This window comes from Tachypleus tridentatus, chromosome 4 (genome assembly GCF_004210375.1).
Source record: "Tachypleus tridentatus isolate NWPU-2018 chromosome 4, ASM421037v1, whole genome shotgun sequence".
Taxonomy (NCBI): Eukaryota; Metazoa; Arthropoda; class Merostomata; order Xiphosura; family Limulidae; genus Tachypleus; species Tachypleus tridentatus.
The window spans coordinates 4,807,420-4,879,508 of record NC_134828.1 but is presented as its reverse complement, the minus strand read 5'-3'; the positions used below and the strand labels follow the sequence as shown (position 1 = coordinate 4,879,508).

Sequence of the window (72,089 nt, the reverse complement as noted above, 5' to 3'; positions counted from 1 at the left end):
TTTATTCGAATGCCGACTGAATTCATTGTGAAGAAAGGATAGCAACATAAATAACTGTAATCAAAATATTTATTTAATAAACAAAGTCAAAATGTGACACAATAGTTGGTGTGTTAAACTGGCGGGATAATAAATCTTTAACAATTCAATATGTGAGATACATTCAAAGTAAAGTTAAATACATAACGTAAAACTTAAACTATATGTTAAGTAAAAACGAAACTCGATTCTCTCGAATGTTTGTGTACAATAAGTTATCAAGTCAAAATCACTAAAATTCTAAGCAAACGGTTAACTACAGACAGAAACATTAGAGAAGTTAAAGTTCAGTTTTAAATGTATGTACATCATGACCCAATACTTTTGTATTCAACATGGCCATAACGTGTTGATTCATTATGTTGTTGAATTAGCCAATAAACTGTCATAATCGTCGCTAAATCTCATGGTTTTAAGCATATTATACAAAATATGATGACTATCAAAACTTACATCACTTGTATTGACTATTTCAATAATGCATCGAGTCAGTTCGTTATTATATTGTTGACTATCTATTTACAGGGCCATAAACTGTTGATCCAACGTCTAGAACCGAGATGTTGTAGTAAGCAGGGCCATAAATGTTAGTAGTTGGGAGGAATATTCAGACACCTGCCCTGATTGGTCGCCTTAGAAGCAGCAACGCATCCTTTAGTGACTGTTTATGGACCTACAACATCATCTCATATAAATGTCGAACTTAAATTATTGAGACAATAATGTTAAAAAAGACGATATTGTCATGGATCCATAAAATGTCACCAGAGGGCTCTTTGCTGGAGACGCATTGGTAGGTCGCCATTATGGGAGATCACTGAATAGGTCCTTGGGTAAAAACGTAACTCAGGACGGCTGGTATGGATATTAATTAACTTGAATATTCAGGAATATGACCTAACAAGGTGGAAACTTTGTTCTCTTCTTTATTAGTTAAACTGTTAATACCCATACCAGCCGTCCTGAGATACATTTTTACTTCAGGTGGGCTTCTTGTCATCACGAAGGTCCTATAAGTGTCACAGAGGGCGCGTTGTTGCGCTTGAGACAGCCAATCAGCGCGTGAGTATGAACAGTCTCTCCGACTGTTTGCATCGGTCTAACGCACAGTCGAACTTCGTAAATGAGTTAACTCAATACGTAATAGATCCAAAAACTTATCGGACACGCACGGTAGAGTTCTGTACCACATGAATTCAGTTATATACTGTTATTACAGGAAGCTTAGAAAGAACAAAGACCAACACTTCTAAAAACATTAGTATGTCTTTCTATAAATAAAGGTAACATGACTTAACGAGGACGATTTGTTTAACGGTTTCGTTGCACGTGCACTGACATACCTTTGGATTTACAGTTTTGGGTTCATTTCATTTCAAGGACAATAACCAACTATATGCATCACATATCGTATCTGATTGTCCTTCAAAATACATACATTAATATTTAAAATACGTCATAAAGCATCACGTGCAACTAATTGTGAATAAGTTTTATATAATTGCTACAGCAGGTGACGAAATGGTGTAACAATTATACATTTATACCATTAACCCTTGAACGGCAGCCATTATCGAGTGATGCTGCCAACATTTTCGCTGCTTAAGGGTTAAAGGAATGTTTCTGTTTTTCTTATTGTAAAGCCACATCGGACTATCTACTGTGAACCTCTGATTTTAGCGTTATAAATCCAGCGGTGAACTGAATTAAAAGAATAGGTGAACTTTAAAAAAACAACATATTATAAGTATAAGAAAGCCTGTGGTGACAGAAGTGCTATTATAGTACTCAAATGTTTTGAATTAAATAATTATACTTGGATGTGGGTTCATCAGAACAGTTGATGGACAGAATACGGGAACTTATATCCACCAGTTTTATATACACACGACCTTTTATGGGTCTGTTTCCTTCGAATAGTGGAACACATTTTCTACATTTCTTGTAACTGGCCACACCTTAGGCCTCTGTGGCAAATCTCTAATTACATAACACTATCTCTAGAATATTCTAGAGTTCTTTCTGGCTAACAACTTACCCCACTATTTGTAAATAATGTGTAATAATTAACATTAGGGTGCAGAATGCCCTAGTTTTTGAAATGAATTGTTTCCAGTTCATTGTTATCCATCTATTCACTGTATTGTCAAAACTCAATAACCGCCAGGAAGGGAAATTATATTGTTCCAAAGATATGATTTTTTATCATGGAAACCCGTTTGAATATTATATATGTAAAAACGGCTCGTTTGGATTGAGAAAATTTTTATGTAGAGGAGCGAACAACGTTACGACCTTCTTCAGTCATCGTCAGGTTTTCTCAACCTAAACCAGCCGTTTTTACATGTATATTTTTCTCTGCAAGTGGGTTTTCTCGTCAACATTGACTGTTTGAATATTGTTACTGCTGGCTCATTACATCATAAATAAATTGTCTTACTACGTGGCTGGGCATAGCCACGTCGTTAGAACGATCGACTATTAATCTGAAGGTATCAGGTTCGAATTTCTGTTACACCAAAGATGCTCGCCCTTTCAGCCGTGGGGGCATTATAATGTCCCGATCAATCCCACTATTCGTTGGTAAAAGAGCAGTCCAAGATTTATGAGTGGGTGGTGATGATCAGCTGCCTTCCCTCTTGTCTTACACTGCTAAATTTCGGACGGCTAGCGCAGATAGCTATCGTGTAACTTGCACATAACAAAACAGTTTGGATTTAAAGTCTGAAAATTACTTTTCCGTCGTTCCAGAAAAGTATAATTTTAAACTTGTGCAGAGAACACAACAAAACGTATATTGTATGTACTAAGTTGAAGAATACCTTCCAAATTCCCCATGAAACAGTAATATATTTACTGGAACAGTTTTTGAATAGCGACCTCTGGTGGATAAGCTCTGAAGTACAGTATTTTTCCTTTTGTTTAATTCTCTCTCCCCAGATTCACACCACTTACCCACCCACCACCGGTGGATACAACATTGCGGTAAATTAACCTTCTAGGGTAATAAAACGTACCCTGACGTTGCAGGACAGCAGACCAGGATGTCGTTTGTTCATCATAAATTTTCACAAACAATTTTCAAGATATGTATCATTGAGAGCCGATTTTATGTTAATTATTTAAATAGGAAAATGAACTTACATCAGCGTTTCTTAACGAAATTTATTTTTATTCTTTGCTTTCGAATACTCGTGTGAAGCTAGTCGAGAGCTATCTGCGCTAACCGTCTCAAATTTTGAAGTGATAAATAGATTAGAGATGGAGAATGTAGTTGGTCACCCACCGCCAAATAATGGGCTACAACAATAACAATGGAACTTAACTATCACTGATATAATGAATTCATAGAGAAGAGACGCGAGCTATGAACCCAGAGGTTTATAGTCTGATACTAAGCCAAGGCAAAGCTGAATGGAAACGTATTTATTTACACTGATTGTGGCAGATTTCTAGTTTCTCGAGCTACGTGAAAGTTGACGTTACAGCACTCGACATAATTACAAACGGCGATCAGATATGTACGTGCGATTCCAACCCTCGCAATACCTTTTACCGCCTGTTTTCAACGTATTTGTTATAACGATTTTTCCAGTACTTTTAGTGACAGTCACATAACGAAGGTAAGATGTTTGTTTGTTTATTTTATAGCAAATACATATCGGGGTATCTGCTGCGTCCACCGAGGGTAATGGAACCCTGAATTTTAGTTGTAACTCCATAGACTCATCACTGTCCAAAGATAACTGTCCACATAAAATGCTTAGCTTGGTTTGTTTGGAAGACAAGCTGCAGAAGAGAAAGAAGTGGTCATTTTGATATATATATACACATGTGTTAGAACAGTGGTTATTTTGATATATATATACATGTGTAAGAACAGTGGTCATTTTGATACGTATATACACATGTGTTAGAACAGTGGTCATTTTGATATATATATACATATGTGTTAGAACAGTGGTCATTTTGATATATATACACACATGTGTTAGAACAGTGGTCATTTTGATACATATATACACGTGTTAGAACAGTGGTCATTTTGATATATATATATACACATGTGTTAGAACAGTGGTCATTTTGATATATATATACACATGTGTTAGAACAGTGGTCATTTTGATATATATATACACATGTGTTAGAACAGATGAAAATCGCTTTACAACCTTCTCAGAAAGCTAGACATATCTTTCAAGTTTGGTTTATTTTAAATTTCGCGCAAAGCTAGACGAGGGCTATCTGCTCTAGAGGGAAGCTCGCTAGTCATCACCTTGGGCTATTCTTTTATCAACGAATAGTGGGATTGATTGTACATTATAACATCCTCACGGCTGAAAGAGAGAGCATATTTGGTGGGATGTGACCCGCAAATTCTGTTTGTTTGTTTTTGGATTTCCTGCAAAGCTACACTAGGACTAACTGCACTAGCCGTCCTTAATTTAGCAGGGAAGGCAGCTAGTCATCACCACCAACCGCCATCTCTTGCGCTACTCTTTTACCAACGAATAGTGGGATTGATCGTAACATTATAACGCTCCATGGCTGAAAGGGCAGACATGTTTGGTATGACTGGGATTCGAGCCCGCGACTCTCAGATTACGAGTCGAGGGCCCTAACCATCTGGGCATGCCGAGCCAGCTAACTGTGAGTCGAACCCAGGACTATGTGCCATGGACATGAAATGAATTTATTCTATTTAACTTGTTGTTTCATGCAAATTTAATGATGAAAAAAATCTTACAAGTTTCTTACTAGCTTCATTAGCCATTTTTTACACTTCTGATAACCTTCAAGTTACGTGATGGAAATCCATCACCAAAGGCACTCGCCTTTTTATTACTGTGGTGTTTATGTGGTGGCCAATCACACTATTTGTTGGTAGAGTAGTCCAATAGTTGGCGGTGGCTAGTGTTTACTAGCTACCATCCATGACTATTGTAGGTAGCTCTTGAGTAATTCTACAACAAACTAATTTCTACATTTTTTACCTTAGCTGTTAATAGTTTTAAATAAAAGCACCTTACGAGATTAAAAAATGTATTTTATGCAGTTTTTCCTGTGGTAGCATTGTGATTTCTTCTAATAATCTATATTTATTTTAAGTAATTTATAAGATTACTTCTCCAAGAGGTTGAGTATGCCATATGAACTGATGGAACTACATTTTAAACAGAACGTGACTACAGTTCAGAACGTTTTTAATGTTTTGTTTGTTAGCTTATATGTCTAAAGAATGATTTAAAGATCGGTTTCGAAAATTATAATTTGACGTCAGAGACGTTCTCGTAAATTCGAAACTAAGCAATAAATATGAAAACGTTGTGAATTTTGTAGTTAATTTTTCAAAAAAAGCTAGTATAGTTAATGAGACATTGTGCTAGCTATTGCGGTTATATTTTGCTAATAAGCTGACTTTACTTTAGTGCTGAACTGTTAGAATGGGTTTAATGTCATCTGTAACGTAAGCCTAGCGCAACTAACAACAGCGTACATGTAGTTAAGTTGCTAGAATTGTTAAAGGAGGGATTAAGTTAATCTGTTATAGTCTCTAGACATGTTGAAGATGGATTAAGTTAATCTGTTATAGTTTCTAGACATATTGAAGGAGGGATTAAGTTAATCTGTTATAATTTCTATACATGTTAAAGGTGGATTAAGTTAATCTGTTATAGTTTCTAGACATATTGAAGGAGGGATTAAGTTAATCTGTTATAATTTCTATACATGTTAAAGGTGGATTAAGTTAATCTGTTATAGTTTATAGACATGTTAAAGGAGGGATTAAGTTAATCTGTTATAGTTTATAGACATGTTAAAGGCTGGATTAAGTTAATCTGTTATAGTTTATAGACATGTTACAGGTGGATTATGTTAATCTGTTATAGTTTCTAGACATATTGAAGGATAGATTAAGATAATCTGTTATAGTTTATAGACATGTTAAAGGAGGGATTAAGTTAATCTGTTATAGTTTCTAGATATGTTAAAGGATGCATTAAATTAACCTGTTATAGTTTATAGACATGTTAAAGGAGGGATTTAGTTAATCTGTTATAGTTTATAGACATGTTGAAGGATGGATTAAGTTAATCTGTTATAGTTTATAGACATGTTAAAGGAGGGATTAAGTTAATCCGTTATAGTTTAAGTGGATTAGAGTTTGAATTACTTTTGACCAGATAATTACCTCTCCCATCAATGATAAAGTGGTACGCCTGCGGACTTATACACTAGAAACCGGGTTTCGATACACGTGGTGGGCAGAGCACAGGCAGCCCTCTATGTAGCCTTGTGCTTAGTAACAAGAACATTCACCACATGGTTTAAAGAAATTCGCTAACGAGACAACAAACATGCAACTACGTATATATAACTGTTATTTTACCGAAAACCTACAATTCACAATTAAAATTCCACCCATGTTCTACTTATCGTGCTAATCTATACCTAACACATTTTTTCAAAGTACATCTTTGAACTCAGAAGAATCACGAGCTTACTTTCTGAAAATATCATGGAAGTAGTAAGTTTTATCAAACTTTATATCTTCTTGGGAATTCGTGACTCAAACATACTTGAATTAATACAGTTGACGTCAAGACTTCTGAATTATAAGTGATTTGGTAACCTCGAGAGGCCTACAATCTTTTAAATTGAGGTCACAATATTATGAAATGACATCTTTTTTTTTCTTTTTTGGTTTACGATAGTCAGGATTAACCTGATAAACTGGGTCTGGGCGAGAACGTTAAAAAAATCTTTAAGATGTTACATGACACAGGGTGTTAATGGTTATCACTAGAAGAAACTGACGAGAAAGTTATTTTAAGTTATCTCCATTTTAAAGTAAAAACGATTTATGTATCGTACTAAAATCAGGAATTCGATTCCCCTCGGTGGACTCAGCAGATAGCCCAAGATGGCTTTGCTATAAGAACACGCACAGATTTATGTATCTCAGAACGGCTGGTATGGGTATTAACACTTTTAGTGATAAGCAGAGAAAAATGTTTCAACTTTCCTAGGCCATTTTTAAATTAACAAAGAGAGTTTGCAACTGACCGTTGACGGACACACGTCTTAGGGACGAGAGTATAAACGTGTCTGGGATTGTAGGGAGCGTTTCAGCTGGATGTTATGTTATTAATTAGTATAGGTATAAAGGTGTTCCTTTGTATTGGTTTAATTTTGGTTTTAGCTGCGATACACGTAGGGCTTCTGTGATTTTGCATTTGTTTATATTTGTTTCCCTACTTAGTGTCTGGGTGTTTTCTATGGTTATATTATATTTATTTGATTTTCAGTGTTCAAAAACGTGAGAAGGTGTTTTTTTGTTCTTTCACTCTAGTTTCCACTTTTCTTCTTGTTTCTTCAATATAAAAGTCGTGGAAGTTGTTGCTTGTATTTTATAAATTATGTGGTGTTGTCAGTGTAATTTTTATATAGTATGAACTTTAGTTTTGTACCTGGTTTTTGAATAAATTTGATGCTTACTGGAATGTTATGTTTTGTTATAAGTTGTTTTCAAATCTTCGTTATTTTTTCGCTGATGTCAGGAACATATATTTTAAACAATTATGTCAGTTAGGGAGTAATATTTTACAAAAATAAGTTATTTAAAGAGTAATGTTTTATACAATTAAGTTATTTAGAGAGTAATGTTTCATGTAATTAATACAATTAAGTTATGTAAAGAGTAATGTTTCATATGATTAAGTTAGTTAGGGAGTAATGTTTTATATGATTAAGTTAGTTAAAGAGTAATGTTTTATCTAAATAAGTTAGTTAGGGAGTAATGTTTTATATAATTAAGTTAGTTAGGGAGTAATGTTTTATATAATTAAGTTAGTTAGGGAGTAATGTTTTATATAATTAAGTTAGTTAAGGAGTAATGTTTTATATAATTAAGTTAGTTAGGGAGTAATGTTTTATCTAAATAAGTTAGTTAAGGAGTAATGTTTTATATAATTAAGTTAGTTAGGGAGTAATGTTTTAAGTAAATAAGTTATTAAGGGAGAAATGTTTCAGATAATTAAGGTATTTAGGGAGTAATATGTTTTGTAATGAAGGTATTTAGACAGTACTGTTTTATCTAAATAAGTTATTTAGGGAGAAATGTTTTATATAATTAAGATATTTAGGGAGTAATATGTTATATAATGAAGGTATTTAGACAGTACTGTTTTATATAATTAAGTTATTAAGAGACTAATGTTTTATCTAATTAAGGTATTTAGGGAGTAATATGTTATATAATGAAGGTATTTAGACAGTACTGTTTTATCTAAATAAGTTATTTAGGGAGAAATGTTTTATATAATTAAGGTATTTAGGGAGTAATATGTTATATAATGCAGATATTTAGACAGTACTGTTTTATATAATTAAGTTATTTAGGGAGAAATGTTTTATCTAAATAAGTTATTTAGGGAGAAATGTTTTATATAATTAAGTTAGTTAGAGAGAAATGTTTTATATAATTCAAAACTTAATATATACTGTTCAACACTGTTTTAAAAGGTTATTTTTAAAGTGCTATTAAATTTATTTCCACTAGCATTTTCCAGTACCATATGCTAGCTGTTTTCTATACAATTAAGACAGTTATTTTACACCATAAACTTGATCAGTATGTTCACTTGAGAAGGACCCTTATGACATGCAGTTGGTATGAGTATATGGTAATTATAAACAATGATAAGTATTCTCACCCTGGCTCATTCAACTTTCAAAAGAGATCAGTGAACCATTACCATAATGTTGAAATTTACATTCTGTAATTGCATAGAAGAATTAGTCTGGTAACATGGAAACAATGACAAAGTATTCTCTTGTCCTAACACTTTTGCACACTACTGTATATAGATTTTAACATCTAGTAATTCAATAATATATTTTAAATGGAAGATGCTCAAGCTAGCTGCTCTATTTAAACAAACATACATTAAAAATAAAGTTAAAAGCCCTGAACTGTACATTAGTAAAAATAACAACACTACTGAATTAGCCCCATAAAATGGAAAGAATGACAAAACGAGAGTTTGTGAACAAAAACGTTTAAAAACTCAAGAATTTGTTATTAATGCCTTACGTTATCTGACAAATATGTTTTATGGTTTAACATTTTTTTCAGTCGCTGCGCAGAAAGGTGTTCAAATTTTTAGGTAAGAAAAGAGGAAAGTCGCGTTGAAAATTCAAATTCCAAACAAAGTCTACTTAAAGGGTGACATAAAATATCGTCCATGATATACTTTTAAGTCATGTTACTTGTGTTTCACCAACTATCTCTTCTTGTTATAACAACTGGTCGGAGAAGTGTCGTTAACCTTGTAATGATGTGTGACAACGTATTGTACGGGCAGATTTAAAAACAAAATCATGGTAAATGGCACGTGACTTTTGCATTGTTCTGTAGTCCGCGAACGTTTGGTTTCAACATTTTGGAGGGACACGTGCCATTTTTAATTTTTAAACTTTCTCTTTTAATGAATTCCCCAGAGCTGATCTCTGTCTTACTTACCATAGAACTCCCTTTGTAGCAACCGTCATATTAAACACGTTTGTTCAAAATATGCATATATTAAGTTGAGCGTGGAACAATTTGTAATTTATAGGTCGTATAAAAATAATTACAAATATTCAAATTATTAATAGCAACCCTAAAACAGGAGTAATTTTATCTTACGTGAGTTCTCAAACCTATTTTAATAGGCTAAACTTATAAAATGTCCTCTGACCCAACAGCCTTGAATGAGATAGAACAAATAGGTATGTTGAGGGTGTGTGTACTAAAAGTGAATGTATTCCAACATGATATTTAGATTTTTGAGTTTCGATATTATTTGATCAACATATTTTTACTCGGTGTTCGATAAGGGGCTTTCCTTGTATCAGACGACACAATTTTGTAAAGGTAAAACGTAAACGAATTCCCATTAGCAGTCAATCTAAATCTATAAAGGATTTTACTAAAACAGGAAGGGTTTAATTGGCCAGTATAGAACAAGATATCAGTTGGGCAGGTTTCCAATAAATTACTTCGTTATTTAGTTTGTTTGTAAAACTTGCCAAGGAAAAACTCAATGAAGAGAAAAAATTTGTTAGAATTTTAAGGATAACAAGTAGGTAATGTTAATTAAATGTTTTTGAGTCAAAACCCAACACAGATAAGTGTTAAAAGCCTGGAAAACCTTCTTTAGAAATTAAATTTCTGAAAACTTTGTTTTAATGACTAGTATGAACAGAAAGGTTTCCAATGATAATGAGGTAGAAATGGTAATAAAATTATTAATATTTAATAAAGAGAGAAACGTCTCGCTTTTCGACGAGAAAACCCGTGAGGGCAATGTACAGATAGCCCATTTTCTCACAGTTTAAATCATGAAACACGGAAGTCCAAACTCTCAAGTTTTCTGGTTTTTTGTTTTATTATTATCAAAATAGGTTGTTTTCTGACAATAGCGGTTATTGTAGAAGTGACTGGTATAAACATTAGATATTAAAGTCACTTGTTTGTTGGAAACCAGTACAACAGGTTTCTACAGAGGTTTATTCGTTCTTTTTGTACAAAGAACTTATAAGTATCTGATCCTGTATCAGGCAGCCTTTCGTCCCTTTATTTAAGAAAATGTCACCATATCAAGTAACGGTTCTAAGTCTGTTTATTTAGTAAAAAGCTGTATAATATATTATATATTACTACAAGAAACGAACCTGAAACTGTAAAATATGATAGTCCACTCACAAGCTGAAATTGAACATGTTAAGACATATAAGTAGGATGCATGGAGGTTGTTGTAAGGTTTGGTAGTTTTACATATTTAAAAAAATTCACCTGGATGCATGGAGGTTGTTGTAAGGTTTGGAAGTTTTACATATTTAAAAAAATCACCTGGATGCATGGAGGTTGTTGTAAGGTTTGGTAGTTTTACATATTTAAAAAAATTCACCTGGATGCATGGAGGTTGTTGTAAGGTTTGGTAGTTTTACATATTTAAAAAAATCACCTGGATGCATGGAGGTTGTTGTAAGGTTTGTTAGTTTTACATATTTAAAAAAATTCACCTTGAATTATTACATTATTATATTACATAATTTTCTTCTGGGGTGCGAGCTGCTATGATATCATGCGAATACGATACGTTGTATAACGTGATACTTGTTATGAGTATTAAATATTACACAACACGATATTTATATCAATAAATAGTTATTAAATATTATATATCATACTCCAATCACTTATGGATATTAAATATTATACAACATGGTACTTCTATAGGTTATAGATATTAAATATTATATAACATGGTACTTCTATAGGTTATAGGTATTAAATATTATATAACATGGAACATATATCAGTTATAGGTATTAAATATTATATAACATGGAACATATATCAGTTATAGGTAATAAATATTATGTAACATGGAACATATATCAGTTATAGATATTAAATATTATACAACATGGAACACATATCAGTTATAGGTATTAAATATTATATAACATGGAACATATATCAGTTATAGGTATTAAATATTATATATATATATAAGATATAATAAATTCTTTGGATACAGTAGTAAGAAGTGTTTACTAGACAAAGGTAATGCTGTTAGATATGTTGTTAACAGCTAAGTTATACAAATATCTAAAATTATATTGTTTTGGATCGGATATACTGATAAAATATTGATGGTTAAACTACATTTAGTTTCTATGGTAAATATTAATGTAAAAAAGACATTTAGTTTCTATGGTAAATATTAATGTAAAAAAGACATTTAGTTTCTATGATAAATATTAATGTGAAAAAGACATTTAGTTTCTATGGTAAATATTAATGTAAAAAAGACATTTAGTTTCTATGGTGAATATTAATGTAAAAAACACATTTAGTTTCTATGGTAAATATTAATGTAAAAAAGACATTTAGTTTCTGTAGTGAATATTAATGTAAAAACACATTTAGTTTCTATGGTAAATATTAATGTAAAAAAGACATTTAGTTTCTATGGTAAATATTAATGTAAAAAGACATTTAGTTTCTATGGTAAATATTAATGTAAAAGACATTTAGTTTCTATGGTAAATATTAATGTAAAAAAGACATTTAGTTTCTATGGTGAATATTAATGTAAAAAAGACATTTAGTTTCTATGATAAATATTAATGTGAAAAAGACATTTAGTTTCTATGGTAAATATTAACGTAAAAACGACATTTAGTTTCTATGGTGAATATTAATATAAAAAACATTTAGTTTCTATGGTAAATATTAATATAAAAAAGACATTTAGTTTCTATGGTGAATATTAATGTAAAAAGACATTTAGTTTCTGTAGTGAATATTAATGTAAAAAAAGACATTTAGTTTCTATGGTAAATATTAATGTAAAAAAAGACATTTAGTTTGTATGGTGAATATTAATGTAAAAAAGACATTTAGTTTCTATGGTAAATATTAATGTAAAAAAAGACATTTAGTTTGTATGGTGAATATTAATGTAAAAAAGACATTTAGTTTCTATGGTGAATATTAATGTAAAAAGACATTTAGTTTCTATGATAAATATTAATGTAAAAGACATTTAGTTTCTATGGCAAATATTAATGTAAAAAAGACATTTAGTTTCTATGGTGAATATTAATGTAAAAAAGACATTTAGTTTCTATGGTAAATATTAATGTAAAAAAGACATTTAGTTTCTATGGTAAATATTAATGTAAAAAAGACATTTAGTTTCTGTAGCGAATATTAATGTAAAAAAGACATTTAGTTTCTATGGTAAATATTGGTGTATAAAAGACATTTGAGTTCTATAGTAAATACTGGTGTATAAGAGACATTTAGCTTCGACAGTAATTATTGATTTATAAAAACCATTTAACTTCCATGGTGCATATTGATGTATAAAAGACATCTGATGTGTATAGTGAATATTGATGTTTGAATGATATTTAGTTGCTACAGTGAATATTGACGTATAAAAGGCATTCAATTTCTGTAGTGGCTATTGGTGTATAAATGACATTTAATTTCTGTAGTGAATATTCGTGTGTAAAAGACATTTAACTTCTATAGTGATTGGTGTATAAAAGACATTTAATTTCTCTAGTGAATACTTGTACATAAAAGACATTTTTTTCTGTAGGGCCTATTGGTGATTAAAAAACATTTATGTTCTGTAGTGGCTATTGGTGTATAAAAAACATTTACTTTCTGTAGTGGCTGTTGGTGTATAAACACATTTATGTTCTGTAGTGGCTCTTGGTGTATAAAAGACATTTAATTTCTGTAGTGGCTATTGGTGTATAAAAAACATTTACTTTCTGTAGTGGCTGATGGTGTATAAACACATTTACGTTCTGTAGTGGCTCTTGGTGTATAAAAGACATTTAATTTCTGTAGTGGCTGTTGATGTATAAAAGACATTTAATTTCTGTAGTGAATACTGGTGTATAAAAGACATTTAATTTATGTAATGGCTATTGGTGTATTAAAAACATTTAATTTCTGTAATGGCTATTGGTGTATTAAAAACATTTAATTTCTGTAGTGACTGTTGGTGTATATAAGACATTTAATTTCTGTAGTGGCTGTTGGTGTATAAAAGACATTTAATTTCTGTAGTGGCTATTGGTGTATTAAAAACATTTAATTTCTGTAGTGGCTATTGATGTATAAAAACATTTATGTTCTGTAGTGAATACTGGTGTATAAAAGACATTTAATTTCTATAGTGGCTATTGGTGTATAAAAGACATTTAATTTCTGTAGTGGCTGTTGGTGTATAAAAACATTTAATTTCTGTAGTGGCTGTTGGTGTATAAAAGACATTTAATTTCTGTAGTGGCTATTGGTGTATTAAAAACATTTAATTTCTGTAGTGGCTATTGGTGTATAAAAACATTTATGTTCTGTAGTGAATACTGGTGTATAAAAGACATTTAATTTCTATAGTGGCTATTGGTGTATAAAAGACATTTAATTTCTGTAGTGGCTGTTGGTGTATAAAAGACATTTAATTTCTGTAGTGGCTGTTGGTGTATAAAAGACATTTAATTTCTGTAGTGGCTATTGGTGTATAAACACATTTATGTTCTGTAGTGAATACTGGTGTATAAAAAACATTTAATTTCTGTAGTGGCTGTTGGTGTATAAAAGAGCACTTAATATCTGTAGTGGCTGTTGGTGTATAAAAGACATTTAATTTCTGTAGTGGCTATTGGTGTATTAAAAACATTTACTTTCTGTACTGGCTGTTGGTGTATAAAAGACATTTAATTTCTGTAGTGGCTATTGGTGTATTAAAAACATTTAATTTCTGTAATGACTATTGGTGTATTAAAAACATTTAATTGCTGTAGTGGCTGTTGGTGTATAAAAGACACTTATGTTCTGTAGTGAATACTGGTGTATAAAAGACATTTAATTTCTGTAGTGGCTATTGGTGTATTAAAAACATTTAATTTCTGTAGTGGCTGTTGGTGTATAAAAGATATTTAATATCTGTAGTAGCTGTTGGTGTATAAAAGACATTTAATTTCTGTAGTGGCTGTTGGTGTATAAAAGATATTTAATATCTGTAGTGGCTGTTGGTGTATAAAAAACATTTAATTTCTGTAGTGGCTGTTGGTGTATAAAAGACATTTAATATCTGTAGTGGCTGTTGGTGTATAAAAGACATTTAATTTCTGTAGTGGCTATTGGTGTATCAAAGACATTTAATTTCTGTAGTGGCTGTTGGTGTATAAAAGACATTTAATTTCTGTAGTGGCTATTGGTGTATAAAAACATTTATGTTCTGTAGTGAATACTGGTGTATAAAAGACATTTAATTTCTATAGTGGCTATTGGTGTATTAAAAACATTTAATTTCTGTAGTGGCTATTGGTGTATTAAAAACATTTAATTTCTGTACTGGCTGTTGGTGTATAAAAGACATTTAATTTCTGTAGTGGCTGTTGGTGTATAAAAGACATTTAATTTTGGTAGTGGCTGTTGGTGTATAAAAGACATTTAATTTCTGTAGTGGCTATTGGTGTATAAAAGACATTTAATTTCTGTAGTGGCTGTTGGTGTATAAAAGACATTTAATTTCTGTAGTGGCTATTGGTGTACAAACACATTTATGTTCTGTAGTGAATACTGGTGTATAAAAAACATTTAATTTCTGTAGTGGCTGTTGGTGTATAAAACACACTTAATATCTGTAGTGGCTATTGGTGTATAAAAGACATTTAGTTTCTGTAGTGGCTGTTAGTGTATAAAAACGTTTATGTTCTGTAATGAATACTGGTGTATAAAAGACATTTAATTTCTGTAGTGGCTATTGGTGTATTAAAAACATTTACTTTCTGTACTGGCTGTTGGTGTATAAAAGACATTTAATTTCTGTAGTGGCTATTGGTGTATAAAACATTTATGTTCTGTAGTGAATACTGGTGTATAAAAGACATTTAATTTCTGTAATGGCTATTGGTGTATTAAAACATTTAATTTCTGTAATGGCTATTGGTGTATTAAAAAACATTTAATTTCTGTAGTGACTGTTGGTGTATATAAGACATTTAATTTCTGTAGTGGCTGTTGGTGTATAAAAGACATTTAATTTCTGTAGTGGCTATTGGTGTATTAAAAACATTTAATTTCTGTAGTGGCTATTGGTGTATAAAAACATTTATGTTCGGTAGTGAATACTGGTGTATAAAAGACATTTAATTTCTATAGTGGCTATTGGTGTATAAAAGACATTTAATTTCTGTAGTGGCTGTTGGTGTATAAAAGACATTTAATTTCTGTAGTGGCTGTTGGTGTATAAAAGACATTTAATTTCTGTAGTGGCTATTGGTGTATTAAAAACATTTAATTTCTGTAGTGGCTATTGGTGTATAAAAACATTTATGTTCTGTAGTGAATACTGGTGTATAAAAGACATTTAATTTCTATAGTGGCTATTGGTGTATAAAAGACATTTAATTTCTGTAGTGGCTATTGGTGTATAAACACATTTATGTTCTGTAGTGAATACTGGTGTATAAAAGACATTTAATTTCTGTAGTGGCTATTGGTGTATTAAAAACATTTAATTTCTGTAGTGGCTGTTGGTGTATAAAAGATATTTAATATCTGTAGTAGCTGTTGGTGTATAAAAGACATTTAATTTCTGTAGTGGCTGTTGGTGTATAAAAGATATTTAATATCTGTAGTGGCTGTTGGTGTATAAAAAACATTTAATTTCTGTAGTGGCTGTTGGTGTATAAAAGACATTTAATATCTGTAGTGGCTGTTGGTGTATAAAAGACATTTAATTTCTGTAGTGGCTATTGGTGTATCAAAGACATTTAATTTCTGTAGTGGCTGTTGGTGTATAAAAGACATTTAATTTCTGTAGTGGCTATTGGTGTATAAAAACATTTATGTTCTGTAGTGAATACTGGTGTATAAAAGACATTTAATTTCTGTAGTGGCTATTGGTGTATTAAAAACATTTAATTTCTGTAGTGGCTGTTGGTGTATAAAAGACATTTAATTTCTGTAGTGGCTATTGGTGTATAAAACATTTATGTTCTGTAGTGAATACTGGTGTATAAAAGACATTTAATTTCTGTAATGGCTATTGGTGTATTAAAAACATTTAATTTCTGTAATGGCTATTGGTGTATTAAAAACATTTAATTTCTGTAGTGACTGTTGGTGTATATAAGACATTTAATTTCTGTAGTGGCTGTTGGTGTATAAAAGACATTTAATTTCTGTAGTGGCTATTGGTGTATTAAAAACATTTAATTTCTGTAGTGGCTATTGGTGTATAAAAAACATTTATGTTCTGTAGTGAATACTGGTGTATAAAAGACATTTAATTTCTGTAGTGGCTATTGGTGTATAAAAGACATTTAATTTCTGTAGTGGCTGTTGGTGTATAAAAGACATTTAATTTCTGTAGTGGCTGTTGGTGTATAAAAGACATTTAATTTCTGTAGTGGCTATTGGTGTATTAAAAACATTTAATTTCTGTAGTGGCTATTGGTGTATAAAAACATTTATGTTCTGTAGTGAATACTGGTGTATAAAAGACATTTAATTTCTATAGTGGCTATTGGTGTATAAAAGACATTTAATTTCTGTAGTGGCTATTGGTGTATAAACACATTTATGTTCTGTAGTGAATACTGGTGTATAAACACATTTATGTTCTGTAGTGGCTGTTGGTGTATAAAAAACATTTAATTTCTGTAGTGGCTGTTGGTGTATAAAAGACATTTAATATCTGTAGTGGCTGTTGGTGTATAAAAGACATTTAATTTCTGTAGTGGCTGTTAGTGTATAAAAACGTTTATGTTCTGTAATGAATACTGGTGTATAAAAGACATTTAATTTCTGTAGTGGCTATTGGTGTATTAAAAACATTTACTTTCTGTACTGGCTGTTGGTGTATAAAAGACATTTAATTTCTGTAGTGGCTATTGGTGTATAAAAACATTTATGTTCTGTAGTGAATACTGGTGTATAAAAGACATTTAATTTCTGTAGTGGCTATTGGTGTATTAAAAACATTTAATTTCTGTAGTGGCTGTTGGTGTATAAAAGATATTTAATATCTGTAGTAGCTGTTGGTGTATAAAAGACATTTAATTTCTGTAGTGGCTGTTGGTGTATAAAACATATTTAATATCTGTAGTGGCTGTTGGTGTATAAAAAACATTTAATTTCTGTAGTGGCTGTTGGTGTATAAAAGACATTTAATATCTGTAGTGGCTGTTGGTGTATAAAAGACATTTAATATCTGTAGTGGCTGTTGGTGTATAAAAGACATTTAATTTCTGTAGTGGCTATTGGTGTATCAAAGACATTTAATTTCTGTAGTGGCTGTTGGTGTATAAAAGACATTTAATTTCTGTAGTGGCTATTGGTGTATAAAAACATTTATTTTCTGTAGTGAATACTGGTGTATAAAAGACATTTAATTTCTGTAGTGGCTATTGGTGTATTAAAAACATTTAATTTCTGTAGTGGCTGTTGGTGTATAAAAGACATTTAATTTCTGTAGTGGCTATTGGTGTAGTAAAAACATTTAATTTCTGTACTGGCTGTTGGTGTATAAAAGACATTTAATTTCTGTAGTGGCTGTTGGTGTATAAAAGACATTTAATTTCTGTAGTGGCTGTTGGTGTATAAAAGACATTTAATTTCTGTAGTGGCTATTGGTGTATAAAAGACATTTAATTTCTGTAGTGGCTGTTGGTGTATAAAAGACATTTAATTTCTGTAGTGGCTATTGGTGTATAAAACACATTTATGTTCTGTAGTGAATACTGGTGTATAAAAAACATTTAATTTCTGTAGTGGCTGTTGGTGTATAAAAGACACTTAATATCTGTAGTGGCTATTGGTGTATAAAAGACATTTAATTTCTGTAGTGGCTGTTAGTGTATAAAAACGTTTATGTTCTGTAATGAATACTGGTGTATAAAAGACATTTAATTTCTGTAGTGGCTATTGGTGTATAAAAACATTTATGTTCTGTAGTGAATACTGGTGTATAAAAGACATTTAATTTCTGTAATGGCTATTGGTGTATTAAAAACATTTAATTTCTGTAATGGCTATTGGTGTATTAAAAACATTTAATTTCTGTAGTGGCTGTTGGTGTATAAAAGACATTTAATTTCTGTAGTGGCTATTGGTGTATAAAAACATTTATGTTCTGTAGTGAATACTGGTGTATAAAAGACATTTAATTTCTGTAGTGGCTATTGGTGTATTAAAAACATTTAGTTTCTGTAGTGGCTGTTGGTGTATAAAAGACATTTAATTTCTGTAGTGGCTATTGGTGTATAAAACATTTATGTTCTGTAGTGAATACTGGTGTATAAAAGACATTTAATTTCTGTAGTGGCTGTTAGTGTATAAAAACGTTTATGTTCTGTAATGAATACTGGTGTATAAAAGACATTTAATATCTGTAGTGGCTGTTGGTGTATAAAAAACATTTAATTTCTGTAGTGGCTGTTGGTGTATAAAAGACATTTAATATCTGTAGTGGCTGTTGGTGTATAAAAGACATTTAATTTCTGTAGTGGCTATTGGTGTATAAAAGACATTTAATTTCTGTAGTGGCTGTTGGTGTATAAAAGACATTTAATTTCTGTAGTGGCTATTGGTGTATAAAAACATTTATGTTCTGTAGTGAATACTGGTGTATAAAAGACATTTAATTTCTGTAGTGGCTATTGGTGTATTAAAAACATTTAATTTCTGTAGTGGCTGTTGGTGTATAAAAGACATTTAATTTCTGTAGTGGCTATTGGTGTATAAAACATTTATGTTCTGTAGTGAATACTGGTGTATAAAAGACATTTAATTTCTGTAATGGCTATTGGTGTATTAAAAACATTTAATTTCTGTAATGGCTATTGGTGTATTAAAAACATTTAATTTCTGTAGTGACTGTTGGTGTATATAAGACATTTAATTTCTGTAGTGGCTGTTGGTGTATAAAAGACATTTAATTTCTGTAGTGGCTATTGGTGTATTAAAACATTTAATTTCTGTAGTGGCTATTGGTGTATAAAAACATTTATGTTCGGTAGTGAATACTGGTGTATAAAAGACATTTAATTTCTATAGTGGCTATTGGTGTATAAAAGACATTTAATTTCTGTAGTGGCTGTTGGTGTATAAAAGACATTTAATTTCTGTAGTGGCTGTTGGTGTATAAAAGACATTTAATTTCTGTAGTGGCTATTGGTGTATTAAAAACATTTAATTTCTGTAGTGGCTATTGGTGTATAAAAACATTTATGTTCTGTAGTGAATACTGGTGTAAAAAAGACATTTAATTTCTATAGTGGCTATTGGTGTATAAAAGACATTTAATTTCTGTAGTGGCTATTGGTGTATAAACACATTTATGTTCTGTAGTGAATACTGGTGTATAAACACATTTATGTTCTGTAGTGGCTGTTGGTGTATAAAAAACATTTAATTTCTGTAGTGACTGTTGGTGTATAAAAGACACTTAATATCTGTAGTGGCTGTTGGTGTATAAAAGACATTTAATTTCTGTAGTGGCTGTTAGTGTATAAAAACGTTTATGTTCTGTAATGAATACTGGTGTATAAAAGACATTTAATTTCTGTAGTGGCTATTGGTGTATTAAAAACATTTACTTTCTGTACTGGCTGTTGGTGTATAAAAGACATTTAATTTCTGTAGTGGCTATTGGTGTATAAAAACATTTATGTTCTGTAGTGAATACTGGTGTATAAAAGACATTTAATTTCTGTAGTGGCTATTGGTGTATTAAAAACATTTAATTTCTGTAGTGGCTGTTGGTGTATAAAAGATATTTAATATCTGTAGTAGCTGTTGGTGTATAAAAGACATTTAATTTCTGTAGTGGCTGTTGGTGTATAAAAGATATTTAATATCTGTAGTGGCTGTTGGTGTATAAAAAACATTTAATTTCTGTAGTGGCTGTTGGTGTATAAAAGACATTTAATATCTGTAGTGGCTGTTGGTGTATAAAAGACATTTAATTTCTGTAGTGGCTGTTGGTGTATAAAAGACATTTAATTTCTGTAGTGGCTATTTGTGTATCAAGACATTTAATTTCTGTAGTGGCTGTTGGTGTATAAAAGACATTTAATTTCTGTAGTGGCTATTGGTGTATAAAAACATTTATGTTCTGTAGTGAATACTGGTGTATAAAAGACATTTAATTTCTGTAGTGGCTATTGGTGTATTAAAAACATTTAATTTCTGTAGTGGCTGTTGGTGTATAAAAGACATTTAATTTCTGTAGTGGCTATTGGTGTATTAAAAACATTTAATTTCTGTAGTGGCTGTTGGTGTATAAAAGACATTTAATTTCTGTAGTGGCTGTTGGTGTATAAAAGACATTTAATTTCTGTAGTGGCTGTTGGTGTATAAAAGACATTTAATTTCTGTAGTGGCTATTGGTGTATAAAAGACATTTAATTTCTGTAGTGGCTGTTGGTGTATAAAAGACATTTAATTTCTGTAGTGGCTATTGGTGTACAAACACATTTATGTTCTGTAGTGAATACTGGTGTATAAAAAACATTTAATTTCTGTAGTGGCTGTTGGTGTATAAAAGACACTTAATATCTGTAGTGGCTATTGGTGTATAAAAGACATTTAATTTCTGTAGTGGCTGTTAGTGTATAAAAACGTTTATGTTCTGTAATGAATACTGGTGTATAAAAGACATTTAATTTCTGTAGTGGCTATTGGTGTATAAAAACATTTATGTTCTGTAGTGAATACTGGTGTATAAAAGACATTTAATTTCTGTAATGGCTATTGGTGTATTAAAAACATTTAATTTCTGTAATGGCTATTGGTGTATTAAAAACATTTAATTTCTGTAGTGACTGTTGGTGTATATAAGACATTTAATTTCTGTAGTGGCTGTTGGTGTATAAAAGACATTTAATTTCTGTAGTGGCTATTGGTGTATTAAAAACATTTAATTTCTGTAGTGGCTATTGGTGTATAAAAACATTTATGTTCTGTAGTGAATACTGGTGTATAAAAGACATTTAATTTCTGTAGTGGCTATTGGTGTATAAAAGACATTTAATTTCTGTAGTGGCTGTTGGTGTATAAAAGACATTTAATTTCTGTAGTGGCTGTTGGTGTATAAAAGACATTTAATTTCTGTAGTGGCTGTTGGTGTATAAAAGACATTTAATTTCTGTAGTGGCTATTGGTGTATAAAAACATTTATGTTCTGTAGTGAATACTGGTGTATAAAAAACATTTAATTTCTGTAGTGGCTGTTGGTGTATAAAAGACATTTAATATCTGTAGTGGCTGTTGGTGTATAAAAGACATTTAATTTCTGTAGTGGCTATTGGTGTATTAAAAACATTTACTTTCTGTACTGGCTGTTGGTGTATAAAAGACATTTAATTTCTGTAGTGGCTATTGGTGTATAAAAACATTTATGTTCTGTAGTGAATACTGGTGTATAAAAGACATTTAATTTCTGTAGTGGCTATTGGTGTATTAAAAACATTTAATTTCTGTAGTGGCTGTTGGTGTATAAAAGATATTTAATATCTGTAGTAGCTGTTGGTGTATAAAAGACATTTAATTTCTGTAGTGGCTGTTGGTGTATAAAAGATATTTAATATCTGTAGTGGCTGTTGGTGTATAAAAAACATTTAATTTCTGTAGTGGCTGTTGGTGTATAAAAGACATTTAATATCTGTAGTGGCTGTTGGTGTATAAAAGACATTTAATTTCTGTAGTGGCTATTGGTGTATCAAAGACATTTAATTTCTGTAGTGGCTGTTGGTGTATAAAAGACATTTAATTTCTGTAGTGGCTATTGGTGTATAAAAACATTTATGTTCTGTAGTGAATACTGGTGTATAAAAGACATTTAATTTCTGTAGTGGCTATTGGTGTATTAAAAACATTTAATTTCTGTAGTGGCTGTTGGTGTATCAAAGACATTTAATTTCTGTAGTGGCTATTGGTGTATTAAAAACATTTAATTTCTGTACTGGCTGTTGGTGTATAAAAGACATTTAATTTCTGTAGTGGCTGTTGGTGTATAAAAGACATTTAATTTCTGTAGTGGCTGTTGGTGTATAAAAGACATTTAATTTCTGTAGTGGCTATTGGTGTATAAAAGACATTTAATTTCTGTAGTGGCTATTGGTGTAGTAAAAACATTTAATTTCTGTACTGGCTGTTGGTGTATAAAAAAGACATTTAATTTCTGTACTGGCTGTTGGTGTATAAAAGACATTTAATTTCTGTAGTGGCTGTTGGTGTATAAAAGACATTTAATTTCTGTAGTGGCTATTGGTGTATAAAAGACATTTAATTTCTGTAGTGGCTGTTGGTGTATAAAAGACATTTAATTTCTGTAGTGGCTATTGGTGTACAAACACATTTATGTTCTGTAGTGAATACTGGTGTATAAAAAACATTTAATTTCTGTAGTGGCTGTTGGTGTATAAAAGACACTTAATATCTGTAGTGGCTATTGGTGTATAAAAGACATTTAATTTCTGTAGTGGCTGTTAGTGTATAAAAACGTTTATGTTCTGTAATGAATACTGGTGTATAAAAGACATTTAATTTCTGTAGTGGCTATTGGTGTATAAAAACATTTATGTTCTGTAGTGAATACTGGTGTATAAAAGACATTTAATTTCTGTAATGGCTATTGGTGTATTAAAACATTTAATTTCTGTAATGGCTATTGGTGTATTAAAAACATTTAATTTCTGTAGTGACTGTTGGTGTATATAAGACATTTAATTTCTGTAGTGGCTGTTGGTGTATAAAAGACATTTAATTTCTGTAGTGGCTATTGGTGTATTAAAAACATTTAATTTCTGTAGTGGCTATTGGTGTATAAAAACATTTATGTTCTGTAGTGAATACTGGTGTATAAAAGACATTTAATTTCTGTAGTGGCTATTGGTGTATAAAAGACATTTAATTTCTGTAGTGGCTGTTGGTGTATAAAAGACATTTAATTTCTGTAGTGGCTGTTGGTGTATAAAAGACATTTAATTTCTGTAGTGGCTATTGGTGTATAAAAACATTTATGTTCTGTAGTGAATACTGGTGTATAAAAGACATTTAATTTCTATAGTGGCTATTGGTGTATAAAAGACATTTAATTTCTGTAGTGGCTGTTGGTGTATAAAAGACATTTAATTTCTGTAGTGGCTGTTGGTGTATAAAAACATTTATGTTCTGTAGTGAATACTGGTGTATAAAAGACATTTAATTTCTGTAGTGGCTATTGGTGTATAAAAACATTTATGTTCTGTAGTGAATACTGGTGTATAAAAGACATTTAATTTCTGTAGTGGCTGTTGGTGTATAAAAGACATTTAATATCTGTAGTAGCTGTTGGTGTATAAAAGACATTTAATTTCTGTAGTGGCTATTGGTGTATAAAAACATTTATGTTCTGTAGTGAATACTGGTGTATAAAAGACATTTAATTTCTGTAATGGCTATTGTGTATTAAAAACATTCAATTTCTGTAGTGGCTATTGGTGTATAAAAGACATTTAATTTCTGTAGTGGCTATTCGTGTATTAAAAACATTTAATTTCTGTAGTAGCTATTGGTGTATAAAAACATTTATGTTCTGTAGTGAATACTGGTGTATAAAAGACATTTAATTTCTGTAATGGCTATTGGTGTATTAAAAACATTTAATTTCTGTAGTGGCTGTTGGTGTATAAAAGACATTTAATTTCTGTAATGGCTATTGGTGTATTAAAAACATTTAATTTCTGTAGTGGCTGTTGGTGTATAAAAGACATTTAATTTCTGTAGTGGCTATTGGTGTATTAAAAACATTTAATTTCTGTAGTAGCTATTGGTGTATAAAAACATTTTTGTTCTGTAGTGAATACTGGTGTATAAAAGACATTTATTTTCTGTAGTGACTGTTGGTGTATTAAAAACATTTAATTTCTGTAGTGACTGTTGGTGTATAAAAGACATTTAATTTCTGTAGTGGCTATTGGTGTATAAAAACATTTATGTTCTGTAGTGAATACTGGTGTATAAAAGACATTTAATTTCTGTAGTGGCTATTGGTGTATAAAAACATTTATGTTCTGTAGTGAATACTGGTGTATAAAAGATATTTAATATCTGTAGTGGCTGTTGGTGTATAAAAGACATTTAATTTCTGTAGTGGCTGTTGGTGTATAAAAACGTTTATGTTCTGTAGTGAATACTGGTGTATAAAAGACATTTAATTTCTGTAGTGGCTATTGGTGTATTAAAAACATTTACTTTCTGTACTGGCTGTTGGTGTATTAAAAACATTTAATTTCTGTAGTGACTGTTGATGTATAAAGGACATTTAATTTCTGTAGTGGCTATTGGTGTATAAAAACATTTATGTTCTGTAGTGAATACTGGTGTATAAAAGACATTTAATTTCTGTAGTGGCTATTGGTGTATAAAAACATTTATGTTCTGTAGTGAATACTGGTGTATAAAAGACATTTAATTTCTGTAGTGGCTGTTGGTGTATAAAAGACATTTAATATCTGTAGTGGCTATTGGTGTATAAAAGACATTTAATTTCTGTAGTGGCTGTTGGTGTATAAAAGACATTTAATATCTGTAGTAGCTGTTGGTGTATAAAAGACATTTAAGTTCTGTAGTGGCTATTGGTGTATAAAAACATTGATGTTCTGTAGTGGCTATTGGTGTATAAAAGACATTTAATTTCTGTAGTGGCTATTGGTGTATTAAAAACATTTAATTTCTGTAGTAGCTATTGGTGTATAAAAACATTTATGTTCTGTAGTGAATACTGGTGTATAAAAGACATTTAATTTCTGTAATGGCTATTGGTGTATTAAAAACATTTAATTTCTGTAGTGGCTGTTGGTGTATAAAAGACATTTAATTTCTGTAGTGGCTATTGGTGTATTAAAAACATTTAATTTCTGTAGTAGCTATTGGTGTATAAAAACATTTATGTTCTGTCGTGAATACTGGTGTATAAAAGACATTTAATTTCTGTAATGGCTATTGGTGTATTAAAAACATTTAATTTCTGTAGTGACTGTTGGTGTATAAAAGACATTTAATTTCTGTAGTGGCTGTTGGTGTATAAAAACATTTATGTTCTGTAGTGAATACTGGTGTATAAAAGACATTTAATTTCTGTAGTGGCTATTGGTGTATAAAAACATTTATGTTCTGTAGTGAATACTGGTGTATAAAAGACATTTAATATCTGTAGTGGCTGTTGGTGTATAAAAGACATTTAATTTCTGTAGTGGCTATTGGTGTATAAAAACATTTATGTTCTGTAGTGAATACTGGTGTATAAAAGACATTTAATTTCTGTAGTGGCTATTGGTGTATAAAAACATTTATGTTCTGTAGTGAATACTGGTGTATAAAAAACATTTAATTTCTGTAATGGCTATTGGTGTATTAAAAACATTTAATTTCTGTAGTGGCTGTTGGTGTATAAAAGACATTTAATTTCTGTAGTGGCTATTGGTGTATTAAAAACATTTAATTTCTGTAGTGGCTGTTGGTGTATAAAAGACATTTAATTTCTGTAGTGGCTGTTGGTGTATTAAAAACATTTAATTTCTCTAGTGACTGTTGGTGTATAAAAGACATTTAATTTCTGTAGTGGCTATTGGTGTATAAAAACATTTATGTTCTGTAGTGAATACTGGTGTATAAAAGACATTTAATATCTGTAGTGGCTGTTGGTGTATAAAAGACATTTAATTTCTGTAGTGGCTGTTGGTGTATAAAAACGTTTATGTTCTGTAGTGAATACTGGTGTATAAAAGACATTTAATTTCTGTAGTGGCTATTGGTGTATTAAAAACATTTACTTTCTGTACTGGCTGTTGGTGTATAAAAGACATTTAATTTCTGTAGTGGCTGTTGGTGTATAAAAGACATTTAATTTCTGTAGTGGCTATTGGTGTATAAAAACATTTATGTTCTGTAGTGAATACTGGTGTATAAAAGACATTTAATTTCTGTAGTGGCTGTTGGTTTATAAGAACATTTTGTTATTCCGAGTGAAAGGCTTTCAGTTGAAGGTTTATATTTTAATGAAACGTTTGTGTAGAAATTGTAAAGCGATTTCTTTTCTGTCCGCTTAAATAAAGGTAACACATTTGTGTTGTGTGTGTTCTTTTATTAAAATGTTAACCTGGCTACTGATGTCAAGTTTGATTATACGTTTCATATGAAGTTTCTAGTTATTACAATAGTTTTCCCTGTTTACAAAAATACTTCGAGTTCATTACGCCTTTAGACAAGATGTGTGGATAGTCTTAAATCGATCCGTAGTATTGATTAATATGAAGGACATCGAAGCGAACAAACAGACGGACTCTATTTGTTTTATATTAATCACAGAGCTACACAATGGGCTATGTGTGCTCTGCCCACCACGGTATCGAAACCCGGTTTTAGCGTTGTTAGTCCCCACACATACCGCTGTTCACCTGATGGTCGAGACGGTACTGAACTCCGTAGTTACGAACAGATCGATTAATATAGGGGGCGGGGCCTATTGGAAGATAACCAATCCTGCACAATGACTCAGAAAGGTGTGGTTAAATTAGCATGTATCAAGCTCGGTCCATGTAACCGTTTCTGTTAAAGATTTAGAAAACTTTTGTTGCTATTTGTTCAACTTCTCATATGCCCCACTCTGTTACAAGTAATATGAAAGCCGTAGAGAAATTTGTATGGTTATAATGAGTGCGGGAGATTTTAAATTTTATCTTTTTTTTTTCTCGTATTGAGGTCAAGATCACCCAGTTGAACATTCTTAGTAAACCAGAGTAGCCTGCAAGGTCTATAGATTATGTTTAATTTATCATTTGGCAACATAAGTTGTTTATGAGAAACAAACGAAAAACGAACCAATGAGGAAATGAGGTTTCAGACCCTCCGTCTCCCTCAACACACTAAATCACACTTCCAGGCACCACACACTGAACACACTTCCAGGCACTACACACTGAACACACTTCCAGGCACTACACACTGAATCACACTTCCAGGTACTACACACTGAATCACACTCCAGGCACTACACACTGAACACACTTCCAGGCACTACACACTGAATCACACTTCCAGGCACTACACACTGAACACACTTCCAGGCACTACACACTGAACACACTTCCACTGGGCACTACACACTTCCAGGCACTACACACCAGGCACTGCACACTGAACACACTTCCAGGCACTACACACTGAACACACTTCCAGGCACTACACACAGAATCACACTTCCAGGCACTACACACTGAACACACTTCCAGGTACTACACACTGAATCACACTTCCAGGCACTACACACTGAACACACTTCCAGGCACTACACACTGAACGCACTTCCAAGCACTACACATTAAACGCACTTCCAGGCACTACACACTGAACACACTTCCAAGCACTTCACACTGAACACACTTCTAAGCACTACACACTGAACGCACTTCCAGGCACTACACACTGAACGCACTTCTAAGCACTACACACTGAACGCACTTCCAGACACTACACACTGAACGCACTTCCAGGCACCACACACTGAATCACACTTCCAGGCACTACACACTGAACGCACTTCCAAGCACTACACACTGAACGCACTTCCAGGCACTACACACTGAATCACACTTCCAGGCACTACACACTGAATACACTTCCAAGCACTACACAGATACACAATGTTCTTTAAGGGCCTTTATTCATTTTAGTTTCATTTTACTTCGTCATTGAATGTGGTTCAATGGTAAAGGATAAAAAAAACAACCCTGTGTGTGTGTGTGTGAAAGCCATGACTCCACAAGGAAACAACCTAGAGACCTAGAAACTTTCTACACATACTAAGAGGATTTTTAGGGTATGAATCCATGTATTATTTTTCAGGTTTGGTCTATAGCCCTATAATTCTACTTCTTGAAGGTCTATACAAAAGTGTCATGTTCTTCTTATTCTCACTTGGAGATTTCTCACTAAATAATATTTTTCAACATGTGAAGAAAAATCGAAATGCTGTAATTAAAAAAGTCAAAATGAACCGAGTTTAGGAAACGCCAACACAGAACTTGAAGAAAAATATGAATTAGAAGTTTTGTAGAATTGGTAGACTGGAAGGAATAAAAACTATTTGTTTTTTAAAAAAAGGTTGAATTTGAGTTATGTTTGGAAAATGGAAACAAACAAATGAGTTAGTGCATAGCTATAGAAGTTACTAAAATAATGAAAACCTCACAACATAGCACGATACTTTATGCTAGTAACAAATAAAACAAATCGACTTATTTTTAACAGCGAGTTAATATAAACAATCATTGGTACGAACTTTCAAGAGTGGACTTTCTCAGTATTCCAGCAGTTCTATAACCTTCTTACTTTCCTGGAAAAATACTAAGACCAGTGACGAATTTAATACATAGCAAAACTGATTTCAAAAAAATTTAATTCAGTAGTTTCGATAAATACAGCATGTATACATAGAAAATCAACACATCTATTTCATTTTATAATACGCTACTCGTATAATCTGTGTTTTGTATTTGCTATACACATTTGTATAAATATCAGTTATGATTTGTGCAAACGACTATTGACTTCATACGATAGTGATGAACGTGCTGGATTCTGGCATGGCCTAGTGGTTCGGATGCTGGACTCGCAATCTGGAGATGGATAGAATCTTGTACCCGAACATGCTTCCACTCTAACTCGTGGGGGCGCTATAATATGACAGTCAATTAATTATACGTTGGAAAAGAGAATCTCAAAAGTTGGTAGTAGGTGGTCCTTCTCTAACCTTGTCGCCTCAAAATTAAAGACGACTAGTGCAGATAGCCTTCATGTAGCTCTGTACGAAATTCAGCACACAAAGAAACGAAAATCAGCAGTCGTACATTTTGTTATCTTGTTGTTTGAACGTTTTAATAAAGTAAAACCAAATGTCTGGTAGAAAGTCGTACAATAAAAAAATATGTTCTTTAATGACCGAAGAGGAACTTGAGGTCACGAAGCCATCATCTCGTGCTGTAAATAAGGATTTCAACTTTAGATATATATATATACACACACACAACGCAGCAAAATACCGGCCGGTACTTGTTCCCTACGTAGGTGATAAATATATATGATCAGTCGTTATATATAGGCCAAGGCCTATCACACTAAACACGCCAGTTGGTTTACGTATCTGAAGCATTCTGTGCTTTAAGAGTTCAAGTAAAATTGGAGTAGAAAAAAATTAGCACAGGAACATAGTTGATGTTTTATGTTTTTTTACATTTTTGTGGTGCGTAAAACTTTCAATGAATGCATGACGTAGGTTCACGTTTCTCGGTGTTTCAAATTAATTCACTGTACTACATTTGTTTATTTCGAAGAAATGATTTCCTTTGGGCGTGTTGGAGGGAATTCGAATTAGCAATGAAAAATTACTACAGAATCGAAGTTACAAAACAAATTGTACGTTTTGTTCATACGGATTTTCCTATTATACTCTTAACTAATAAAATTTAGGTGACTTTCCAGATTAATCTAGTAGTCGATGTTTATCACCCATGTGAAAGTAGAAACTTTGACAGGAAACACATCAAACTGAACTGACATCTTAATGAAATATACTTTCATTGAATAATGTATAAGATTAAAACTATGCTAATCAGAAATAATATCTGTTTGTTGTTGAGAGCAAGTTAAAAATTGGTTTTCTACGTCTTGTCCACTGCATGGATCAAACCCTTAATTTATTACAAAGGTAATCTTGAACATCGCTGATACACCAGGAAGCAATCGAAAAAAAACAACACACGTTTTCTTCATACTGACAGGTTAAAACTTGAAAACTTATTGTTATAGAAATGTACTATTGGTGTACTGGTTAACACTTTAAATATATTACTAGCTCAGTTCAGCTAATGACTTATGACTTTCGCTCTATTATACGGTTCTAGTTCAAGTCCGCGCTATTACTTTCCCTCCCTCCAATGGCTCAGCTAAGCCTGAAGGTTTATCACAATAAAATCCGCGTTTCAGTCTTGTAGTGAGAACAACACGCAGGTAGCCCATTGTGTAGTTCTGCGTTTAATAACAAACAAACAAATAATGTCACGTGTTAACAATAAGATCTATCAATATGTATCTCAGGACGGCCGGTAAGGTATTAACACTTTTACTAATAAACCAGAGAACAACATTTCGACCTTCTCAGGTCATCTTCAGGTTAACCTAAGGATGCTTAAACCTTGTTCTGTACTTTATTTCAATTAAAGTATTAATAATCATACCAGCTGGTTTTAGAATACATTTTTATTTCATCACGAGATCTGTTAATGTACTCTTACTTTATTTTCTAGACTTATTTATAAGAAGACACTGAAAAAAAGGTTTGAAATACTGTAAGACAAAACTTATAACTAGATCACAGCGCACTTTTTATTGCCTTTGAAATTAAATCGAATGAAATAGATCGTAGCTACATCTGGTGAAAAAAAATAAGACGATTTAAAAAAAGCTAAAATACGATTAATTAAACACATTTTATTATTTCAGCATACGATTCCTGAAAACAGGACAATTCTGGAAAATCAAATAAAATCAATTTGAAGGACAAAAATCTAATTCGGGAGACATTTTACGGGAACTTGCCCACCTTACATAATATTTACTTCTAATCTCACTCCTAGTGTCTGAGCGTTAAATCTGTAGGATTTAACACTCAAAGCAGAATTATCATACTCATAATCCATTGTCTTTCTTTGTGTTTAGCATCAAATGAACAATATTCAGCTGTCAGTTCTTGCTATTTAAAGTTTTATATCCCAATTACCTTTTGGAATATGTTGCTACACATTTAGTGTCGTTTATTTGGTTGCTATGAAATAATAAGAAGCGAGTTGTTATATTTTTGTTGTTCACAATATAAGGCACGTCAGTGGAATATTTCTAAACACATCGTGAAAATGTACAGGTTGAACGAACCAAATGTAGTTTATCTTTAAAAAAACAAACAAACTAAATCTTAACCAGAAGACTGAAGTCATTATTTACTTTGAATGAGGAATAACATTTGAAATCAACTTGCAATTAGAACAAGTTATTAAAATTTAAAACCAACTTACAATATGAAACAGTCATTATGAGTTTGTACCGACTCACAATCTAAACTATCCCTTTGAAGTTACAAGTCAACCTGTAATCTGAGCCAGCCTTCAGAAACTTTAAACAAATCTACAGTTAAGTAGATTAAGTGAACGACACCCACAACCTGAATCAGTTCTTAACTATTCTAAACCAATTCATGATCTGAACCAGTCCTTAAAACTTTTGTAAATAACCTACAATCTGAAATAGTCCTTAGAAGTTTGAAATCAAGTTACCTTTTCTTTTCATCATCAAATCATAGTAGTTTTAGGGTTAAACTTTTAGGCCACAATATTTTCGTGTTTTATCGGCTGTTTGATCCTTAAACACAGTATGTTGTAAGCCCTAATGAACTTTGACAGTCCAGGAGTCCTTTATTGATATTTTTCACATTGCTGTTCCGAATTTACAACATGTCATTAAATACCACTGCCAACTCTTCGGCTATTCTAATCGAATAGTGGGATTTCACAGTCACGCTAACCAATAAGCTATGCCAAGCCCAGTTCCATTAAAAGACTTGTAATTCAAGTTTATTTACTCTGACTTAGATTTCACAAAAGCATAATGAGCAATGTAAGATCAGAGATAAGTTTACGGGCCTAACATGAAAATATAGGGCTTAATCACGTATCTTCATAGAATCTTTCTCTCTTACCTTGCAACCAGTCAGTTTGTAACTGAGAATGTTAACAACCACGATTTACATTAATGAATAAACATGGTTCTTCACACGTGTTTATCTCAATCTGCACATGACATTTCTGGTACTTCCACTTCACACTTACTTGGTTAACCGTCAAACATCAGCTTATCTGGATACTGTGGTAAGGTAAAAAGTGGCTATGTCACAAGTATGTAAAGTGAACTTGGATACAGCAGTAAGGCAAATAGTGGGCATATCACTAGTATGTAAAGTTAACTTGAATAATATCGTAAGGTAAAGAGTAGATATGTCACTAGTATGTAAAGTGAACCTGGATACAGCAGTAAGGTAAAGAGTGGGTATGTCACTACTATGTAAAGTGAACCTGGATACAGCACTAAAGTAAAGAGTGGTTATGTCACTAGTATGTAAAGTGAGCCTGGATACAGAAGAAAGGCAAAGAGTGGCTATGTCACTAGTATGTAAAGTGAACCTGGATAAAGCAGTAAGGCAAAGAGTGGCTATGTTACTACTACGTAAAGTGAAACTAGATACAACAGTAAGGCAAAGAGTGGCTATGTCACTAGCATGAAAAGTGAACCTGGATATTGTAGTAATGTAAAGAGTGGCTATGTTACTAGTACGTAAAGTGAACCTGGATACTGTAGTAATGTAAAGAGTGGCTGTGTTACTAGTATGTAAAGAGAATCTGGATACTGAAGTAATGTAAAGAGTGGCTATGTTACTAGTACGTAAAGTGAACCTAGATACTGAAGTAATGTAAAGAGTGGCTATGTTACTAGTACGTAAAGTGAAGCTGGATACTGTAGTAATGTAAAGAGTGGCTATGTTACTAGTACGCAAAGTGAACCTGGATACTGTAGTAATGTAAAGAGTGGCTATGTTACTAGTACGTAAAGTGAACCTGGATACTGTAGTAATGTAAAAAGTGGCTATGTTACTAGTATGTAAAGTGAACCTGAATACTGAAGTAATGTAAAGAGTGGCTATGTTACTAGTACGTAAAGTGAAGCTGGGTACTGTAGTAATGTAAAGAGTGGCTATGTTACTAGTACGTAAAGTGAACCTGGATACTGAAGTAATGTAAAGAGTGGCTATGTTACTAGTACGTAAAGTGAACCTGGATACTGTAGTAATGTAAAAAGTGGCTATGTTACTAGTATGTAAAGTGAACCTGAATACTGAAGTAATGTAAAGAGTGGCTATGTTACTAGTACGTAAAGTGAACCTGAATAATATCGTAATGTAAAGAGTGGCTGTGTTACTGGTAGGTAAAGTGAACCTGGATACTGTAGTAATGTAAAGAGTGGCTATGTTACTAGTATGTAAAGTGAACCTGAATACTGAAGTAATGTAAAGAGTGGCTATGTTACTGGTACGTAAAGTGAACCTGGATACTGTAGTAATGTAAAGAGTGGCTATGTTACTAGTCCGTAAAGTGAATCTGGATACTGAAGTAATGTAAAGAGTGGCTATGTTACTAGTACGTAAAGTGAACCTGGATACTGAAGTAATGTAAAGAGTGGCTATGTTACTAGTACGTAAAGTGAACCTGGATACTGTAGTAATGTAAAGAGTGGCTATGTTACTAGTACGTAAAGTGAACCTGAATACTGTAGTAATGTAAAGAGTGTCTATGTTACTAGTTCGTAAAGTGAACCTGGATACTGTAGTAATGTAAAGAGTGGCTACGTTACTAATACGTAAAGTGTACCTGAATACTGTAGTAATGTAAAAAGTGGCTATGTTAGTACTACGTAAAGTGAACCTGGATAATGTAGTAATGTAATGAGTGGCTATGTTACTAGTACGTAAAGTGAACCTGAATACTGTAGTAATGTAAAGAGTGGATATGTTACTAGTTCGTAAAGTGAACCTGGATACTGTAGTAATGTAAAGAGTGGCTACGTTACTAATACGTAAGGTGTACCTGAATACTGTAGTAATGTAAAGAGTGGCTATGTTACTAGTACGTAAAGTGAACCTGAATACTGTAGTAATGTAAAGAGTGGCTATGTTACTAGTACGTAAAGTGAACCTGAATACTGTAGTAATGTAAAGAGTGGCTACGTTACTAGTACGTAAAGTGTACTTGGATACTGTAGTAATGTAAAGAGTGGCTATGTCACTAGTACGTAAAGTGAACCTGAATACTGTAGTAATGTAAAGAGTGGCTACGTTATTAGTACGTAAAGTGAACCTGGATACTGTAGTAATGTAAAGAGTGGCTATGTTACTAGTACGTAAAGTGAACCTGGATACTGTAGTAATGTAAAGAGTGGCTACGTTACTAGTACGTAAAGTGAACCTGGATACTGTATTAATGTAAAAAGTGGCTGAGTTACAAGTACGTAAAGTGAACCTGGATACTGAAGTAATGTAAAGAGTGGCTATGTTACTAGTATGTAAAGTTAACTTGAATATTATCGTAAGGTAAAGAGTAGATATGTCACTAGTATGTAAAGTGAACCTGGATACAGCAGTAAGGTAAAGAGTGGGTATGTCACTTGTATGTAAAGTGAACCTGGATACTGTGGTAATATAAACAATAGATATGTCAATAATATGTAAATTGAACCTGGATACAGCAGTAAAGTAAAGAGTGGTTATGTCACTAGTATGTAAAGTGAGCCTGGATACAGAAGAAAGGCAAAGAGTGGCTATGTCACTAGTATGTAAAGTGAACCTGGATACAGCAGTAAGGCAACATCGTAAGGTAAAGAGTGGCTATGTTACTAGTACGTAAAGTGAAACTGGATACAGCAGTAAGGCAAAGAGTGGCTATGTCACTAGCATAAAAAGTGAACCTGGATATTGTAGAAGTGTAAAGAGTGGCTATGTCACTAGTATGTAAAGTGAACCTGGATACAGCAGTAAGGCAAAGAGTGGCTATGTTACTAGTACGTAAAGTGAAACTGGATACAGCAGTAAGGCAAAGAGTGGCTATGTCACTAGCATAAAAAGTGAACCTGGATATTGTAGAAGTGTAAAGAGTCGCTATGTTACTAGCACGTAAAGTGAACCTGAATAATATCGTAATGTAAAGAGTGGCTACGTTACTAGTACGTAAAGTGTACTTGGATACTGTAGTAATGTAAAGAGTGGCTCTGTTACTAGTACGTAAAGTGAACCTGGATACTGAAGTAATGTAAAGAGTGGCTGTGTTACAAGTACGTAAAGTGAACCTGGATACTGTAGTAATGTAAAGACTGGCTATGTTACTAGTACGTAAAGTGAACCTGGATACTGTAGTAATGTAAAGACTGGCTATGTTACTAGTACGTAAAGTGAACCTGGATACTATAGTAATGTAAAGAGTGGCTATGTTACTAGTACGTAAAGTGAACCTGGATACTGTAGTAATGTAAAGAGTGGCTATGTTACTAGTACGTAAAGTGAACCTGGATACTGTAGTAATGTAAAGAGTGGCTATGTTACTAGTACGTAAAGTGAACCTGGATACTGAAGTAATGTAAAGAATGGCTATGTTACTAGTACGTAAAGTGAACCTGGATACTGTAGTAATGTAAAGAGTGGCTATGTTACTAGTTCGTAAAGTGAACCTGGATACTGTAGTAATGTAAAGAGTGGCTACGTTACTAATACGTAAAGTGTACCTGGATACTGTAGTAATGTAAAGAGTGTCTATGGTACTAATACGTAAAGTGATCCTGAATACTGTAGTAATGTAAAAAGTGGCTACGTTACTAGTACGTAAAGTGCACCTGAATACTGTAGTAATGTAAAAAGTGGCTATGTTACTAGTACGTAAAGTGAACCTGAATACTGTAGTAATGTAAAGAGTGGCTATGTTACTAGTACGTAAAGTGAACCTGGATACTGTAGTAATGTAAAGAGTGGCTATGTTACTAGTACGTAAAGTGAACCTGGATACTTTAGTCATGTAAAGAGTGGCTACGTTACTAGTACGCAAAGTGAACCTGAATAATATCGTAATGTAAAGAGTGGCTGTGTTACAAGTACGTAAAGTGAACCTGGATACTGTAGTAATGTAAAGACTGGCTATGTTACTAGTACGTAAAGTGAACCTGGATACTGCAGTAATGTAAAGAGTGGCTATGTTACTAGTACGTAAAGTGTACCTGGATACTGTAGTAATGTAAAGAGTGGCTGTGTTACAAGTACGTAAAGTGAACCTGGATACTGTAGTAATGTAAAGACTGGCTATGTTACTAGTACGCAAAGTGAACCTGAATAATATCGTAATGTAAAGAGTGGCTGTGTTACAAGTACGTAAAGTGAACCTGGATACTGTAGTAATGTAAAGAGTGGCTATGTTACTAGTACGCAAAGTGAACCTGAATAATATCGTAATGTAAAGAGTGGCTGTGTTACAAGTACGTAAAGTGAACCTGGATACTGTAGTAATGTAAAGACTGGCTATGTTACTAGTACGTAAAGTGAACCTGGATACTGCAGTAATGTAAAGAGTGGCTATGTTACTAGTACGTAAAGTGTACCTGGATACTGTAGTAATGTAAAGAGTGGCTGTGTTACAAGTACGTAAAGTGAACCTGGATACTGTAGTAATGTAAAGACTGGCTATGTTACTAGTACGTAAAGTGAACCTGGATACTGTAGTAATGTAAAGACTGGCTATGTTACTAGTACGTAAAGTGAACCTGGATACTATAGTAATGTAAAGAGTGGCTATGTTACTAGTACGTAAAGTGAAACTGGATACTGTAGTAATGTAAAGAGTGGTTACGTTACTAGTACGTAATGTGAATCTGAATAATATCGTAATGTAAAGTGGCTACGTTACTAGTACGTAAAGTGAACCTGGATACTGTAATAATGTAAAGAGTGGCTGTGTTACAAGTACGTAAAGTGAACCTGGATAGTGTAGTAATGTAAAGACTGGCTATGTTACTAGTACGTAAAGTGAACCTGGATACTGTAGTAATGTAAAGAGTGGCTATGTCACTAGTACGTAAAGTGAACCTGGATACTGAAGTAATGTAAAGAGTGGCTATGTTACTAGTACGTAAAGTGAACCTGGATACTGTAGTAATGTAAAGAGTGGCTGTGTTACAAGTACGTAAAATGAACCTGGATACTGTAGTAATGTAAAGACTGGCTATGTTACTAGTACGTAAAGTGAACCTGGATACTGTAGTAATGTAAAGAGTGGCTACGTTACTAGTACGTAAAGTGAACCTGAATACTATCGTAATGTAAAGAGTGGCTACGTTACTAGTACGTAAAGTGAACCTGGATACTGTAGTAATGTAAAGAGTGGCTGTGTTACAAGTACGTAAAGTGAACCTGGATACTGTAGTAATGTAAAGAGTGGCTATGTTACTAGTACGTAAAGTGAACCTGGATACTGTAGTAATGTAAAGAGTGGCTGTGTTACAAGTACGTAAAGTGAACCTGGATACTGTAGTAATGTAAAGAGTGGCTATGTTACTAGTACGTAAAGTGAACCTGGATACTGTAGTAATGTAAAGAGTGGCTGTGTTACTAGTACGTAAAGTGAACCTGGATACTGAAGTAATGTAAAGAGTGGCTATGTTACTAGTACGTAAAGTGAACCTGGATACTGTAGTAATGTAAAAAGTGGATATGTTACTAGTACGTAAAGTGAACCTGAATACTGTAGTAATGTAAAGAGTGGCTATGTTACTGGTACGTAAAGTGAACCTGGATACTCTAGTAATGTAAAGAGTGGCTATGCTACTTGTACGTAAAGTGAACCTGGATACTGTAGTAATGTAAAGAGTCGCTATGTTACTGGTACGTAAAGTGAACCTGGATACTGTAGTAATGTAAAAAGTGGCTATGTTACTGGTACGTAAAGTGAAGCTGGATACTGTAGTAATGTAAAGAGTGGCTATGTTACTAGTACGTAAATTGTTTGTTTGTTTGTAAAACGTTCTTCCCAAGCTAGAAAAGGTGTACTTTAGCTATCCTTACATTTGATGTTATACAGTAGAGAGAGGAAATCTGTTTAACACCATCTGTGGTGAAATTGTGGTCTGTCTTTTCCTGAATGACACTTATAACAAGTCGTGAACCAATAACTAAAATTAACATTCAATAACAAAAACAGTGTTTACATATATATTTCTGGCTGTATTTTTACATACATAAGACCTTTATCTTAACAGTATTTGTCCTACGCAGTTTCCAAACATATTTTTGGCTGTATATTATTATATATAAAGACCTTATCCTAAGAGTTTTTGTACATAGTTTTCATAGGTATTTCAGGCTGTATCTTTATATAAACAAGAACCTCAACGTAGCAGCGTATGTTATACAGAGTTTATATACGTGTTTCTGACTGTATCATACTATGCATAAGGACCTTATCTTAACAGTGTTTGTCCTACACAGTTCATACACGCATTTCTTGCTGTATGTTTCTATATATAAATATGTTAAAGTATTAGTGTTTGTTTTACACAGTTTAAATACGCATTTCTGGCTGTATCTTTATATACATAAGAACCTTAACGAAACAGGATTTGTTCTACCCTGTGTATATATCGGAATTTCCTGCTGTATCTTTATATACATAAGAACCTTAACGAAACAGGATTTGTTCTACGCTGTGTATATATCGAAATTTCCTGCTGTATCTTTATGTACATAAGAACCTTAACGAAACAGGATTTGTTCTACCCTGTGTATATATCGTAATTTCCCGCTGTATCTTTATATACATAAGAACCTTAACGAAACAGGATTTGTTCTACCCTGTGTATATATCGGAATTTCCTGCTGTATCTTTGTATACATAAGAACCTTAACGAAACAGGATTTGTTCTACCCTGTGTATAAATCGGAATTTCCTGCTGTACCTTTATATAGATAAGAACCTTAACGAAACAGGATTTGTTCTACCCTGTGTATATATCGGAATTTCCTGCTGTATATTTATATACATAAAAACCTTAACGAAACAGGATTTGTTCTACCCTGTGTATATATCGGAATTTCCTGCTGTATCTTTGTATACATAAGAACCTTAACGAAACAGGATTTGTTCTACCCTGTGTATATATCGGAATTTCCTGCTGTATCTTTATATACATAAGAACCTTAACGAAACAGGATTTGTTCTACCCTGTGCATATATCGGAATTTCCTGCTGTATCTTTATATACATAAGAACCTTAGCGAAACAGGATTTGTTCTACCCTGTGTATATATCGGAATTTCCTGCTGTATCTTTGTATACATAAGAACCTTAACGAAACAGGATTTGTTCTACCCTGTGTATATATCGGAATGTTTTGCTGTATCTTTATATACATACGAACCTTAACGAAACAGGATTTGTTCTACCCTGTGTATATATCGGAATGTTTTGCTGTATCTTTATATACATAAGAACCTTAACGAAACAGGATTTGTTCTATCCTGTGTATATATCGGAATTTCCTGCTGTATCTTCATATACATAAGAACCTTAACGAAACAGGATTTGTTTTACCCTGTGTATATATCGGAATGTTTTGCTGTATCTTTATATACATAAGAACCTTAACGAAACAGGATTTGTTCTACCCTGTGTATATATCGTAATTTCCTGCTGTATCTTTATATACATAAGAACCTTAACGAAACAGGATTTGTTCTACCCTGTGTATATATCGGAATTTTCTGCTGTATCTTTGTATACATAAGAACCTTAACGAAACAGGATTTGTTCTACCCTGTGTATAAATCGGAATTTCCTGCTGTACCTTTATATAGATAAGAACCTTAACGAAACAGGATTTGTTCTACCCTGTGTATATATCGGAATTTCCTGCTGTATCTTTATATACATAAGAACCTTAACGAAACAGGATTTGTTCTACCCTGTGTATATATCGGAATTTCCTGCTGTATCTTTATATACATAAGAACCTTAACGAAACAGGATTTGTTCTATCCTGTGCATATATCGGAATTTCCTGCTGTATCTTTATATACATAAGAACCTTAGCGAAACAGGATTTGTTCTACCCTGTGTATATATCGGAATTTCCTGCTGTATCTTTGTATACATAAGAACCTTAACGAAACAGGATTTGTTCTACCCTGTGTATATATCGGAATGTTTTGCTGTATCTTTATATACATAAGAACCTTAACGAAACAGGATTTGTTCTACCCTGTGTATATATCGGAATGTTTTGCTGTATCTTTATATACATAAGAACCTTAACGAAACAGGATTTGTTCTACGCTGTGTATATATCGGAATTTCCTGCTGTATCTTTATATACATAAGAACCTTAACGAAACAGGATTTGTTCTACCCTGTGTATATATCGTAATTTCCCGCTGTATCTTTATATACATAAGAACCTTAACGAAACAGGATTTGTTCTACCCTGTGTATATATCGGAATTTCCTGCTGTATCTTTGTATACATAAGAACCTTAACGAAACAGGATTTGTTCTACCCTGTGTATAAATCGGAATTTCCTGCTGTATCTTTATATACATAAGAACCTTAACGAAACAGGATTTGTTCTACCCTGTGTATATATCGGAATTTCCTGCTGTATATTTATATACATAAAAACCTTAACGAAACAGGATTTGTTCTACCCTGTGTATATATCGGAATTTCCTGCTGTATCTTTATATACATAAGAACCTTAACGAAACAGGATTTGTTCTACCCTGTGTATATATCGGAATTTCCTGCTGTATCTTTATATACATAAGAACCTTAACGAAACAGGATTTGTTCTAACGAAACAGGATTTGTTCTACCCTGTGCATATATCGGAATTTCCTGCTGTATCTTTATATACATAAGAACCTTAGCGAAACAGGATTTGTTCTACCCTGTGTATATATCGGAATTTCCTGCTGTATCTTTGTATACATAAGAACCTTAACGAAACAGGATTTGTTCTACCCTGTGTATATATCGGAATGTTTTGCTGTATCTTTATATACATAAGAACCTTAACGAAACAGGATTTGTTCTATCCTGTGTATATATCGGAATGTTTTGCTGTATCTTTATATACATAAGAACCTTAACGAAACAGGATTTGTTCTACCCTGTGTATATATCGGAATGTTTTGCTGTATCTTTATATACATAAGAACCTTAACGAAACAGGATTTGTTCTATCCTGTGTATATATCGGAATTTCCTGCTGTATCTTCATATACATAAGAACCTTAACGAAACAGGATTTGTTTTACCCTGTGTATATATCGGAATGTTTTGCTGTATCTTTATATACATAAGAACCTTAACGAAACAGGATTTGTTCTACCCTGTGTATATATCGTAATTTCCTGCTGTATCTTTATATACATAAGAACCTTAACGAAACAGGATTTGTTCTACCCTGTGTATATATCGGAATTTTCTGCTGTATCTTTGTATACATAAGAACCTTAACGAAACAGGATTTGTTCTACCCTGTGTATAAATCGGAATTTCCTGCTGTACCTTTATATAGATAAGAACCTTAACGAAACAGGATTTGTTCTACCCTGTGTATATATCGGAATTTCCTGCTGTATCTTTATATACATAAGAACCTTAACGAAACAGGATTTGTTCTACCCTGTGTATATATCGGAATTTCCTGCTGTATCTTTATATACATAAGAACCTTAACGAAACAGGATTTGTTCTATCCTGTGCATATATCGGAATTTCCTGCTGTATCTTTATATACATAAGAACCTTACGAAACAGGATTTGTTCTACCCTGTGTATATATCGGAATTTCCTGCTGTATCTTTGTATACATAAGAACCTTAACGAAACAGGATTTGTTCTACCCTGTGTATATATCGGAATGTTTTGCTGTATCTTTATATACATAAGAACCTTAACGAAACAGGATTTGTTCTACCCTGTGTATATATCGGAATGTTTTGCTGTATCTTTATATACATAAGAACCTTAACGAAACAGGATTTGTTCTATCCTGTGTATATATCGGAATTTCCTGCTGTATCTTTATATACATAAGAACCTTAACGAAACAGGATTTGTTCTACCCTGTGTATATATCGGAATTTCCTGCTGTATCTTTATATACATAAGAACCTTAACGAAACAGGATTTGTTCTACCCTGTGTATATATCGGAATTTCCTGCTGTATATTTATATACATAAGAACCTTAACGAAACAGGATTTGTTCTACCCTGTGTATGTATCGGAATTTCCTGCTCTATCTTTATATACATAAGAACCTTAACGAAACAGGATTTGTTCTACCCTGTGTATGTATCGGAATTTCCTGCTCTATCTTTATATACATAAGAACCTTAATTAATGTAATTGTCTTTTTTCAACACAGTTTATATACATATGTCTGACTGTATCTTTATATACATATATCTGACTGTATCTTTATATACATATGTCTGACTGTATCTTTATATACATAAGGACCTTAATGTAATTGTTTCTTCTACACAGTTTATACACGTATTTCTTGCGGTATATTTTTATCTATAAAAAAACATTAACCTAGCGGCGTTTGTTCTGCACATTTTATATACATATCTCTGGCTCTATATTTATATACATAAGGACCTCAACGCAACAGTGTTTCTTTTACACAGTTTACATACGTAAGTACCTTAACGTAACAGTGTTTGTTCTGCACAGTTTATAATAGTACACCTGTCTGTATCTTTACATACATAACGACATTACTGTGACATTGTTTTCTCTATACAGTTTATATAAGTATTTCTGTTTCTATCTTTACATACATAACGACCTTAATGTGACAGTGTTTTCTCTATACAGTTTATATAAGTATTTCTGTTTCTATCTTTACATACATAACGACCTTAATGTAACATTGTTTTCTCTATACAGTTTATATAAGTATTTCTGTTTCTATCTTTACATACATAACGACCTTAATGTAACATTGTTTTCTCTATACAGTTTATATAAGTATTTCTGTTTCTGTCTTTACATGCATAACGACCTTAATGTGACAGTGTTTTCTCTATACAGTTTATATAAGTATTTCTGTTTCTATCTTTACATACATAAAGACCTTAACAGTGTTTGTACTACATTGTTTATATACGTATTTCTGTCTGCAGCTTTCTATACGTAAGAACCTTAACGTAACAGTTCTACCCAGTTCATATACGTATTTACAGCTGTATATGTACATAATTACTTTAGCAAAATATTCACGTATTTCTCGCTGTATATTTACGTACATAAGGACCTTAACGCAACAGTCTTTCTTCAACACTTTTATATACGTATTTCTGTCTGTATCTTTATATATATATATATATATATAAGGACGTAAACGTAACAGCGTTCGTTTTAAACAGTTTAATTACGTATTTCTGGTTGTATCTCGACATACATAAGGACCTTAACGTAACAGTGTTTGTTCTACACAGTTTATATACGTATTTCTGGTTGTATCTCTACATACATAAGGACCTTAACGTAACAGTGTTTGTCCTACACAGTTTATATACGTATTTCTGGTTGTATCTCTACATACATAAGGACCTTAACGTAACAGTGTTTGTCCTACACAGTTTATATACGTATTTCTGGTTGTATCTCTACATACATAAGGACCTTAACGTAACAGTGTTTGTCCTACACAGTTTATATACGTATTTCTGGTTGTATCTCTACATACATAAGGACCTTAACGTAACATTGTTTGTCCTACACAGTTTATATACGTATTTCTGGTTGTATATCTACATACATAAGGACCTTAACGTAACATTGTTTGTCCTACACAGTTTATACACGTGTTTTAGACTGGATATTTACATCCATAAAGACTTTAACTTAACAGTGTTTGTTCTTCCCAGTTTATATGCGTATTTCCGTCTGTATCTTTATGTTCATAAGAACCTTAACATAACAGTGTTTGTTCTATACAGTTTATGTACATGTTTTTGCCTACGTCTTTCTCTAACTAATTACCATAGCGTAACAATGTTTGTTCTCACTTTATATACGCATTTGTGGCTGTATATTTAAATGCATTAGGGACTTAACGTTAGAGTGTTTGTTCTACACAGTGTATGTAAAGGTATTTCTGGCTGTATCTTTTATATATAAGGACCTTAACGTAACAGTGTTTGTTCTACTCATCTTGTATACGTATTTCTGGCTGTATCATTTGATACATAAGGACCTTAAGGTGAGAGTGCTTGTTCTATACAGTTTATATACGTAATTCTGGCTGTATCTTTACATACCTAAAGACCTTAACGTGACCATGTTTGTTCTGCACAGTTTTATACATATTTCATGGTGTACTTTTACACACATAAGGACCTTAACGTAACAGTGTTTGACCTACACAGTTCATATACGTATTTCGGGCTGTATATTTAAATACATGAGGATCTTAACGTAACAGTTGTATAAAGTTTATATACCTATTTCCGGCTCTATCTTTATATACGTAATTACCTTAAGATAACTGTCTTTGGTCAACACAATTTATATACGTATTTCTGATTTATATTTGTATACATAATGACCTTTATGCAACAATGTTTATTCTGTACAGTTTATATACGTATTTCTGTCTGTATATATATATATATATCTAAGAGTCTTAACGCAACAGTGTTACTTCTACACAGTATATATGCTTATTTCTGGATGTATCTTTCTATACATAAAGACATTATCTTAACAATGTTTATCCTACACAGATTAGATACGTATTTCTGATTGTATCTTTATATACAAAAGGAATTTAACGTAAAAGTGTTTGTTCTATACTTTTATATACGTGTTTTGGTCTGGATATTCATATGCATGAGGACGTAACATTACTTGTTTAACAAAGTTTATACACGTGTTTCTGTCTGTATCTTTATATACATAAGAATCTCAACATAACGGTTTATATAAGTATCTCAGGCTGTATCTCTTTTTACATAAGAACCTTAACATAAGAGTATTTGTGCTATACAGTTTATATACGTATTTCTGGCTGTTTCTCTCTACACACATGGAAGATAACGTAACTATTAGTTCTACACATTTTATACTCGTATTCCTGTACATAAAGATCTTTACTTAAGATTGTTTGTTCTACATATATTATTTACGTATTTCAGGCTGTATCTTTCTATATATAAGCACCACAACGTAACAGTGTTTGTTCTACACAGTTTATATACGTATTTCAGCATGTATCTTTATATATTCAAATATAAAGCTAGAAATAGTGCAGAAACTTTGTACAACAAATACTGTTACATTAATATCCTTACGTATATAAAGATACAGACTGAAATACGTATAAGTACTGTATAGCACAAACACTGTTACATTAATATCAATATGTATATAAAGATAGAGCCAGAAATACGTATATAAACTGAGTAGCACAAACACTGACTGCTACGTTATTGTTCTCGTGCATAGAAAGATAACGCTAGAAACATGTATATAATCTGTGTAGAACAAACAATGTTACCTTAAGTACCTTATGTATGTAAGAATAAGTCTAAAATACCTATATAAACTGTATAAAACAAACCCTGTTACATTACTGTTCTTATGTATATAGAGATACAGCCAGAGATCCGTATATGAACTGTATAGAAAAGGTACTGTTAATTTAAGACATTTATCTATACAAATATACAGCCAGAAATACGAGTATAAATTTTGTACAACAGTGGCTCGTTAAGGTCCTTATGTATATAAAGATAGATCCAGAAATACGTAAATGAGCTGTATTGAACAATTAATGTTACATTTAGGTCTTTACGAAAATAAAGATACTGTTACGTTAAAAATCTTTCGTGTATAAAGATACAAAGAGATACATATATCAATTGTTGTAGAACAAACACTTTTACGTTAAGGTCTTTATGTATTCAAATATAGAGACAGAAATACGTATATAAAGTGTGTAGAACAAACACTGTCACATTAAGGTTTTTATGTATAGAAATGTATACAGACAGAAATACGAATATCAACTATCTAGGACAAACATTGTCACATTAAAGTCTTATGTATATAAAGTTACAGAGAGAAATACGTATACAAACCATGAAGAACAAACGCTGTTACATTAAGGTTATGTATATGAAGGTACATATATAAACGTATATAAACTGTGTAGAACAAACAGTGTTACGTTATTGTCTTTACGTATATAAAGATAGAGACGGAAATATCTATATAAAGTGTATAGAACAAACACTGTTATATTAAGGCCCGTATGTATATAAAGATACAGCGGGAAATACCTCTATATACACTGTATAGAACAAACCCTGTTACATTAATTTACTTATGTGTAGAAAAACACAGCCAAAAATACGTATATAAGTTGTGTATAACAAACACTGTAACGTTATGATCTTTATGTATAGAATGATAAGCCAGAAACACTTATATAAAATTGTGTAGAACAAACACTGTTAAGTTCTTTATGTTTGTAAATATACACCCACAAATGCGTAGCAGTGTTTGTTTTACACGAATTATATACGTATTTCTGTCTGTATCGTTCTATACATGAGAACATTAATGTGCCAGTGTTAGTTGTACAAAGTTGATACAGGTATTTCTGACTGTATCTCTGGCTGTGCCGTTCTATACTTAAGAACATTAACGTAAGTCTGTTTGTTCTGCACAGTTTATATACGTGTTTCTGACTATTTCTATACGTAATGATCTTAACGTAAGTCTATTTGTTCTATACAGTTTATACACGTGTTTCTGACTCTCTCTCTATACGTAATGATCTTAACGTAAGTCTATTTGTTCTATACAGTTTATACCCGTGTTTCTAACTCTCTCTATACGTAATGATCTTAACGTAAGTCTGTTTGTTGTATACAGTTTATACACGTGTTTCTAACTCTCTCTCTATACGTAATGATCTTAACGTAAGTCTATTTGTTTTATACAGTTTATACACGTGTTTCTAACTCTCTATACGTAATGATCTTAACGTAAGTCTATTTGTTCTATACAGTTTATACACGTGTTTCTGACTCTCTCTATACGTAATGATCTTAACGTAAGTCTATTTGTTCTATACAGTTTATACCCGTGTTTCTAACTCTCTCTCTATACGTAATGATCTTAACGTAAGTCTGTTTGTTGTATACAGTTTATACACGTGTTTCTAACTCTCTCTCTATACGTAATGATCTTAACGTAAGTCTATTTGTTTTATACAGTTTATACACGTGTTTCTAACTCTCTCTATACGTAATGATCTTAATGTAAGTCTGTTTGTTCTATACAGTTTGTACACGTATTTCTGGCTATTTCTCTATACGTAATGATCTTAACGTAAGTCTGTTTGTTCTATACAGTTTATACACGTGTTTCTGACTATCTCTCTATACGTAATGATCTTAACGTAAGTCTGTTTGTTCTATACAGTTTGTACACGTATTTCTGGCTATTTCTCTATACGTAATGATCTTAACGTAAGTCTGTTTGTTCTATACAGTTTATACACGTATTTCTGGCTATTTCTCTATACGTAATGATCGTAACGTAAGTCTGTTTGTTCTATACAGTTTATATACGTGTTTCTGACTATTTCTCTTTTCGTAATGATCTTAACGTAAGTCTGTTTGTTCTATACAGTTTATACACGTGTTTCTGACTATTTCTCTATACGTAATGATCTTAACGTAAGTCTGTTTGTTGTATACAGTTTATACACGTGTTTCTAACTCTCTCTCTATACGTAATGATCTTAACGTAAGTCTGTTTGTTCTATACAGTTTGTACACGTATTTCTGGCTATTTCTCTATACGTAACGATCTTAACGTAAGTCTGTTTGTTCTATACAGTTTATACACGTATTTCTGGCTATTTCTCTATACGTAATGATCTTAACGTAAGTCTGTTTGTTCTATACAGTTTATACACGTGTTTCTGACTATCTCTCTATACGTAATGATCTTAACGTAAGTCTATTTGTTCTATACAGTTTGTACACGTATTTCTGGCTATTTCTCTATACGTAATGATCTTAACGTAAGTCTGTTTGTTCTATACAGTTTATACACGTATTTCTGGCTATTTCTCTATACGTAATGATCTTAACGTAAGTCTGTTTGTTCTATACAGTTTATACACGTATTTCTGGCTATTTCTCTATACGTAATGATCTTAACGTAAGTCTGTTTGTTCTATACAATTTATACACGTGTTTCTGACTATTTCTCTATACGTAATGATCTTAACGTAAGTCTGTTTGTTCTGTACAGTTTATACACGTATTTCTGGCTCTATCTTTACATATTTAAGGACCTCTACGTAACAGTGTTTGTTTTTCACAGTTCATATACGTAATTCTGGCGGTATCTTTACATACCTAAGGACCTTAACGTAACAGTGTTTTTTTTTCACAGTTCATATACGTATTTCTATCTGTATCTTTATATACATAAGGACATCAACGTAACAGTATTTGTTGTACAAAGTGTATGCACATATTCCTGGTTGTATATTTGTATACATACGGACCTTAACAGTATTTGTACTACACAGTTTATACTCGTGTTTCTGATTAGATATTTACGTACACAAATACCTTAACTTAAGAGTGGTTGTTTTATACAGTTTATATATATTTCCGGCTATGTCTTTATATGCATAATTACCTTAATGTCACTGTGTCTGTTCTAGAAAGTTCATATACGTATCTGTGGCTGTATCTTTATATACATAGACTTTGACGTAATTCTATACAATTTATATAGATATTTTCCTCTGTGTCTTTATATAAATAAGAACCCTAACATTACAGTTTTTTTGCAGTTTATACACGCATTTGTGGCTGTATATTTTTATATGTAAAAATCTTAACCTAACAGTGTTTGTTCTTTACAATTTAGATACCTATTTCTGTCCGCATCTTTATATACATAAGGACGTTAACGTGAAAGTGTTTGTTCTAGACAGATGATATACGTTTTTCTAGCTGTATCTCTATATACATAAGAACCTTAACGTAACAATATTGGTTCTATACAGTTTATACACGTATTTCTGTCTCTATCTTCACATACCTAAGGAGCTTAACGTACCAGTGTATGTTGTACAAAGTTTATACACGTATTTATGGCTGTATATTTCTATACATAAATACCTTCACTTAGCAGTGTTTGTTCTATACAGCTTATATACGTATTTCTATGTGTTATTTTTCTATACATAAGGAGATGAAAGTAAGTGTTTATTTCACAAACATAAGTTTATTTGACAAACCTAAGTTTATTTCAGTAATTTAAGTTTATTTCCCTAGTCTAACTAAGTTTATATCACAAACCTAACTAAGTTTATTTCACAAGCTTAACGAAGTTTATTCCCTAGTCTAAGTTTATTTCAGTAGTCTAACCAAGTTTATTTCACTAGTCTAACTAATTTTATTTCTCTAGTCTAACTAAGTTTATTTCCCTTGTCTAAGTTTATTTAACTAATTTAAGTTTATTTAACTAATTTAACTTTATTTCACAAACCTAAGTTTATTTCACAAGCCTAACTAAGTTTATTTCACTAATTTAAGTTTATTTCACAAACCTAAGTTTATTTCACAAGCCTAACTAAGTTTATTTCAATAATTTAAGTTTATTTCACAAACCTAAGTTTATTTCACAAGCCTAACTAAGTTTATTTCACAAGCCTAACTAAGTTTATTTCACTAATTTAAGTTTATTTCACAAGCCTAACTAAGTTTATTTCGCAATATTGGACAGTGACGCCATTTGAGCCAGGTTTTCTTCGAGGGTAAAGCATATATGTACATTAATTTCTGTAAAGGACTCACCCTTTAGATGACGTAGCAATATTGTAAGTTGATAAACAGAAGAACTTGGCAGTTATGAGAAATGATTAAAAAAAATGGTTGATTTCAATTTTGTGCATGTTAATTTCGAATAAAAGTAGTCCATTAACCACGTGCTCTACATTTCTTGAAAAAAAAACGGTTTGGGTGGAGCAGGCAGCTATTCTTCTGTCTCCACCTAGCGACAGTTCTAATGCAGTTCGACTGTTCTACTTTTATTCGTTATTGACATATAATTTTATTTTTTTATTTATATTATTGTGAACACCTCTTTAGAAGTTTTGTGTATTATGCTTTAAATATTTTTATCCCATGTTTTTACAGGTTGTTTAAAATATTTATATCAATAATTTTTACCCATTTATCTATTTGTTGAAGTGCATTGGCGTACGTTTTGTTTCTAGTCCTGATTTGGCCTGGCATGGCCAAGCGCGTAAGGCGTGCGACTCGTAATCCGAGGGTCGCGGGTTCGCGCCCGCGTCGCGCTAAACATGCTCGCCCTCCCAGCCGTGGGGGTGTATAATGTTACGGTCAATCCCACTATTCGTTGGTAAAAGAGTAGCCCAAGAGTTAGCGGTGGGTGGTGATGACTAGCTGCCTTCCCTCTAGTCTTACACCGCTAAATTAGGGACGGCTAGCACAGATAGCCCTCGAGTAGCTTTGTGCGAAATTCCAAAACAAACAAAATAGTCCTGATTTCTCCAAGCCCGTTCCCTTGGCTGTGGTTTCGCTAGTACAGCGGATTTACAACGCTAAAATTAGGGGTTCGATTCCCCTCGGTGGGCTGAGCAGATAGCCCGGTGTGGCTTTGCTATAAGAAAACCACAAACACACACCCTCCGGGGGCAGCGGTGAGTTTACGGATTTACAACTCAAAAATTCAGGGTTCAACTCCCCTCGCTGCAGACAGCAGACATCCCAATCTAGCTCTGCTCTAAATAGAAGCATATTTATGGTTTTATTAAGACGTTCAGTATAATCATAAACAAATATCTGTTACAAACTACTTCCAACTTTTCGAACCCGAAATATAATACGATTTAATCAAGGATAAATGAAATGATAATATAACTTGTGATAATACATTCCGGGTGTATCAAGTTGGATGGTTTATATCAATTTATTTGAAGTTATAATACGCTAAATTACGCTAGTTAAATGTAAAACACTACGACACATATACTGTATAATAAAAACTTCGTTTCTCAGTGGAACGAACAGTCAAAACTTCATGCATTTATGTTTCAGTCTTTCGAAGTCCCTCCCTTTGGCTATGGGCGTTTTTCATAGAAGTAGGCCACGAGGTGCGCGTGCTGTCTGACCACTTCGTAAGAATTAGCCTCGGGCAAGGCAAAACCGTTTTCTGTAACTCTTGAAAACAGGTACTAAATACAAGCAAAGACAAAGTTCGCTAGTCAGACTAGTTTATTTGGCAAGTAATTCCAAAGTTATCGGAATGTTAACTGCACTGTTATTATGCAATATAATACGTGTACATACCCATAGTATGAAACATAAGCGCTTCTCTAGATATAGAAGGGGCCCAGCATGGCCAGGTGGTTAAGGCACTCGGCTCATAATCCGAGGTTGGCGGGTTCGAATCCCCGTCGCATCAAATATGCTCGCCCTTTCAACTGTGGGGGCGTTATAATGGGACACTCAATCTCTCTATTTGTTGGTAAAATAGTAGCCCAAGAGTTGGCAGTGGGTGGTGATGACTAGCTGTCTTACACTGCTAAATTAGGGACGGCTAGCGCAGACAGCCCTCGTGCAGCTTTGCGCAAAATTAAAAACAAACAAACAAACAAGATACAGAAGGAAAGTTAAACAATTACCCAGAATCTTAAGCTTTCTTTCAGTTAACTTGGAAAAACTGTTGTGTATACGTTATTTGTTTGTTTGAATCGTTGTGTAAACGTTGTTTGTTAGATTGAACCGTAGTGTATACATTGTTCGTTTGTTTGAACCGTTGTGTATAAAACGTTCTATTGTTTCAATCATTGTGTATAAACTGTTCGTTTGTTTGAACCATTGTGTATATATTGTTCGTTTGTCTGTACCGTTGTATGTACGTTGTTCGTTTGTTTCAACCGTTATGCATAAATTGTTCGTTTGTTTGAACTATGGTGTTTTCATTGTTCGTTTGTCTGTACCGTTGTTTATACATTGTTCGTTTGTCTGAACTGTGGTGTATACTTTCTTTGTTTGTCTGTTGAATTTCACGAAGTTACTCAGTAGCTGTTCAGTCTAAAAGTTATCATATTAGAGACAGTAGGCTGTAGAGAGAGAAAACGCAGATAAGTAATCTTGGTATTGACTGTTGTTGTTTTTTTTTAATTTCGCGCAAAGCTACACAAGGGCTATCTGCACTAGCCGTCCCTAATTTAGCAGTGTAAGACTAGAGGGAAGGCAGCTAGTCATCACCACCCACCGCCAAGTCTTCGGCTATTCTTTTAGCTATGAATAGTGGGATGGACCGTCACATATAACGCCCCCACGGCTGAAAGGGAGAGCATGTTTGGTGTGACGAAGATTCGAACCCACGGCCTCAGATTACAAGTCGAGTGCTTTAACCACCTGGCCAGGCCGAGCCCTGCGTATTGAAATATAACAATTCCTGGTGGTAGATTCTATGTATTTAAATATAACCTTTATGTTCGTTATGGTAGATTCTAGGTATTTAAATATAAACTTATGTTCGTTGTGATAGATTCTAGGTTTTTAAATATAACGTTTATGTTCCTGGTGGAAGAGTCTAGGTATTTAAATGTAATATGTTCCTGTGGTACAATTTAAATATTTAAATATAACGTTTTTGTCCCTCGTGGTAGAGTTTAGGTATTTCAATGTAATGATGATGTTCCTAGTGCTAGAGTTTAGGTATGTAAATATAACGTTTCGGTACATGATGATAGAGTTTAGGTATTTAAATATAACGTTTAGGTTCATGATGTTAGAGTTTAGGTATTTAAATATAAATGTTCATGATGAGAGGAGTGCACAGTTTGTAAGTTACAGAAGTGTTTACCAGGACAAATGAGAGGAGTGTATAGTTTGTAAGTTACAGAAGTGTTTACCAGGACAGATGAGAGGAGTGTACAGTTTGTAAGTTACAGAAGTGTTTACCAGGACAGATGAGAGAAGTGTACAGTTTGTTAGTTACAGAAGAGTTTACCAGGACAGATGAGAGGAGTGTACAGTTTGTAAGTTACAGAAGTGTTTACCAGGACAGATGAGAAGAGTGTACAGTTTGTAAGTTACAGAAGAGTTTACCAGGACAGATGAGAGAGATGTATAGTTTGTTAGTTACAGAAGAGTTTACCAGGACAGATGAGAAGAGTGTATAGTTTGTAAGTTACAGAAGTGTTTACCAGGACAGATGAGAGGAGTGTATAGTTTGTAAGTTACAGAAGTGTTTACCAGAACAAATGAGAGGAGTGTATAGTTTGTAAGTTACAGAAGTGTTTACCAGGACAGATGAGAGGAGTGTATAGTTTGTAAGTTACAGAAGAGTTTACCAGGACAGATGAGAGGAGTGTATAGTTTGTAAGTTACAGAAGTGTTTACCAGGACAGATGAGAGGAGTGTATAGTTTTTTGGTTATAGAAGTGTTTAACAGGACAGATGAGAGGAGTGTACAGTTTGTAAGTTACAGAAGTGTTTAACAGGACAGATGAGAGGAGTGTATAGTTTGTAAATTACAGAAATGTTTACCAGGACAGATGAGAGGAGTGTATAGTTTGTAAATTACAGAAATGTTTACCAAGACAGATGAGAGGAGTGTATAGTTTCTTGGTTACAGAAGTGTTTACCAGGACAGATGAGAGGAGTGTATAGTTTGTAAGTTACAGAAGAGTTTACCAGGACAGATGAGAGGAGTGTATAGTTTGTAAGTTACAGAAGTGTTTACCAGGACAGATGAGAGGAGTGTATAGTTTGTAAGTTACAAAAGTGTTTACCAGGACAGATGAGAGGAGTGTATAGTTTGTAAGTTACAGAAGTGTTTACCAGAACAAATGAGAGGAGTGTATAGTTTGTAAGTTACAGAAGTGTTTACCAGGACAGATGAGAGGAGTGTATACTTTGTAAGTTACAGAAGAGTTTACCAGGACAGATGAGAGGAGTGTATAGTTTGTAAATTACAGAAATGTTTACCAGGACAGATGAGAGGAGTGTATAGTTTGTAAATTACAGAAATGTTTACCAAGACAGATGAGAGGAGTGTATAGTTTCTTGGTTACAGAAGTGTTTACCAGGACAGATGAGAGGAGTGTATAGTTTGTAAGTTACAGAAGAGTTTACCAGGACAGATGAGAGGAGTGTATAGTTTGTAAGTTACAGAAGTGTTTACCAGAACAGATGAGAGGAGTGTATAGTTTGTAAGTTACAAAAGTGTTTACCAGGACAGATGAGAGGAATGTATAGTTTGTAAGTTACAGAAGTGTTTACCAGAACAAATGAGAGGAGTGTATAGTTTGTAAGTTACAGAAGTGTTTACCAGGACAGATGAGAGAGGAGTGTATAGTTTGTAAGTTACAGAAGTATTTACCAGGACAGATGAGAGGAGTGTATAGTTTGTAAGTTACAGAAGAGTTTACCAGGACAGATGAGAGGAGTGTATAGTTTGTAAGTTACAGAAGTGTTTACCAGAACAAATGAGAGGAGTGTATAGTTTGTAAGTTACAGAAGTGTTTACCAGGACAGATGAGAGGAGTGTATAGTTTGTAAGTTACAGAAGAGTTTACCAGGACAGATGAGAGGAGTGTATAGTTTGTAAGTTACAGAAGTGTTTACCAGGACAGATGAGAGGAGTGTATAGTTTTTTGGTTACAGAAGTGTTTAACAGGACAGATGAGAGGAGTGTATAGTTTGTAAACTACAGAAATGTTTACCAGGACAGATGAGAGGAGTGTATAGTTTGTAAGTTACAGAAGAGTTTACCAGGACAGATGAGAGGAGTGTATAGTTTGTAAGTTACAGAAGTGTTTACCAGAACAGATGAGAGGAGTGTATAGTTTGTAAGTTACAGAAGTATTTACCAGGACAGATGAGAGGAGTGTATAGTTTGTAAGTTACAGAAGAGTTTACCAGGACAGATGAGAGGAGTGTATAGTTTGTAAGTTACAGAAGTGTTTACCAGGACAGATGAGAGGAGTGTATAGTTTTTTGGTTACAGAAGTGTTTAACAGGACAGATGAGAGGAGTGTATAGTTTGTAAACTACAGAAATGTTTACCAGGACAGATGAGAGGAGTGTATAGTTTGTAAGTTACAGAAGAGTTTACCAGGACAGATGAGAGGAGTGTATAGTTTGTAAGTTACAGAAGTGTTTACCAGAACAGATGAGAGGAGTGTATAGTTTGTAAGTTACAGAAGTATTTACCAGGACAGATGAGAGGAGTGTATAGTTTGTAAGTTACAGAAGTGTTTACCAGAACAGATGAGAGGAGTGTATAATTTGTAAGTTACAGAAGAGTTTACCAGGACAGATGAGAGGAGTGTATAGTTTGTAAGTTACAGAAGTGTTTACCAGGACAGATGAGAGGAGTGTATAGTTTGTAAGTTACAGAAGTATTTACCAGGACAGATGAGAGGAGTGTATAGTTTGTAAGTTACAGAAGAGTTTACTAGGACAGATGAGAGGAGTGTATAGTTTGTAAGTTACAGAAGTGTTTACCAGGACAGATGAGAGGAGTGTATAGTTTTTTGGTTACAGAAGTGTTTAACAGGACAGATGAGAGGAGTGTATAGTTTGTAAACTACAGAAATGTTTACCAGGACAGATGAGAGGAGTGTGTAGTTTGTAAGTTACAGAAGAGTTTACCAGGACAGATGAGAGGAGTGTATAGTTTGTAAGTTACAGAAGTGTTTACCAGAACAGATGAGAGGAGTGTATAGTTTGTAAGTTACAGAAGTGTTTACCAGGACAGATGAGAGGAGTGTATAGTTTCTTGGTTACAGAAGTGTTTACCAGAACAGATGAGAGGAGTGTATAGTTTGTAAGTTACAGAAGTGTTTACCAGGACAGATGAGAGGAGTGTACAGTTTGTAAGTTACAGAAGAGTTTACCAGGACAGATGAGAAGAGTGTATAGTTTGTAAGTTACAGAAGAGTTTACCAGGACAGATGAGAGGAGTGTATAGTTTGTAAGTTACAGAAGTGTTTACCAGGACAGATGAGAGGAGTGTATAGTTTCTTGGTTACAGAAGTGTTTACCAGGACAAATGAGAGGAGTGTAAAGTTTGTAAGTTACAGAAATGTTTACCAGGACAGATGAGATGAGTGTATAGTTTGTAAGTTACAGAAATGTTTACCAGGACAGATGAGAGGAGTGTATAGTTTCTAGGTTACAGAAGTGTTTACCAGGGAAGATGAGACGGGTGTATAGATTTCAAGTTAGAGAATTGTTAACGAGGACAGATGAGGGGGTGTATAGATAAATCTTTACCAGGACAGGTGAAAGGTGTGTATAGATTGTAGGTTTAATATTTGTTTACCATAACAGATGAAAGGGTTGTATCGATTGTAGGTTAGACATTTGTTACTAGGACAGGCGAGAGGTGTGTATAGATTGTAGGGTGAGTAACTGTTTACCATAACAGATGATAGGGGTGAATAGATTGTACGTTAGATAAAGTTTCAACAGGACAGATAAGTGGGGTGTGTAGATTGAATGGTAGAGATTTCTTTACTAAGACAGATTAGATGAATCTATATATTGTAGGTTACGGAATTGTTTTCCAGTATCAGGACAGATGAAAAGAGATGTATTGATTGTAAGTTACAGGTTTGGTTACCAGGACTGATTATAGGTGTGTATAGATTCTAGGTTACAGAACTGTTTACCAGGACAGATGAGAGGGGTGAAAAGGTTATAGGTTAGATAATTCCAGACAGATGACAGTTATGTTTAATTTCTAAATTAGAAAATTGTTTATCAGGGTAGATGAGAGAGTTGTATAGACTGTACGATAGAGAAGTGTTTATTAAGTTAGATGATGGAAGTGTATAATATGAAGGATATAGAATACTTTACCACAACAAACAAGATCGGTGTATGGATTGTATATTAGCTAAATCGTTATTAAGAAAAAAAGTATGACTGCAGACTTGACTTATTGTCTATATTACTAGGTATTTTATTAGGTATAACTGTTTATTTCGTTTATATAGTCTTCATTAGTAGTTTTTTTTAAGTATGACTGTTTACTTGGTTTATAAATTGTGCATTAGACGCTGTATTAATAATTATGACTGTTTACTTGGTTTATAAATTGTGCATTAGACGCTGTATTAATAATTATGACTGTTTACTTGGTTTATATATTCTGCATTAGACACTGTATTAATAAGTATAACTGTTTACTTGGTTTATATATTCTGCATTAGACGCTGTATTAATAATTATGACTGTTTACTTGGTTTATATGGTCTTTATTAACGGTTGTTTTATAAAGTATGGCTGTTTACTTGGTTTATATATTCTGCATTAGACGCTGTATTAATAAGTATTACTGTTTACTTTGTTTATATAGTTTTCATTAGTAGTTTTTTTTTAAGTATGACTGTTTCCTTGGTTTATATGGTTTTCATTAGTCGCTGTTTTATTAACTATGACTGTTTACTTGGTTTATATAGTTTTCATTAGTAGTTTTTTTTTTAAGTATGACTGTTTACTTGGTTTATATGGTTTTCATTAGTCGCTGTTTTATTAACTATGACTGTTTACTTGGTTTATAAATTGTGCATTAGACGCTGTATTAATAATTATGACTGTTTACTTGGTTTATAAATTGTGCATTAGACGCTGTATTAATAATTATGACTGTTTACTTGGTTTATAAATTGTGCATTAGACGCTGTATTAATAATTATGACTGTTTACTTGGTTTATAAATTGTGCATTAGACACTGTATTAATAATTATGACTGTTTACTTGGTTTATATATTCTGCATTAGACGCTGTATTAATAAGTATAACTGTTTACTTGGTTTATATATTCTGCATTAGACGCTGTATTAATAAGTATAACTGTTTACTTGGTTTATATATTCTGCATTAGACGCTGTATTAATAAGTATAACTGTTTACTTGGTTTATATATTCTGCATTAGACGCTGTATTAATAAGTATGACTGTTTACTTGGTTTATATATTCTGCATTAGACGCTGTATTAATAAGTATAACTGTTTACTTGGTTTATATATTCTGCATTAGACGCTGTATTAATAAGTATAACTGTTTACTTGGTTTATATATTCTGCATTAGACACTGTATTAATAAGTATGACTGTTTACTTGGTTTATATATTCTGCATTAGACGCTGTATTAATAAGTATTACTGTTTACTTGGTTTATAAACTTTATATAGTCCTCATTAAAAGCTGTTTTATAAGTACCACTGTTTACATGGTTTATATGGTCTTCAGTAGTACCTGTTTTATTAAGTATGACTGGTTACTAGGATTATGCTTATCATTTGAGGCTGTATTAATAAGTACCACTGTTTACATGGTTTATATGGTCTTCAGTAGTACCTGTTTTATTAAGTATGACTGGTTACTAGGATTATGCTTATCATTTGAGGCTGTATTAATAAGTATGGCTGTTTACATGGTTTATATGGTCTTCAGTAGTACCTGTTTTATTAAGTATGACTGGTTACTAGGATTATGCTTATCATTTGAGGCTGTATTAATAAGTATGGCTGTTTACTTGGTTTATATGGTCTTCAATAGGATACGTTTTATTAAGAATGCCTCTTTACATAGTTCATATGGTCTTCATTAGAGGTTGTTTTATTAAGAATGACTGTTTACTTGATGTATATGCTCTTCAGTAGTAGCTATCTTAATAAGTAGGACTGTTTACTTCATGTGCGTAGCCAGAAATGCCCATTGTGTTGTTTTTTTTAGTTTGAGTGCTTGGTGCAAGCGCCGCAGGCGCGAAGCCATGCTACAGGGGTCCGGGGGCATGTCCCCCGGGAAATGTCTAAATAAAAACATAAAAGAAAAGCCTGAATTATGCATTCTGAGATCACCTTTTTGGCAAATTTCAGAATGGCACACTGAGGTATTTGTCTAATTTTTTTAATCATAAATAAATATACAGGCCTATATATATAATACATAACGTAAAGTTATCAGGCCCAGCAAAGTAGGCCTACAGTCCTATAATCAACATATAAAATATAGAGTCACTCAGGAGAGTGCAAAATATATGTATAGTGCCAATAATCTGTATTAAAATATCATGGACAGTGTATGTTCAGATTCCCTGAATTTCAAGAACTAACTTCACAAATAGACAGTAGGTGGCACCGTGGCAGGCTGGCAGCACCATGGCACTAATCTAGTACTATTGGCGCCATTCACTATAGATGCCGCCAATGGTACTGTGAATGTGACGTTGACAAACAGAAGTTGCGATGAACAATCATTCACTCTGTCAAGCCTGAAAAAGCAAAAGATACTGCATGGGTTCTTTAAACCTATTCATGAGGCTGAACCTGATCAATCTGCTGCAGCCAATCAGGTTGAATCAGAATTGTCAACTGAATTGTCAGAGTCATCACCGTGGCCTTCTACCAGTGCTGCCACTACCACCTCAGGTCCAGTCTGGGACATTGGAAATTGTATTTCTGATGATATCAGCATTGGTAAACAGGTAAGTCGACTCCTCATTATATTAATTATGTATTAAAAATCATGCAAACACCCTGCATCTTTGGCTTTCACAGTGGAGATGGCTACTCTACAGTCAACATGCAAAGGGTGCTTTCTGCAAATACTGCTGTCTTTTTGCTTCTCATGGTGCTGTTGTTGGAAGCCAGAAATAGGGACAACTAGTGAAATTTCCATACACAAACTGGAAGAAGGCTGTTGAAGACTTCAAGGTACATGAATTGAAACAGTACCACCAAGACAGCAAAGAAAAAAGCTAACAATTTTCTACAGGTCGTAAACATATGTTCATCTGTGCACTTGCAGCTCGATGCAACTTACAAGCAAGAAATTGAACAGAACTGGCAATATTTAATGCCTACTATTGATACTGTATTGCTGTGTGGGAGACAGGGTTTAGCTTTGAGGAGAAAATATGATTCTGGTCCAATGTTTGTTGGTAAAACTGATAAGGAGCCCATCAATAATGATGGTAATTTTCGGACAATTTTGTGCTACAGGGCAAAGGGTGATGTCAAGCTTTCAGCAAGCTTTAAGAGTACAAAGAGGAATGCTACGTATCTGAGTCCTCAAATTCAAAATGAAATCATCAATGCCTGTAATACTCATGTTCTTTATGCTTTAGTCAACAGGGTTAATGCTGCAAAGTGTTTCTCAATATTAGCTGATGAAGCAACAGATATTTCAAGCATTGAACAGTTTTCACTGTATGTTAAATATTTGCCTGCCAGTGACAACTCTGTTGCAATTAGAGAAAATTTTTTGCAATTTATACCTGTTTATGATGTACAGGCAGAAACTTGGTTGATGTTATCATAACCAATATGACAAAATATGGTATTGACATGGCTCACCTGGGAGGACAAGGGTACGACGGTGGTACCTCTATGAGTTGGAAATTCAATGGTGTTTAGAGACACATAACTAATAAATTCCCACTTGCACCCTATGTACACTGCAGTGCCTATTCCCTAAACTTGGCAATTTCTGATGCTTGTAAAGAATTTCCTGTGTGAAATTGTATGGGAGTAACTTCTAGCATTGAAAACTTTCTCAATACACCCAAACGAAAGCACGTTTTGGCTCTTTTGGTGGAGAATAAAGCACCTGAGTCGAAAAAAATAGTTTGAAAGGTCTCTGCCCTACCGGTGGGTTGAGAGGCGTGACTCAGTCATTGTCTTTCTAGAATTAATCCATGCAGTTGTAGATGGCCTTGAGACCATATCAGGTTGGCAAGACAGAGATTCTGCCACGCAAGCCAATCAATTGTTGTGTTCTATAACACAGGCAGAATTCATCATCACTCTACTTACCATTGCTAAATTGTTTTCCTTTAGTTTACCTCTGTGCAACTTACTGCAGCAACAGAACATTGATTTAGGTGCTGCGATGCATCACGCAGAAATAGTGGAAGATTTAATCTGTTCACTCAGAAATAATACTGTGGATGAATCTAACAAGATTTTCTGTGAGGCTCAAACTCTGTAGTGAGCTTCAAATTGACATCATAATGCCAAGGCAGGCTAAAAGACATATGTACCGTGCTAACCCACAAACCTCTAGCCGTGAGGAGTACTTTCGTATTGTTGTATTTATACCATTTGTTGATCAATTTCTTTCACAAATATGTGACCGTCTGTCCAGTCACAAGACTCTACTTACAAACTTCATGTGTCTACTACCATCAGGATCTACCACAGAACTGTCAGAACCTACAGCACAACAATGTGACCAAATTAAAAAAATTGGTCAATAAATATATACAAGGCTGACATTGACAGCACTTCACTAGATGCAGTAGGTGAACTTAGGGTTTGGTACAAATCACTTGCGAACAACAGATCAAAAAGTGTCATAGATGCATATGCAATGTGCAATGTAGAAATGTTCCCAGTCATTTCTAGACTGTTGAAAGTATTTGCCACACTGCCTGTGTCAATGAGCTCAGTGGAACGTTCGTTTCCAAATCTCAGAAGACTCAAAACGTATTTAAGAAATACCACCACTGAAGATCGATTGAATGGCCTGGCCTCATTATACATTCACCGTGATATTAAAGTTTAACAAAACTGTGTTACAGGTGTCCTGGCAAGTACGAACAGGCATTTGAGCCTTTCATAGATATTCGATTGTATTTCTCTAGTTCTGACAAATCTTTCTGTATTAAAAGTGTTCAATCAGAAATTTGCATTTGACCATTTGTTGCAGGTGGCAATTGAACTTGTCTAAAATGTTTGGGTCCATGGGGGGCGGGGGGTTAATCCCCAACCCACCTTAGGCTACACCCCTGGTTTACTTTGTTTATATGGTCTTCATTAGTAGCTCCTCTTTTAAGTATGATTGTTTACCTGGTTAACATAGTCTTTATTAGTAGCTGTATCATTAAGTATATATATTTTAGTTTATAAAGTATGACTGTTTACTTGGTTTATATGGTCTTCATTAGTTCCTGTTTTATAAAGTATAGCAGTTGTTTTATTAACTGTGACTCTTTACTTGGTATATATGGTCTTTATAGTAGGTATTTTTTAAGTATGACTGTTTACTTGGTTTATATGGTCTTCATTAGTTCCTGTTTTATAAAGTATAGCAGTTGTTTTATTAACTGTGACTCTTTACTTGGTATATATGGTCTTTATAGTAGGTATTTTTTAAGTATGACTGTTTACTTGGTTTATGTGGTCTTCATTAGTTGCTGTTTTACTAAGAATGACTGCTTCCTTGGTTTATATGGTCATGATTGGAGACTGTGTTAATAAGTATGAGTGTTTACTTGGTTTATATGGTTTTCAGTGAAGCCTGTTTTATTACGTATGGCTGTTTAACTGGATTTTATGGTTCTCATTAGTAGCTGTTTTATTACCTATTACTGTCTACTTTGTTTATATGGTCTTTATTAGTAGCTGTTTTATTAACTGTTACTGTCTACTTTGCTTATATGGTCTTTATTAGTAGCTGTTTTATTAACTATTACTGTCTACTTTGTTTATATGGTCTTTTTTAGTAGCTGTTTTGTTGATTATGAATGCTTACTTGGCTTATATGGTCTGCTTCAGAGGCTGTGTTAATAAGTATAACTGTTTAGTTGGTATATATGGTCTTAATAAGAAACTGTGTTATTAAGTATGACTGTTTACTTGGTTAATATGGTCTTCAATAGTTCCTGTTTTATTAAGTATGACTGTTAGTATAACTTATGTGGTCTTTTTTGGTAGGTGTTTAATTAAGTATGACTATTTACTTGGTTTATATGGTTATCATTGGTGGCTGTGTTAATAAGTGTGAAAGTTTACTCTGTTTATATGGTGTTCATTAAAGGCTGCTTTTTAAGCATGACCGTTTACTTTGTTTATATGGTCTGCATCAGAGACTGTGCCAATAAGTATGACTGTTTTCTTTGTTTATATGGCTTTAATTATTAGCTATTTTATAAAGTATGACTGTTAGCATAATTTACGTGGTCTTTCTTAGTAGGTGTTTAATTAAGTATGAATGTTTACTTTTTTATATGGTCTTCATTAGCAGCTGTTTTATTAAGAATGTCTGTTTATTTGGTTTATTTGGTCTTCATTAAAGGCTGTTTTATTAAGAATAACTGTTTACATGGCTCTTATGGTCTGTGTTAATAGCTGTTTTATTAGGTATGACAGTTTACTTGGTTTATATGCCTTTCATTAAAGGCTTTTTTATTAAGTGTTGATGTTTACGTGGATTATATGATATTCATTAATAGCTAATTAATTAAGTATGACTGCTTACTTGGTTTATATTGCCTTAAGTAGTAGCTGTTAAGTTTGCCTCTTTACATGGTTTATATGGTCTTCAATAGAGGATGTTTTATTATGTATGACTGTGTACTTTGTTTATATGTTCTTCATTTTTAACTATTTTATTAAGTATGACTGTGTACTTTGTTTATATGTTCTTCATTTTTAACTATTTTATTAAGTATGACTGTTTACTTGGTTTATATGTTCTTTATTAGTAGCTGTTTTATTATGTATGACTGTTTACTTTGTTTGTATGGTGTTAATTAGCAGCTGTTTCATTAAGTATGAGTGTTACTTTGTTTATATGGTCTTTATTATTTGCTGTTTTATAAAGTATGGGTATTTAGCTGGATAATGTGGTCTTTATTATTTGCTGTTTTATAAAGTATGGGTATTTTGTTGGATAATATGGTCTTTATTATTTGCTGTTTTATAAAGTATGGGTATTTAGCTGGATAATATGGTCTTTATTATTTGCTGTTTTATAAAGTATGGGTATTTAGCTGGATAATGTAGTCTTTATTATTTGCTGTTTTATAAAGTATGGGTATTTAGCTGGATAATATGGTCTTTATTATTTGCTATTTTATAAATATATGGGTATTTTGCTGGATAATGTGGTCTTTATTATTTGCTGTTTTATAAAGTATGGGTATTTAGCTGGATAATATGGTTTTTATTATTTGCTGTTTTATAAAGTATGGGTATTTTGCTGGATAATGTGGTCTTTATTATTTGCTGTTTTATAAAGTATGGGTATTTAGCTGGATAATGTGGTCTTTATTATTTGCTGTTTTATAAAGTATAGGTATTTAGCTGGATAATATGGTCTTTATTATTTGCTGTTTTATAAAGTATGGGTATTTAGCTGGATAATACGGTCTTTATTATTTGCTGTTTTATAAAGTATGGGTATTTAGCTGGATAATACGGTCTTTATTATTTGCTGTTTTATAAATTATGGGTATTTAGCTGGATAATACGGTCTTTATTATTTGCTGTTTTATAAAGTATGGGTATTTAGCTGGATAATGTGGTCTTTATTATTTGCTGTTTTATAAAGTATGGGTATTTAGCTGGATAATGTGGTTTTTATTATTTGCTGTTTTATAAAGTATGGGTATTTTGCTGGATAATATGGTCTTTATTATTTGCTGTTTTATAAAGTATGGGTATTTAGCTGGATAATATGGTCTTTATTAGGAGCTTTTTTTAAATATGACTTTCAACATCGTTGATATGGTCTTTATTAGTAGTTGTATCATTATGTTTGACTGTCTGCTTTGTTTATATGGTTTTCATTAGTACCTGTTTTATTAGGTATATCTGTTTACTTGATTTATATGGTCTTTATCAGTAGGTGTTTAATTAAGCATGACTGTTTACTTTGTTTATATGATTTCATCAGTATTTGTTTCATTAAGTGTGACTCTTTACTTGGTTTCTATGGTCTACATTACTAGGTATTTTTAAGTATGATTGTTTACCTGGTTGATGTGGTCTTCTCTAGTAGCTGTTTTATTAAGTATGACTAATTACATGATTTATGAGGCCTTCATTAGTAGCTGTTTTACTAAATATGACAGATTAGTTGTTTATATGCTCTTAATTAGTAGATGTTTTATTAAGTATGATTGTTTACTTGGTTTATATGGTCTTCATTATTTGCTGTTTTATTAAGTGTAACTTTTTACATGAGTTATATGTTCTGCATTAGAGGCTATGTTAATAAGTATGACTGTTTTCTTGGCTTATATGGCCGTTATTAATGGCTGTTTTATTAGGTATGGTCATTTAGCTGGATTATACGGTCTTCATTAGGAGCTGTTTTTTAAATATGACTTTTACTTGTTTGATATGGTCTTCATTAGTAGCTGTTTTATTAAGTATGACTGTTTCTTTGGTTTATATGTTCTTCATTACAACCAGTTTTATTAAATACAACTGTTTTTCTCCTTATATAAAGGAGGTTCTCCTTTATAACCTTTTATAAGGTTCTCCTTAGTAGCTGTTTTATTAAGTATGACTGTTTACTTGGTTTTTATGGTCTTCACTGGCCTCTGTTTTATAAAGTATGGCTGTTTAACTGGATTCTGTGGTCTTTATTTGTGGCTGTTTTATTAAGTATAGGTTTTTACTTGCTTCATATAGTCTTCATTAGATGCTGTTTTATTAACTGTGACTCTTTACTTGATTTATATTGTCTACATTAGTAGGTAGTTTTAAGTATGAATGTATACCTGGTTGATATGATCTTTATTAGTGGTTTTTGTTCTTATGTATGATAGTTTCTCTTGTTGATATGTCTTTTTTACTTGATGTTTTATTAAGTATGACTCTTTACTTTATATATGATCTTAATTAGTAGCTGTTTTATTAAAAATGACAGTTTAAATGATTTATATGTTTTTCCTTAGTAGTAGTTTTATTAAGTATGAATATTTTCTTGGTTGATATAGTCTTCATTAAAGACTGTTTTATTATGTATGGCTTTTTACTTGGATTATACGGTATTCTTACTGCACGTTTCATTAAGTATGTCTGATTACTTATTGATATGATCTTCATTACTAACTGTTTTATTAAGTATGACTGTTTACTTGTTTTATATGGCTTCATTAGTAGCTGCTTTATTAAGTGTGACTATCTACTTGGACTATATGGTCTTTATTAGTAGATGTTTTATTAAATATGAATACTTACATGATATGTATGTTATTCCATAATAGCTGTTTTGTTAAGTATGACTGTTCTCTTGGTTTATATGGTCCTCCTTAGTAGGTGTTTTAATAAGAATGACTATTGACTTTGTCTATATGGTCTTTATTAGTAGTTATTTTATTAAGTATGACTTTTACTTTCTTTATATTGTCTTCATTACCAGCTGATTCATTGAGTATGAGTATTTACATACTTTATATGGTATTCTTTAGATGCTCTTTTATTAAGTATGATTGTTGACTTGATTGATATAGTCTTCATTAGTAGATGTTTTATTATCTATGACTATTTACATGGTTTATATACTCTTCATAAGTAGCTGGTTTCTTAAGTGTGATGTTTATTTATATGGTCTGTTCTTGTAGCTGTTTTATTAAGTATGACTGTTTACTTGCTTTAGATGGTCATCATTTTAGGCTGTTTTATTAAGTATGGTTATTTAATTAGATTATACTGTTCTCATTAGTAGCTGTTTTATTAAGTATGACTGTTTACTTGGTTTTCATTAGGAGCTATTTAATTGATTATAACTATTTACTTGGTTTATATGGTCATCATTTTAGGCTTTGTTAATAGGTATGAAAATTTGCTTGGTTTATATGGTCTTTATTACAGGCTGTTTTATTAAGTATGGCTGTTTACATGGACTATACGGCATTCTTAGTCGCTGTTTTATTAAGTATATCTTTTTTCTTGGTTTCTATAGTCTTCATTAGAGACTGTTTTATTAAGTATGACTCATTATTTGGTTTTTAATGGACTTGCTTATCAGCTCTTCTGTTAAGTATGATTGTTTACTTGTTTGATATAGCCTTAATTAGTTGTTGTTTTATGAAGTATCACTGTTTACTTGGTTTGTATGGTCTTTGTTAATAGTGGTTTTAACTATGACTGTTTATATGATTTATATGTTCTTCCATAATAGCTGTTTTCTTAACTATGACTGTTCTCTTTGTTGATATAGTCTTCATTTGTAGCTGTTTTATTAAGTATGACTGTTTACTTGGTTTATATGGTCTTCATTAGCAGTTGTTTTATTAAGTATCATTATTTACTTGGCTTGTATGTTCTGCATTCGAGGTTGTTTTAATATGTATGACCATGTACTTGGTTTATATGGCCTTCATTAACGTTTTTTTTACAAAGTATGGCTGTTTAACTAGATTATATGATCTCTATTAATAGCTGTTTTTTAAGTACGACTTTTTACTTGCTTGATGTGGTTTTTATTAGAAGCTGTTTTATTTAGTATGAGAGTTTACTTGTTTTATATGGTCTAACTTATTAGCTGTTTTATTATGTATAACTGTTTACTCGGTTGATATAGGCATCATTAGTAACTCGTTTATTAAGTGTGCTTCATTGGTTTATGTGGTCTTCATTAGCAGCTGCTTAATTTAGTGTTAATGTTTATTTGGTTTATATGGTCTTCATTTCTAGGTTTTTTTTATTAATTATGACTGTTTACTTGTTACTTTTTATATGATCTTCATTAGTAGCTTTTTTATTAACTATGCTTCTTTTGTTGCTTTATTTGGTCTTCATTAGTAGGTATTTTTTAAGTATGATTGTTTACCTGTTTGATATGGTCTGCAGTAGTTGCTGTTTTATTAAGTATCACTCTTTACTTTGTTTATATGGTCTTTCTTAGTAGCTGTTTTATTAAGTATCACTCTTTACTTCGTTTATATGGTCTTTCTTAGTAGCTGTTTTAGTAAGTTTGACAGTTTATTTGGTTTATATTGTCTTCATTAGTAGCAACTATATTAACTATCACTGTTTATTCGGTTGATATTGTCTTCATTACTAGCAACTATATTAACTATCACTGTTTATTCGGTTGATATAGTCTTCATTAGTAGCAACTATATTAACTATCACTGTTTATTCGGTTGATATAGTCTTCATTAGTAGCAACTATATTAACTATCACTGTTTTTTCGGTTTATATAGTCTTCATTAGTAGCAACTATATTAACTATCACTGTTTATTCGGTTGATATAGTCTTCATTAGTAGCAACTATATTAACTATCACTGTTTATTCGGTTGATATAGTCTTCATTAGTAGCAACTATATTAACTATCACTGTTTATTTGGTTTATATTGTCTTCATTAGTAGCAACTATATTAACTATCACTGTTTATTCAGTTGATATAGTCTTCATTAGTAGCAACTATATTAACTATCACTGTTTATTCGGTTGATATAGTCTTCATTAGCAACTGTTTCATTAACTATGATTGTTGATCTATGATGGTCTTGATCAAAAGATGTTTTATTACGTATGGCTATTTACATGCTTTTCATGAGGAACTGTGTTATTAAGTATGATGTTTATTTGGGTTATACAGTCTTCATTCTTGTTCATTTATTAAGTATGACTGTTTACTTGGTTTAAATGGTATTAATTACTAGTTGTTATATTAAGTATGACTGTTTACTTGGTTTAAATGGTATTAATTACTAGCTGTTTTATGAAGTATTTTACTTGATTTATATTGTTTACATTAGTAGGTAGTTTTAAGTATGAATGTATACCTAGTTGATATGATCTTTATTACTAGTTATTTTCTTAAGTATGATAGTTGATGTTTTATTAAGTATGACTCTTTACTTGGTACTGTTTGCGTGGTTTATATGTTCTTCCTAAGTAGCAGTTTTATTGAGTATGACTGCTTACTTGGTACATATGGTCTTTAATTATAGCTGTTTTTTAAGTTGGACTGTTTACTTTGTTTATATGTTCTTCTGTAGTAGCTGTTTTATTAAATATGACTGTTTGCTTGGTTTATATGGTCTTTATTAGTAGCTCTTTTATTAAGTATGACTGTTTACATGATTTGAATAGTCTTCCTTAGTAGGTGTTTTATTATATATGACTGTTTACTTGCTTTATTTGGTCTTGTTTAGTATCTGTTTTCTTAAGTATGACTGGTTATTTGGTTTATACCGTCTTCATTAGAGGCTGTGATAATTAGTATGACTGTTTGCTTGGTTTATATGATCTTCCTTTGTTGCTATTTTATTAAGTATAACTGTTTACTTTATTTATATAGTCTTCCTTCCTAGTTGTTTTATTAAGTATGGCTGTTTAATTGGATTATATGGTCTTCATTGGTAAGTGTTTTATTAGGTGTGACTGTGCACTTCGTTTATATGGTGTTCATTTGAGACGGTATTAATAAGTATGACTGTTTACTTGGTTTATGTGTTCTTCATTAGTAGCAGTTTTATTAAGTATGACTGTTTGCTTATTTTATATGGTCTTTATTAGAGGCTGTTTCATTGAGTATGATGTTTTACTTTGTTTATACGGTCTTCATTAGTAGTTGTTTTATTAAGTATGACTGTTTGCTTATTTTATATGGTCTTTATTAGAGGCTGTTTCATTAAGTATGATGTCTTACTTGGTTTATACGGTCTTCATTAGTAGTTGTTTTATTAAGTATGATGTTTTACTTGGTTATACGGTCTTCATTAGTGGTTATTTTATTAAGTATGATGTTTTACTAGGTTTATACGGTCTTCATTAGTGGTTGTTTAATAAAGTATGATGCTTTACTTGGTTTATACGGTCTTCATTAGTGTTTGTTTTATTAAGTATGATGTTTTACTTGGTTTATACGGTCTTCATTAGTGGTTGTTTAATAAAGTATGATGTTTTACTTGGTTTATACGGTCTTCATTAGTGGTTGTTTTATTAAGTATGATGTTTTACTTGGTTTATACGGTCTTCATTAGTGGTTGTTTTATTAAGTATGGCTGTTTTACTTGGTTTATATGGTCTTCATTAGTGGTTGTTTTATTAAGTATGATGTTTTACTTGGTTTATACGGTCTTCATTAGTGGTTGTTTTATTAAGTATGATGTTTTACTTGGTTATACGGTCTTCATTAGTGGTTATTTTATTAAGTATGATGTTTTACTTGGTTTATACGGTCTTCATTAGTGGTTGTTTAATAAAGTATGATGCTTTACTTGGTTTATACGGTCTTCATTAGTGGTTGTTTTATTAAGTATGATGTTTTACTTGGTTTATACGGTCTTCATTAGTGGTTGTTTAATAAAGTATGATGTTTTACTTGGTTTATACGGTCTTCATTAGTGGTTATTTTATTAAGTATGTTGTTTTACTTGGTTTATACGGTCTTCATTAGTGGTTGTTTTATTAAGTATGGTGTTTTACTTGGTTTATACGGTCTTCGTTAGTGGTTGTTTAATAAAGTATAATGTTTTACTTGGTTTATACGGTCTTCATTAGTGGTTGTTTAATAAAGTATGATGTTTTACTTAGTTATACGGTCTTCATTAGTGGTTGTTTAATAAAGCATGATGTTTTACTTGGTTTATACGGTCTTCATTAGTGGTTGTTTTATTAAGTATGATGTTTTACTTGGTTTATACGGTCTTCATTAGTGGTTGTTTTATTAAGTATGATGTTTTACTTGGTTTATACGGTCTTCATTAGTGGTTGTTTTATTAAGTATGATGTTTTACTTGGTTTATACGGTCTTCATTAGTGGTTGTTTAATAAAGTATGATGTTTTACTTGGTTTATACGGTCTTCATTAGTGGTTATTTTATTAAGTATGTTGTTTTACTTGGTTTATACGGTCTTCATTAGTGGTTGTTTTATTAAGTATGGTGTTTTACTTGGTTTATACGGTCTTCATTAGTGGTTGTTTAATAAAGTATGATGTTTTACTTGGTTTATACGGTCTTCATTAGTGGTTGTTTTATTAAGTATGATGTTTTACTTGGTTTATACGGTCTTCATTAGTGGTTGTTTTATTAAGTATGGCTGTTTTACTTGGTTTATATGGTCTTCATTAGTGGTTGTTTTATTAAGTATGATGTTTTACTTGGTTTATACGGTCTTCATTAGTGGTTGTTTTATTAAGTATGATGTTTTACTTGGTTATACGGTCTTCATTAGTGGTTATTTTATTAAGTATGATGTTTTACTTGGTTTATACGGTTTTCATTAGTGGTTGTTTAATAAAGTATGATGCTTTACTTGGTTTATACGGTCTTCATTAGTGGTTGTTTTATTAAGTATGATGTTTTACTTGGTTTATACGGTCTTCATTAGTGGTTGTTTAATAAAGTATGATGTTTTACTTGGTTTATACGGTCTTCATTAGTGGTTATTTTATTAAGTATGTTGTTTTACTTGGTTTATACGGTCTTCATTAGTGGTTGTTTTATTAAGTATGGTGTTTTACTTGGTTTATACGGTCTTCGTTAGTGGTTGTTTAATAAAGTATGATGTTTTACTTGGTTTATACGGTCTTCATTAGTGGTTGTTTAATAAAGTATGATGTTTTACTTAGTTATACGGTCTTCATTAGTGGTTGTTTAATAAAGTATGATGTTTTACTTGGTTTATACGGTCTTCATTAGTGGTTGTTTTATTAAGTATGATGTTTTACTTGGTTTATACGGTCTTCATTAGTGGTTGTTTTATTAAGTATGATGTTTTACTTGGTTTATACGGTCTTCATTAGTGGTTGTTTTATTAAGTATGATGTTTTACTTGGTTTATACGGTCTTCATTAGTGGTTGTTTAATAAAGTATGATGTTTTACTTGGTTTATACGGTCTTCATTAGTGGTTGTTTAATAAAGTATGATGTTTTACTTGGTTTATACGGTCTTCATTAGTGGTTATTTTA

At 32.4% G+C, this 72,089-nt stretch overlaps 1 long non-coding RNA gene across 1 annotated transcript; it reads right to left on the bottom strand.

Annotated features, from left to right (window-relative positions):
* Nucleotides 1–29,051: 29,051 nt before the first annotated feature.
* LOC143248480 (uncharacterized) lies at nt 29,052–50,420 on the bottom strand. The gene is made up of 2 exons (XR_013027006.1): nt 50,217–50,420; nt 29,052–29,653 (listed from the first exon to the last, which is right to left on the bottom strand). It is a non-coding gene; the product is annotated as an uncharacterized LOC143248480 (long non-coding RNA).
* Nucleotides 50,421–72,089: the final 21,669 nt, after the last annotated feature.